This window comes from Lepus europaeus, chromosome 18 (genome assembly GCF_033115175.1).
Source record: "Lepus europaeus isolate LE1 chromosome 18, mLepTim1.pri, whole genome shotgun sequence".
NCBI classification, from domain to species: Eukaryota; Metazoa; Chordata; class Mammalia; order Lagomorpha; family Leporidae; genus Lepus; species Lepus europaeus.
This window is the reverse complement of record NC_084844.1, coordinates 71,043,106-71,112,788: the sequence shown is the minus strand read 5'-3', so window position 1 is coordinate 71,112,788 and position 69,683 is coordinate 71,043,106. Positions and strand designations below refer to the sequence as shown.

General features: G+C 40.6%; 1 pseudogene; it reads left to right on the top strand.

The window, feature by feature from the left end:
* Window positions 1-14,912: 14,912 nt before the first annotated feature.
* Window positions 14,913-36,536, top strand: LOC133746989 (dystrophia myotonica WD repeat-containing protein-like; annotated as a pseudogene).
* Window positions 36,537-69,683: the final 33,147 nt, after the last annotated feature.

Sequence of the window (69,683 nt, the reverse complement as noted above, 5' to 3'; positions counted from 1 at the left end):
AACAGACTCATGTAAGTGAGAAAGCTTATAAATATTATTAGTGTGAAAATATTGTCAGAAGTCAATGGTACATCAGAGAATTGACACAGGTGGTTTCTTAGGAGTATAATGATTGTGTAAAAACCTTTTCTTTATTTCAGGCTTGTATAGATATAGAATTCACAAAAGGTAATATTCTTTGCATGCTGTAAATATGATAAAACCTCTAGCCAGAAATTAGACATCAACAGACTTCAGAGGATTCATAAGGAACAAAATTCCATGCAATGACTTTGGAAAAAGTATTTCTGCTATAAATCAGTCTTCAATTCCCATGAACAGACTCACAAATGAGAAAACATGCATGCATAGAAAAGTTTTGTACCATAAATAATCTCTAGATGGTAAACTAATAATTCACACAAAAGAAAAATCATGAGTGTAATGGAATTGGGAAACCCTTTGCTGTAAGGCAGATTTCCAGGAAGCTTAGCAAGATTACAGAAAAGTCTCTGAAAATGTAACGTCTGAAAGAATTGTTAGCATCACAAAGTGGAGGATAGCTCAAGTGCATGTGTTTTTGTGACCTGGCATCCAAATTGGTATCTCTTTTTCTTTGATGAATCCCTTGTTTATTTATTTAACAGATTTAGAGACAAAGTGTTCCTGTCCATTGGTTTACTATTACATGCCCACAATTGCCATGGTAAGGTCTATGGCAAAAGCTGAGTGCTGAGGGCTGTGAATCTGATTCATCACTGATAATGCTGAAGACATTGGATCCTGGTTCTTATGCTGTTATGCATGGAAATGTTTTTCTAATTTCATTTTCAAATAGTTCATTGTTAATATAAAGAAATGCTTCTGGTTTTTAAAATTTTATTTAAATAATTTGTGATCAGTGTGTACTAGTCAGACATTATTACAGGGTGTAGTGCAGTATCTGCACACATTTACACAGTAGATACTGATCAAGCTAAGCAACTACAGTTTTATCAATTTTTTTAAAGATTTATTTATTTGAAAGACAGAGTTACAGAGAGAAGTAGCAGCAGAGAGAGAGAGAGGTCTTCCTCTGCTGGTTCACTCCCCCAGATGGCTGCAATGGCTGGAGCTGTGCCAATCTGATGCCAGGAACCAGGAGCTTCTTCCAGGTCTCCTACTTTGGTTCAGGGACCCAAGGACTTGGGCCATCTTCTACTGCTTTCCCAGGCCATAGCAGAGAGTTGGATTGGAAGAGGAGCTGCCAGGACTAGAACTGGTGCCCACGTGGGATGCTGGTGCTTCAGGCCAGGGTGTTAGCCCACTGTGCCACAATGCTGGCCCCCAAGCAACTACAGTTTAATTCTTCTCCATGATTTGAGACTACCAGCTCCTCTCTTCCAGTTCTTTACACAGAACCTAATACGGTTGAATGTAGTCATCTCATTATATTATGGAACACCAGAAGTTCCTTCTGCTTCTTTGTATTTTGTTACCTATTATCCAATCCCATTCTATCTCTAGCTGCTTCCCTTCTCAGCCTCTAATAATCACAGTTCTGTGTTCAGATCCATTATTTTCTTTCACTTCCACATGTGACAAGGACTATGTGACATTTGTGTTCCTGTTTCTGGCTTATTTCAATTAATTTAATAATATTTTGTTCTTTTTTGTATCTAAATGATGTTCCCCTGTCCATTTTTTTTCATTGATGGACAGCTAGATTGGTTTCAAATCATGGCTGCAGTGAACTGTGTTATGGGAAAATTGCTGTATCTTTGATATGCTCTTCTCATTTCCTTTGAATAAAATTTCCTTCTTATATATAGCCAAGAGCAAGATAACTGTCAAACGGTATGTCAATTTTTATCTTTATTTTAAATTTTTGTTATTTATTTGAAAGAGTTACAGATAGAGGTAGAGACACAGAGAGGTCCTCCATTAGCTGGTTCACTCTACAGATGACTACAAAGGCCGGAGCTGTTCCATTCTGAAGCCTGGAGACAGGAGCTTCCTCCGGGTCTCCCACATGGGTGCATGGGCCCAAGGACTTGGGCCATCTTCTTCTGCTATCCCAGGACATAGCAGAGAGCTGGATTGGAAGAAGAGCAGCTGGAACTAGAACTGGCACCCAAATGGGATGCTGGCCCTTCAGGCCAGGGCTTTAACCCACTGCACCACAGCGCTGGCCCAAATTTTTATCTTTTTTAAGGAGTGACCATGCTGTTCTCCATAACAACTGTACTAATTTGTGTTTTCACTGACCATATATGAAGGTTTTCTTTTCCCATATGCTCTGTAGCATTTGTTATTTTTTATCATTTTGGCATAAAGATGATATAATATTGTTCATGTTTTTGTGTATTTTGAAATCAGTTATTTTGTTTATTAAATATTTGTCTATTTGAAAGGTGGATTTAGAGAGAGGGGGGGATAGACAGAGATAGCTTTTGTCTGCTGGCTCACACCCCAGAGAGTTTTAATAGTTGAGCCTGGGGCATGCTGAAGTCAAGAGCTTCATCTAAGTCTCCCACATGAGTGGCAGGGACCCAAGTCCTTCATCCATCTTCTACTGGTTTCCCAGGTGCTTTAGCAGTGAGCTAAATTGGAAGTGGAGAATCCTAAACTCAAATTGAAACTCACATGATATGCTGGCCTCACAGATTGCAGCTTACCCCACTTAGCCACAATGCCAGCCTCTCTATCAATTTAATTCCTCAAAAATAGGTCAGTAATGTTGGCATCTATCTCATTTTGTTTTCTCTCTGTTATTATTCAACTTATTGATGTCTTATTTTTGTTCCCATTATTCCTCTCAATTGCTCTACCCATGGTCAGTAGCAGCTGCTGTGTTGCTTAAACGCAGTGTATGCTTTAGATTCCTCATTTACTGAGTGCATGTCATTCTCATAGCACTTCCCTGAAATTCTACTATGTCCCAAATCCTCTTCTAGGCACAGAATTCAGGCCACTTTTCTGTTAGGCCTAGATCTTGCCTTTAACATACTACTTGGAATTCAGTAGCTCATGAAATCTGCAGACTGCATAAATGAATGAATATTTTGAGGGCTGTGATTTTGTGGGGGAACTTCATAAGAGACCGAAGGAATAAAATAAATCAAAAGTATCCATAGTATATAAAATGTATACTATTTAACAAGTCACAGAGAAGAGGAAGAAGAAGGAAAGTAGTGAGACTAGAAAGTTTGTGGCAAGACTAACAGGCACTGGTTGAGAACTTAATAAGCCCGTTAGGAAAGCAGTAAGGTTTCTTTATCTCCCTGTAGACTCTGCTCTCCAGAGGTGAACAGGGTCCTCTAAACCCACTTGCTGCACACACAAAAACCTGAGCGTTGTATTCTCCCACAGATGTTGGAGACTGATATTGTGTTCTGATTTATATTTACATAATGGCCAGTGACATTGGGCATAGTCACATGTTTTGACCATTTACATTTCTTCTGAGAAATGTCTATTCAGATCCTTGCCTGTTTCTTCATTGTAGTTTTTGCAGTTTTTCCAATATATATATATATATATATATATATATATATATATATATATATATAAGTTCTGGAAATCTGTAAACATTCAGAGTTTAAATTTTTTCTGCCATTCTGTTCATTGTATCTACACTCTGATGTTTACTTTGTTTTGTAGAAGTATCTTAGTTTGATATACTCAAATGTCTGTTTTTATTTTTGTTACTATTGCTATTGGAATCTTACCCAAAACTATTGTCTGTTGACAATATTTAGAGTTTCCCTATGTTTACTTAGGTTTTGGTCTTATGATTAGATTTTTAGTTCACTGTGAGTTCACTTTCACATAGTGTAAGAGATGTTGGAGTCTATTTTCAGGCTTCTACATATGGGTAATCAGGTTCCTCTGCACCACTTGTGAAAGAGATTCTTCTTTCTCCAGTTCATTTTAGTTCCTTTGTTAAATATGAGTTGCCGGTAGAAATTTGGGTTTATTTCTGTGCTACCTATTCTTTTCCATTGAACTATGTGTCTGTTATTATGTCAGTGCTAACACTTCTTCTTTTTGTTTTTTGCAGTTTATTTATTTATTTGAAAGGCAGAGTTACAGAGAAGTAGAGGCAGAGAGAGAGAGGTCTTCCACCCACTGGTTTACTCCCCAAATGGCCACAATGGCCGGAGCTGTGTTGATCTGAATCCAAGTGTTAGGAGCTTCTTCCAGGTCTCTACGCAGGTTCAGGGGCCCAAAGACTTTGGCCATTTTCTACTTTTTTCTCAGGCTATAACAGAGAGGGGTATAAGAAGTGGAGCAGCTAGAAAACATACTGGCATCCACATGAGATGGTGGCACTGCAGACGGTGACTTTACCTGCTTTGTCATAGTGCTGACCCCTGTAATATGTCTTAAAATATGGTATGATGTCTCCAGCTTTTTTTGTTTTATAATATTGCTTTAGACGTTAAGCATCTCTCATGTTTCTATATGAATTTTAGCATCATTTTTTCTAGCTCTGAGAAGAATATTGTTGGTATGTTGATTGGGATTGCATTGAATCTGTAAATTGCTTTTGGTAGTATGGACATTTTGATGTTATTCTTCCCATTCACAAACATAAGTTTTCTGTGAGACTGTCAAAAAGCCTTGACAAAAATTGGACTTTATTACACAAAAATTGATCACTTTTTGGGATCATTTAAATCCATATTTTTGCACTAATATTTGATAAATAATGAAAGACTCTGAGCATTTTAGTAGGAGAAATTAAAAATATTTATTTTACCAATTTCTTCAAATATTGTTTAGATTTGATATTCAAATATTGTTTAGAGCCATTGTAGTCCCTCTAAATTAGGATCATTTTGCTTTTTGCCTGTTAAACTAGTCCCTTGATTCAACAACCCTTTTTAATGTAATGTATACTTAAAATGTCATTTCATAAGCTAAAAAAATGACAAAGAAGGAAAAAGAAGGGAGGGAGGTTGAGTATATAATTATGTTCTTTGATTTGTTTCTATAAACCATATTGAATCTTTTAAAAGCTAATTAAATTAAAACTCTAAATTGGACCATTATGGCCAATATTTAAAACAAGTGATTAAAACCTGTAGATTTCTTCAATTTTGATTATTTCTTATTTAGAATATCTAAAAGAGATCCGGTTTCTCACTTTAAAGTATACCAATGTACTAGAATTCAGTATTAAATGACTTTGTTTAAAAGTGTTATTTAATCTATTGCTTTAAGTGGTAATACTATGGCCATTGAAAAACAAAATCCTTATCATTTTTCATAAAACAGAAAGGGCCTTTAAAACATCATCACTAAAAATATTAAGAGACCTAAAGTATAGCATTCTTAAAACCCAAATGATACCACTCAAGATTTTCAAACATGCAGGGATAGTTCATGTCAAGTAACTAAATAATTGTTAAGTGTATATATGTAATAGCTTCTATAAATTCTTTTGGCAAGGGCTGGTACTGTGGCATAGTGGGTGAGGCTGCCAGCTGCAGTGCTGGTATTCCATAGGGGCATCAGTTCAAGACCTGACTGCTCCACTTCCTATCCAACTCTCTGCTATGGCCTGGGAAAGCACTATAAAATGGTCCAAGTCCTTGGGCCCCTGCACCTGCATAGGAGACCAGGAAGAGGCTCCTGACTCCTGGCTTCTGGTTGGCACAGCTCCAGCCATGGAGGCCAACTGTGGAGTGAACCAGTGAATAGAAGACCACTCTCTCTGCCTCTCCTTCTCTCTGTAATTCTGACTTTCAAATAATATAAATAAATCTTTAAAAAATTCTTTTGGCAAATAGATGAAGCTATTATACATTTCAAATAGCAAACATACTAGAAAAATATATTGAATAACATTTAAGCAACTCATAAGTATACACAGAAATTTCTCACCATAACAACACAGCAACCACTAAATTTCCAAACTTAATTTTCCACAACTTATAATCTTTAACTCCAGAAGGAGTACTAAATTGACAGAACAGTGGCCTATGTATCAGGATACCTAATTCTTTTTTTTTAATTAAACTTTTATTTAATGAATATAAATTTCCAAAGTAGAGCTTATGGGTTACAATGGCTTCCCCCCTCCCGTAACTACCCTCCCGCCCGCAACCCTCCCCTCTCCCGCTCCCTCTCCCCTTCCATTCATGTAAGGATTCATTTTCAATTCTCTTTGTATACAGAAGATCAGCTTAGTATATATTAGGTAAGGTTTTCAACATTTTGCCCATATAGCAATACAAAGTGAAAAGACTACCATTGGATTACTAATTATAGCATCAAATAGCAATGTACAGCACATTAAAGACAGAGAACCCACATGATTTTTTTTTCGAATTAATTAACTTTCTATGCCATTTCCCCTTCAACACCAAGTTGTTTTTTTTTTTTCATTTCCAATTCTCTTTATATACAGAAGATCACTTCAGTATATCATTAGTAAAGAGCTCATCAGTTTGTGCCCACACAGAAACGCAAAGTATAAGGATAAAGTATTACATTGTATATCTAGAGTCAGGACCTAAGCTGATCAGGTCATTGTTTCTTATAGTGTCCATTTCATTTCAGCAGGTTTCCCCTTTGGTGCTCAGTTAGTTGTCGCCGATCAGGGAAAACAAATGATGTTTGTCTCTTTGGGACTGGCTTAATTCACTCAGCATGATGTTTTCCAGATCCCTCCATCTTGTTTCAAATGACTGGGTTTCATTGTTCCTTACTGCTGTATAGTATTCTATGGAGTACATGTCCCATAATTTCTTTATCCAGTCTACTGTTGATGGGCAGGATACCTAATTCTAATACAGAATTATCCCTGCTACAACTTACCTATGTGACCTTGATCAATTCACTTTACTTCTCTGGGCCTTGGCATTGAGCATCCTCATGTGATAAAGGAGGTTTGGGTAAGATCAGTTGTACTCAAGATCGACTTCAATGATCACTGTTTCCAAACAGGCACCTTAAGGGAAAGTAAAGCTTTAGATCAAAGCTTACATTTTTAAATATAAATATGCTTTAAACTCTTTCTACAACTAGTACAAAACAACACATTCAAATGTGTACCATGCCACTTTTCAATATTTGGGACTAATTAATACATCATTTTAGAGCGTTGTCTTGAGGCCAGCACTGTGGTGTCACCGGTAAAGCCACTGTATGCAGTGTGGGCATCCCATATGGAGGCTGGTTCAAGTTCCGGCTGCTCCACTTTCCATCCAGCTCTCTGCTATAGCCTGGGAGAGCAGTAGAAGTTGGCCCAAGTCCTTGGGCCCCTGAATCTGCATGGGAGACCCCAAAGAGGTCCTGGCTCCAGGCTTCAGATTGGCATATCTCTGACCTTTTAGGCCATCTGGGGAGTGAACCAGCACATGGAGGACCCCTCTCTCTCTCTCTCTCTCTTCCTCTTGTTCATTATCTGTGTAACTCTGACTTCCAAATAAATAAATAAATCTTTTAAAAAATCAAAAGAATATTGTCTTGCACACAGTGAACCACTAAGTACAAGACATTGTTAGTAATATTAGATTGAAATATTGAAATAAACTAGGCAATAAGCCTTAAGATGCAAATTAATACCGAGAAATATAATCTCAAATTTCTGTGTTCAACAAGGTAGTCTCTTTTTCAATACTAACTTTATACTGAATAAGATATTTTGATATTTTGTTAAGAATAAATTTATCGGGGGCCAACACCGTGGCTCACTTGGTTAATTCTCCACCTGTGGTGCTGGTATCCCATATGGGCACTGGGTTCTAGTCCTGGTTGCCCTCTTTCTGTCCAGCTCACTGCTATGGCCCAGGAAGGCAGTGGAGGATGGCCCAACTGCTTGGGCCCTGCACCTGCATGGGAGGCCAGGAGAAAGCACCTGACTCCCGGCTTCCGATGGGTGCAACTCCAACTGTGGCGGCCATTTGGGGAGTGAGCCAATGGCAGGAAGACCTTTCTGTCTCTCTCACTGTCTATAACTGCATGTCAAATGAAAAAAATTACTAGTTTTTCATGAAATCTGCAGTTTTGAAAAGGTTCTAAAATCCTTCCAATTCTAAATGTCTATGACTCCTAACTCATTAGCATGTATTGCATTCTTTACATCTAAGTAATCCTAATTCACTTTTAAATGATTAACAGATCTGCTATTATATATAAATACATGCTTTTCCAAAAATCATACAATAAGCAGGCTACATACCTTACTTCAAGTAAAACTGCCATATCCAGTCCTATAAATTGTAAATAAGACAGTTTAAATTGTTCAGCATTATCAATTATAAATTCCAATAGCATAGCAATAGTCATAAGAATAAAGGGGCCTATGCTGGGGCGTAGCAAGTAAAGCTGTGGCTTGCAGTGCCGATATCCCACATGGGTGCCAGTTCAATTCCTGGCTACTCAAATTACTATCCAGCAGTAGAAGATGGCCTGGGCCCTTGGGCTCCTGCACCTGTGTAGGAGACCAAAAAGAAGCTGCTGGCTCCTGGCTTTGGATAGGCACACAGCCACTGTGGCCAAATGGGGAGTGAACCAGCAGTTGGAAGATGGCTCTCTCTCTCCTTCTCTCTGTGTGTAACTCTGAATTTCAAGTAAAATAAATCTTTTTTACAAAGGAATAAATGAAAAGGAAGATGAAGATTACAAAATTGTTGAACTTTTATTTAATAAATATAAATTTCCAAAGTACAGCCTTTGGATTACAGTGGCTTCCCCCCCCCCATAATTTCCCTCCCACCCATAACCCTCCTATTTCCTGCTCCCTCTCCCATCCCAGAATATTACAAAATTGTATGAAGGACATTTGTATGGTAAACAAATACACTGATTTCTAATGTAATATTTGAATACTTGAAGCAGGAAAGCTAAGTACTTCTTTGCCAAAATAACATGTTTTGTCCAGTGTAAAACCCATTTTCCATCCCAATACACAAAGGGATTTGGGACAATAAGGAAAAAAGAAGCCCACACATGCAGAAATTTTAAGCAAAACAAAATAGAGAATGTGTATTTAGTTTCATGTAAATCACATGAGAATTAATAGTATTCCACCAATTTCCAACAAATATTTTTAACTTTAATTAATGAATGAATTTTCATTTACATAGCAGAAAACTTATACTTTCTCCCATAAAACTGAAACAGAAACTTTTTAAAAGTAAAAACTGATGAAAGAATTTTGCAATACATGCTAATGTTAAGTAGCCCAGCAGAGTTTATTTAGAAATACAAACACACACACAGAAAATAAATACATTAAAATCTTACTTAATAGTTCATGGTAATACAGGATCCAATATAGTGTGCAAAAGATTCTGGATTTCCCAGTCACTTTGTATAAGAAATGATTTGCTTTGCTATGTAGCATGTAACTTCAGATTCCTGAACACCTCCACTTTGCTTCTTACTTACCCTGAGTCCCAGCAAATACAGGAACACAGGTGCTGAATCATTCATTTTCCAGGTTTGGGAGTATCAAAGAATTAATGAGTATAGAAAGTTGTACAGCAGAGACCAAGAATATCCAAGGGAGGTCAGGAAAATCAATTGAACAAGTCAAAATACTATGAATGTATACTGAATGCTCTGTTTTTAATATGTCTTACTTGCCTAAAAAGACATGAGGGCTGTTGCTCTCTCTCTCTTAATACAACTAAGGAGAAGATATCACCAATGCTGGAGAAAAATGAATAGACAGCAGAGCTAATACAAAATCCCCAAAATCCAAAAGAGAAAAACTGGATATGCACTTACACACATCCTGAAGTGGCAATGAAGTAGAACAAATCTAAAATTAGAAAAAATTCTTTTTTAAAGATTTATTTATTTATTTGAAAGCAGAGTTACACAGAGAGAGGCAGAGAAGAGAGAGGGGTCTTCCATCCACTGGTTCACTCCCCAGTTGGCTGCAATGGCCAGAGTTGCGCTGACCCAAAGCCATGAGCCAGGAGCTTCTTCCAGGTCTCCCACATGGGTGCAGGGGCCCAGGACTTGGGCCATCTTCTACTGCTTTCCCAGGCTATAGCAGAGATCTGGAAAGGAAGTGGATCAGCCGTGACTCCAACCAGCATCCATATGAGATGCCAGCACTGCAGGTGGTGGCTCTACCCACTACGCCACAGCGCTGGCCCCAAAAATTCTTGTCAAATTAAGAACATTTAACCTTTGTTTTAGAATGAATTATTGAAATATCTAAACTGGGGGAATGCATAATTTCTTTCTTTAGAAATCAGAAGAGAAAAAGAACACTTAAAGGCTACTGTGACACCACACAGAAGGAATGGAGAATCATGACCTCAATTAGCCTAGGGACAGAATAAAAGGGAGGGAAATAGGAACAACAGAATTAAGATGAATAAGCTTTGACAGCTGAGAGAATTTGAATGTAAAGAAAAGGCATGCAGTTAACTGAAACAATAGAGGAAAGTCTGAGAGGAAAAATCATTGTTAAGACATATTAATGGGGCCAGTGCTGTGGCTTAGTAAAGTCAACACTTGCAGTTCTGGTATTCTGCATGGTCACTGTTTTGAGTCCCTGCTGTTCTACTTCTGATCCAGATCTCTGCTGATGGCCTAGGGAAAGAGTAGAATATGGTCCAAGTGCTTGGACCCCTTCACCTGGGTGTGAGTGCTTAGAGGAGGCTCCTGGCCCCTGGCTTTGGATCAGCACAGCTCTGCCCACTGTGGCCATTTGGGGAGTGAACCAGCAGATGGGGGAACTCTCTCTCTCTCTCTCTCTCTCTCTCTCTCTCTCTGTGCTTCTGCCTCTCTGTAACTCTGCCTTTCAAATAAATAAATCTTTTTTTGAAAAAGACATATTAATGAAATAATTACATAGAAATTCCAGCAAGCAATAGAAAAATGGTAGTTAAAACCATAGTTATAGCCATATCAGGACAAGGATAACAACCTTCTACCTTCACACTCTCACCCTTGAAATTCCCATATGTTTGACATCATTCTCATTATTTGAGATTTCACAGCATTTCTCTTTTTTTGTTTTTAAGATTTATTTATTTGAAAGAGTTAACAGAGAGAGGAGAGGCATAGAGAGACAGGTCTTCCATCTGATGGTTGGCTTTCCAAATGGCTACAATGTCTGGAGCTGTGCCAATCTGAAGCCAGGGGCCAGGAGCTTCCTCTGGGTCTCCCATGTGGGTGCAGGGGCTCAAGGTCTTGGGCCAACTTCTACTTCCTTCCCAGGCCACAGATGGGAAGTGGAGCAACCGGGTCTCAAATCGGCACCCATATGGGATGAGGGTGCTTCAAGCCAGGGCGTTAACCCACTGTGCCACAGCGCCAGCCCCCACGGCATTTCAATGCAAATTAACGGTATTTCCAGTGCTGGCGCTGTGGCATCACAGGTAAAGCCATGCAGAAGTGAGACGCATGTGCACCAATCCAGGCCTCCCACCCTGCTCATGCACTCCTGGGCCTGGCACACGGCACCTCCCCCTGCGAGTGTCACAGTGCCCGAGTTTCTCTCTCTGCTGGGATTGGCTGCCGCCCCAGAAGACCCGCCCTTCGTTGACAGGCCTCTTATGGATTAAGTGAGCCGTTGCCACCCGCTGGGCGTCCAGGTGGAGCTCCGGGTCCATCCCAGGCCGGCAGCTGCTCCCTGGAGCCAGGCGCAGTCAGCAGCTCTGCGGGCACTGGAATGAGCTCGCTCAAAAGCCAGTCCCAGATGCTCCTTGGCTTCCCACAGGCAGGGTGCAGGGCTGGAGGGCCTGGCTGTTGCTGTGCTCACCTTGGGTGCACAGCAGGGTGCGGATTCAGGGTCCGCTCCCGAGTCCTTCAACAGTTGGAAAGGAGAACACAGACGTCCGCTCAAGAGTCCACGCTTGCCCCGACTGAGGACTGATTTCAGCTCGAGGCTCCAGGAACCTGTGCGGCCCAGGTGGCTCAGCCGTTTACTCAGCCGCTCCATCACCGGGCTCACACGTGGTGCAGTTCTGAGAGGACAGCGGACAGGAGCAGCCCGAGTGCCCAGACTTGAGAAGTGTAGATGCAGTGAGGAACCTGGAGAGCTTGTTGTTGAGGGGTTCCTGTGTCAGATGGGGAGGGGCTGGGGGACAAACCGCTGCTCTAATCCCCGAGATCGCCTCGTGTGTGGGGGCATCTGGGGACTCATGCGGGCTATTCGGGATTTTATTCATACTATTGTTTTAATGGTGAAGATTTTCTGGACTCACAAAATGTAAAATGATGATTTCTTGAAAATGATAATGGCAGCACTCATATGTCAGCGAATCCTGTACATTTATTTGTGTTTTAATTGATTTTGTTGTGATAGTAGTAGAGATATTTATTTTTTATCCCTAAGTATGAACAAATCCCTATGTTAATTTTTCTGCGTTATGCTATACGTAATTCCAGGGACCACCAGTCATCCCTCAGCTTACTTCAGTAAGTGCAGTTAGGTCAGTTCAAGTTGAGGTGCCTCAGCTGCCTACCTCCGCTTCCCAAACCAAAGGCTTCACTTCCCACATTATTCACTGAAGTCCCACATCCTCCAAGAAGCTTTTTCTGTTGTTATTCTCACTGTTTGAATCAAATGAACCCTCTCTTCCTCAGGTAAGGGCAGCAGATATATTTATACTGTAATTGAAAAAATATTTCAGGTGGTGTGATAGTACAAAGGGAAAACAATAAAAGCTATCCAAGACATACTAACAAGAGGAGTGGGCATTCAGCCTAGTAGTTAAGTGAATGCTTGGGATGTGCACACTTCACATCTGAGTTCCAGAGTGTTTTTTAGGGGTCAAAGTAGGTCCAGGCTGCTCACCACTAGACAGGCCATTCACCAGTAATGAGTCAGTGAAGGGAAACAGGTTTCTTGAAGAAGCCAGCATTCTTGGGATAGAGAGCGTTTGGGATCAAAGAGGTCTGCTCTTACTCCAAGAATGCTGGCTTAAATAAAGCTGTCTAGTTGCATCAACTCTTTTCTTGGTGAATTGGCTGTTCAGGGCTGACCTGCTTAGGCCTGATTTTGACTGGCAACAAATGGCAGCCAGGAGTGGGCATCTAGTCCTCACATGTTACTGGGGAGAGGCGTGCACTGCTTGTGTCCACCAGATTGCTCTTGGTGAGCTGACCCCAAGGCTGGGATTTCAGGGCTACCCTCCTTAGCTGCTGAGTCCATTTGCATGGACGCCTTAGCTCTTGTCCTTACTGTGACATCAGCCCCTGTAAACACTTTGTTGGTACAGGGAAACAGTACTTTTGAAGTCCTGGAGCTCCAAGACTGGGTACATTGAACTCAGTGCACACTGGAAATCCTGTTTCTGTGCCATTTGCTTGGGCTCCTGCAAGTTGAACCTCACTTAGGTCATTGGTTCCAGTTCTGGTTGGTGTGAGACAAGAATCTAAGACTCTAATCCCAATCCCTCTGCAAGGAGGGTTTGGTTTGGGTGAGTACACTGTGTGAGAATTAATCTTTGGTAAAATATTGGCAACTCACATTCCATCCAAAAGCCCTCTAAGCCTTATCCTAGCTGATTAGGGTAACGTATAGTTGTGGTTCAATGACAGAGAACAAAATTGGAAATACTGCATGGCTTTATTGTATGTATTAGATTCCAAAGAATGAGGTCTAGGGACTCCCCTTGTTCTCTCAATCCCCAGAAGCCCCTGGTACAGTTGCCAGTGGGGAACAAGAATCATAAGAATAATGCCATTATCTGCTGCCTTCCAGTCACATTAGCAGGGAGCTGGATCAGAAGCAGAGTAGGGACCACCATTATGGTGGCAGGGATGAAGCTAATACCTATCATAGCCACATGCAGTATGGGTGTCAGCTTGAGTCTCAGCTACTCCACTTCCAATTCAGCTCCCTGTTGATATGCTTGGAAAAGCAGCAGAAGATGACCCAAGTCCTTGGGCTCCTGTGCCCACATGGGAGACCTGGAGGAAGCTCCTGGCCTTGGCTTCAGCCTGGCATAGAGCTGGCTGTTTTGGCCATTTGAGGAGTGAACCAGTGAATGAAAGAGTCTTCTCTCTCTCTAACTGATGCTTTCAAATACATGTTTTTTTTGGTGTTTTTTTTTTGAAAGCAGTACATCCAGGACACCATCCAGGCAATTCTTTATGTGATGCTGGCATTGCAAGTGTTGGCTTGACCTGCTGTACCACAGCATCAATCCCCGTTTTATACTTTTGATGCTACTGTGAATGGATTTTCTTAATTTATTTTTCAGTTTGTTTTCAATGTATAGAAATACAAATGACTTTTGTGTGTTGATTTTGTATCCTACAAGTTTACTGAACTTATTTATAAGTTCTAATTTTTTTGATAGAGTCCTTTGAATTTTCTACACACTAAATGGATATACCTGTACAAAGAAACAATTTTACTTTACACATGGAAAGGCTGTATATGGGCTGTACCATGAAATTATAAAACAACCAAGATGCAGAAGGGCAAATAATTGGGCAAGGATACCCAATATTGTAAGATTATCACTTTTGTCTGAATTAGTCTATGAATGGAATATAGTCCCCATTTAAGTCCCAATAATTTACACTTTAATAAAAATGTTTAAATATCCTAATAATACTTCAAAAATTTAAAACACAGCATTCAAAAACATGGGATAATACACCTGCAGAATATTCATAACTATTAAAAGGAAACAGAATAGTGATTCATAATCATCCTGCCTATGTATGAGATCATCTAGAACTACAAAAGCTACAACAGTAAATTGTCACCACAGGAAAGAACAAGCAAATCATGTCATTTGCCGAATACCCTGAGAAGGGTGCCGCAGGAATTGTTTACACTGTGATGTTTTCATGTTAAAGGTGATGGGTTAAGGATGGAGACTAATCCAATTGTGGTCCATAGGAGGAGGGGCCAGTCTTTGGGTCATTGTGGGAGCACACTTTGAGGGTGGTTCTCAAGAGAGGTTTGATCATTTGAGTTCAGGTTCTGCCTAATTGTTGTTGCCTCCACATCAACCATGAGCAACATCCATCTCTGTGAGAGTATGGGACCACCAAAACCTGTTACCTCCAACTATGAGCTGCATCCAACATTTTCTTTCCCAAAGAAGCATCTCAGGTATTGTAGTTAAAGTAATGGAAAGTACAGTAATACATATCCTTAATTATTTGGATTTATTTTTAGAACAGAAATAAACTCTAAAAGGGATAGAATCCCCACAACTACATGAGAGAAACAGATATATAAAAAGGGTTATATGACATATCAGTTAAAATCAATTTTTCAACAAAAGATACTGAAGTAACTGGCTGTTTGAGAGTATTTGGTTGGTTCTTTCAGATTTCCACCCACAAAATTAGATTTCCTCCCATAAAATATTAGGGATTTCCCAAAGGGAAAATGCCCAACATTTGGAATAGTTAAGGTAATACACATTAAAACAATTCTGCACTTTCCATTCATGATATTAGAAAGACTGGAACAAAACAAAATTGTATGTAGTGCAAATGAGAGTATTAAATTGAAAAACTCTGACCAACAATTTGGGAATGTCTTGTGAAGTTGCTAATATGCACAGTTAAGCCCTAACAACTTTACCATTTTACAGATTTTAGAAAACTGCTGTTTTGACATCATAGATCATAGAGTATCCAGATTAAGTGTTATTTCTTGGCGTGTCTGTGAGGTTGTTCCTGGATGAGATTAGACTAAAGCAGCAGAATTCAAAGTACATTGCTCAGAGTGGTTGGGCATGATCCAACCCATGGAGGTTCTGAATAGATAAAATGCAGAGGAAGGAGAAATTCATCCCTTTTGCTTCTTGCCTTCTTGTCTGAGCTGAGAGGTAATTTCCCTCTCCCTTTGGGCTGGGATTAACACCACTGGCCCTCTGGTTCTCAGCCTTTGATTTCAGATTATCAGCTGTCTTGGGTCTCCAGCTTCTGATAGCAGATGTGGGATGTTTCGGATTCCATAGTTGTATGAGTCAATTCCTTATAACAAATCTTTCTATATGTATCCTATTCATAGTGTTTCTCCAGAGAACTCTAATACTCCCTCACATATATATGCACTATCAGGCACACAGAAATATATTTTAAAAAAGATTTGTTGGAGCCAGCATTGTGGTGTAGTGGGTAAAGCCACCACCTGCAGTCCCAGCATCCCATATGGGCATTGGTGAAAGTTCTGGCTGCTCTAGCTCTCTGCTACAGCTGGAGTAGCTCTGTTACAAGGGTAGACTCTAGGATTTTTTTTTATTCTGAACATCAGTTGCCTTTGGATGGTTTTACTTCTGTAATTCCAGGTCTTGACCCCAGCAGGTGGCTTCCAGTTCTGATCTCTTGGGGTGATCACTTCTCATTTGCCCTGTGTTGGGATACTGCTAGAATATGACAGGTGTTGGGGTGACTCTCACATGCTTGCACTTCACAGATATTTAGTCAGTGGGAAGCTTTTGCCAGACATTCTCCTGTGAGGGGGGAGGCTAGTTATAGTCGAGAGGCCTTTCCAGCACAGAACTTATATTTTGGTGGGTGAGCATTAACATTTACCTTACTGAATACTGGGTAATGTGAATGCATGAATGGTTAATGTGGTTTAAAGCAGGTAGATTTCACAATAGCCCTTTGAATGTGCTGTTATATTAAGATGCTCTTTAATATTATTTTGATTTGTGTGTGCTGTTTGTTTCCAGATGTGAATAAAGTTGCATTGCGTAAAGCATAAGGAGTAGGCCATCAATGTATTCATAGTTACCTATTCATGTTCTAAACCAATTAATGGCCCTGTGACATTTGTGGCATTGTGTAAATAAGATGTTTCTAACTACTTCCCCTTCAGAACACTTTCAGGTACTTTAAAAAGTTTAAAAGTCAGACCTGGATTGATAAGCATCCCTCTTTTGGTTGCTGTCACTAAGATATCTTTGCTTGCTCTTTAGAGAATTCATTTTAATAACATTGGAATTCTCAGAAATCATAATGCTGATTCCTAATTTCTTTTTTTTAAGTTTTTTTTTTTATTTACTTACTTGGGAGGCATAGTTATAGATGACAGCGAGAGAGGTCTTCCATCCACTGGTTCACTCAGAAAATGGCCCCAATTGCCAGAGCCAGGACAATCTGAAGCCGACAGCCAGGAGCTTCCTCCAGCTCTGCTCCATGGGTGCATGGGCCCAAGCACTTAGGTCATCTGCTGCTTTCCCAGGTCTTCAGCAGGGAGACAGATTGAAAGTGAAGCAGCCAGAACTTAGACTGGCACCCATATGGGATGTCGATGCTTAACCTACTGCACCACAGTGAAGTCCTTGTTACTAATTTTTAAAGTGGTAAGATACACATCAAGATTTAAAAGTGTTCTTGTAGTGCAGTGTCATTACATAGCAGGTTAAACTTCTTGTGATGCCAGCATCCCATATCCGATCACCAAGTTCAGTCTTGGCCACTCTTTTTAGATCTAGCTACCTACTAATGTTTGTGGGAAGGCAGCATTGGAAGTGTCTGAGGCCCTGCCACCCATGTAGGACACACAATGATAGAGTTCTTGGCTCCTGTCTTCATCATGGCCCAACATTGGATGTCACAGGTATTTCAGAAGTAAGCAAGTGAATTGAAGATCTGTCTCTCTGATGCTCTGCATTTGTGATAAATGAAAATAAATATTAAAAAATCATGACAGTCATTCTGTATAAGCCAATATTTGCATTTTTGTTTTTATTTTCCTTTTTAATATTTTTATTATTTTTTTGACAGACAGAGTGGACAGTGAGAAAGAGACAGAGAGAAAGGTCTTTCTTTTTCCATTGGTTCACTCCCCCCAGTGGCCACTGCAGCCAGCGCGCTGCAACTGGCACACTGTGTTGATCCGAAGCATGAGCCAGGTGCTTCTGGTATCCCATGCAGGTGCAGGGCCCAAGTCTTTGGGCCATCCTCCACTGCACTCCCTGGCCACAGCAGAGAGCTGTACTGGAAGAGGAGCAATCAGGACAGAATCCAGCGCCCTGACCGGGACTAGAACCCAGGGTGCCAGCACCACAGGTGGAGGATTAGCCTATTGAGCTGTGGCACCGGTCCTTTTTATTCTTTTTTAGAAATTCTATGCAACCCTGTTCCATTCTTTCTGTGTACCCTTTCCAAATGGATGCTTCCACCTGAAGCACTAGTGCCTTAGCATCACGGTTACCTGGCAGATCCTGCCGACTTTCCTAAAGCAAGACTTGAACTCACCAGGAAGTATCAATGTATTTTAATGGATATCACTAAAGACGAACTCTTCTAACGGTTCAGCACTCCAAATGATTCAAGGATTCAAGATTTTATTTCATTTTGCCCTTGGATTGGTGGTAAATATCACATGTAAAAAAATCCTGAAACCTTCGGATGAGAATGTCCTTAATTATTATAATTTTTCAATTCCATTCCAAAAAAACAGAATGAGGAAACAGTCCCAGAAAAGGAACCAAATCATACAGTTTCTCAATGCATTATCCAAATGTATTATTCTCCAGAGGTCAATGTCAGTTTTCAGTGCAATAATCTTTTCTTTTACATCTAAAAATAAACCTGCAGGAAGCAAGGACTGCATGGAGGAACTGAGGCTATGTGTTCTATCTCTGTTGAAGGCAGACTGTAACCACTTTAGGCCATAAGACTGTATGACCATTACCCCCAGACCTCCTCTTGTTATTGTTGCAAGTCAGGATGAAGCTGCAGTAGAATGGGGCTGATCTGTAACCTCAGCCAACATTGGAGCAGATGCTCATGAGCTGATCAGCAGCCTTGGGGAAACTCTGTTTCCTGGTGTCAGGCTGGGAAACCCTCAACCATGAGAGGAAGCTTTCGGGATGTTAGTAGCTTCCATGTACCACAACTACAAGAAAGATGGGGGTTAGAGAAGCAAATTCCAAATGAATTCAGTTTCTTATCTTTGATTAGACAATAATGATCAAATCAGTGAATTTTTTCTTGGAAAAAGATGGAGATGGATTCAAACTGATCTAAGTTTGCTTGTGTCAGATGTTTTAGACCTTTGCATTCCAGTCATTTCAAATGATTTTGGAAAATTGTTTCACAATTATAAAATAACAATTATATGAGAACAATTATATAAGAACAACTGGTAATGTGAAAATTAAGTTTAGTTAATATAAAAGATGCAGCAGCTATTAATCTTAATTAAAGATTGTTCTTGAATAAATCATAATTCTACCACAGTAGAAATACAATGATTCTTGTTTTTTTATTTTTTTAAAAATAAAAATATCAAAACCCTACAAAGGAGTAAGTATTTAGCCTAGCTTTTAAGATGTCTGCATCTCATATGGGATTCGCTGGGATTGACACCCAGCAAAAGCTCTTCATTGCAGCTTCCTGTGACTCATGCATTTAGGTCTCTGCCATCTAGCTGTGAGACCTTGCTTGAGTTTGTGGCTCCTGGTTTTGGCCCAGCCAGTCATGGCAATTGTGGGGATTTGGTGAGAGAACGAATGGAAAGGAGTTTTTTCTCTCTCTCTTTGATCTCAAATAAATAGAAAGTCTATGTATTGGTGAATTGTTTTGAGGTTAAGTCTACCATTCTGGAGTGCTACATTCAACAAGTTAAATACTAGCCCAAAATTTGGATGAGTCTCACCCTTGATATGCAAAATGTTCTTATACCAGTGTGGTGATATAGCACCAGAAACTGAAAGAATCATGGCTAGCCTCCTGTCCCCCACCTCCCCAATCTGGAGATGAGTCTGAGGATGTGAGAAAAGTCAAGAAGGATGAGGACCACTATTGTGGCATAGCAGGTAAACCTGCCACCTGCCACAGCAGCACCTGGCTTGTGGCTTGGGCCTGGCTCAGCCTTGGCCATTTTGGCCATCTTGGGCTTGAACTAGCAGATGGATTTTCTTTCTTTCTGTCGCTCCCTCTTTTTCTAACTCTTTCAAATAAGTAAGTAATTTTTAAAAAGCTCAGAACAACTATTTTTTTAAAAAAAGTCAATAGCTGGGTGCTGTGAAGGATGTTGATGTCATGTACTAGTCCTTGTAATCAAAGTGTTTCTGTGCTGTTGTGACTGATTTAGATAATGAGAATTTTACACATCTTGTGGAAAGTTTCATGCATTTTCCATTGTGTCTGTTGAGTCTCCATTGCAACTTTTTCACAATTAACCAATGAAAGCTGTCCCTCCCTCTTGCCCAGTCAAGAATTTCCCCTTTACAGCATATAGAAACCCTAGAAAATCACCCATAAATGCATAAATGGATCTCTGCTTCATGAAGATTTTTTGTTTTGCTTTCTCTCTCTCTCTCTCTCTCTCACTCTATCTCTCATTCTCTATCATTTTCTCTTTTTTTACAATAACTTAACTTATGGTTTACACATTCTTTGTCCATATTCCTAATTCTTTGTGATCAGAAGACATAAACCCAAGTAATTACAACTATAGACTCCTGAAAGAAAACCCCCTGACAACAGGCAAATATTTTTTTCTGTGGTTGATTTCTTTTTTACTATTTTTACAAAGATTCTCTTTATTATTTGAAATGCAGAGTTACAGAGAGAGGAGAAGGGAGAGAGAGGGAAAGAGAGAGAGAGATCTTCCATTCACTGGTTCATTCCACAAATGGCCACAAAAGCCCGGGCTGACCAGGGTGAAGCCAGCATCCTGAATCTACTTCTGGTTCTCCCACATGGGTGCAGGGGCACAAGCACTTAAGACATACCCTTCTGCTTTTTCAGGTGCATTAGTAGGGAGCTAGGTCTTAAGTGAAGCAGCCAGGTCTGGAACCAGTGTCCATTTGGCATGCCAGAATTGCAAGTGGGGAGTTACCTAGTACACCAAAATGTTGTCCCCTGTGCTTGCTTTTTCTAAATATTTTGACCCTAAAAGTAGCTTAGGCTTCCTCTGTTAAAAAGCGATCTTTGAATATAGTATGGAGGAAGAGAGATGATAACATGCAAAGATGGTTGCAAAGAAAAATGCCAACATATAAAAAATGTGTTTTTCAATTGCTCACCCCTGGGCCAGGAGTAGAATATATTTCTTTAGGGGACAATGCTGTGGCACAGAAGATTAATATCCTGGTCTAAGCACCGGCATCCCATATGGGCACTGGTTCAAAACCAGGCTGTTCCACTTCTGAGTCAGCACTCTGTTATGGCCTGAAAAAGGAAAGCAGTAGAAGATGGTCCAGGTGCTTGAGCCCCTGCACCTGCATGGGATACCCAGAGGAAGCTCCTGGCTCCTGGCTTCAGATAGGCACAGCTCTGGCTATTGCAGCCAACTGGGGAGTGAACCATCAAAAGGAAGACCTCTCTCTCTCTCTCTCTCTCTCTCTCTCTCTCTCTCTCTCTGCCTCTCCTCTCTCTGTGTAACTTTGACTTTCAGATAAACAAATAAATCTTAAAAAAAAAAAAAAAGAATGCAGGGCCGGCACTGTGGCTCACTTGGTTAATCCTCCGCCTGCAGTGCCAGCATCCCATATGGGCACCAGGTTCTAGTCCCAGTTGCTCCTCTTCCAATCCAGCTCTCTTCTGTGGCCCAGGAGGGCAGTGGAGGATGGCCCAAGTGCTTGGGCCCCTGTACCTGCATGGGAGACTGGAAGGAAGCACCCAGCTCCTGGCTTCAGATCAGCATAGCTCCAGCTGTACTGGCCATTTTGGGGGGTAAACCAACAGAAGGAAGACCTTTTTCCTGGTTTCTCTCTCTCACTGTCTAACTCTGTCAAATTAAAAAAAGAAAAAATAAACAAATAAAAAAAGAATGTGTTTCTTATAAAACCACTGCTAAACAGTGTCACCCAAAACTTGCTATCAATACAAAAGGAGTCATAATTATTTTGGACAATTATGTGATCTTGAAATACTAATATAGCTGTTATTAAGTAATGATGGTTATAAAAAGTAAAACAACAGTTCAAAGAAGACAGACTATGTATATTGTTCTGATGTGGAAAATTGTATCAAAAATATTTCAATGACTATTTTTTGACTAGTTTCTATTGGCATGTTTGAACTATTGTCCCTCTTTCTAAGCCCTTTGAAATGGAAGGCACTCCATCATTCTTAAACAGTAAACAGTTCAGTGGCAATCTCTGTCGCCTACAAGGCTACCTAAGTTGACCTCTGAATTCTCTTCCAGACAATGGTAATGTCTTGATGATAAAGATGTTTTCTTGAACAGAAGAACACTTCTTTGGCCTAAGCTTATGTGCACAGAAATGAGCTTCCTTAAATGTGAACAATCTTGTTCTGGGTATGGATCTGTAGTACTGGAACAATCTGTAGAGGGAAAGTTTTTGTGTGCCACCATTATCCTTATGTTACTGTGCTGCCTTATCTGTGCTCCCCTTTGTGAGTCAGTACTTTTAGAGAAGCTGGTACTACCTCTACTGCAAAGTTAATTCATCAGAATTTAGAGATCCTGCTTATGCATCCAGGAAAGCAGTGGCAGATGGTCCATGTACTTGGATCCTTGCCGCCCTGTAGGAGACCAGTCCTGGCCATTTTGGGTACTAGGGGAGTAAATCAGAAAATGGAAGATCTGTCTGTTGCTCTGTCTCTGTAATTCAATTTACATACAGGAAATCATCTTGTCATGATTACAAGTAAACATACTCATAAAAATGTTCTAGGAGAGGTTCATCCACTGTAGTTTTTACAAGGTAACATATGAAGTATAAATGGCTGATGTCTTCACTCTCCACCCTCCCCCTACACATTCAGTGCTTAGCACAATGATGTTGATATGGAAGACTCTGAGTTGTGTATCTTGGCTGCTTAATTCTTTTTTTTTAAAGTCTGGAATTTTATTTTTTTAATTTAATGAATATAAATTTCCAAAGTACAGTTTATGGATTACAAAGGCTTCCCCCCTGACAACTTCCCCCCACCCACAACCCTCCTCTTTCCCACTCACTCTCCTCTTCCATTCTCATCAAGATTCATTTTCAATTCTCTTTATATACAGAAGATCAGTTTAGTATATATAAAGATTTTAACAGTTTGCCCTCACATAGCAACACAAAGTGAAAAAATACTGTTGGAGTACTAGTTATAGCATTAAATAACAGTGTACATCACATTAATGACAGAGATCCTGCAAGATATTTTTTAAAAAAGATTGATTTTTTTTCTATGTAATTTCCAATTTAACACCAAGGTTTTTTTTTTTCATTTTCAATTATCTTTATATACAGAAGATCGATTCAGTATATACTAAGTAAAGATTTCATCAGTTTGCACCCACACATAACCACAAAGTGTAAAAATACTGTTTCAGTACTAGCTATATCATTACTTCACCTTGGACAACCTATTAAGGACAGATCCTACATGGGACGTAAGTACACAGTGACTCCTGATGTTGATTTTACAATTTAACACTCTTGTTTATGGCATCAGTAATCTCCCTAGGCTCTAGCCATGAGTTGCCAAGGCTATGGAAGCCTTTAGGGTTCACCAACTTCGATCCTATTCCGACAGGGCCATAGTCAAAGTGGAAGTTCTCTCCTCCCTTCAGAGAAAGGTACCTCCTTCTTTGATGGCCCTGTTCTTTCCACTGGGATCACACTCGCTGAGATCCTTCATTTAGGTCTTCTTCTTCTTCATCTTTTTTTTGTCCCAGAGTGTCTTGGCTTTCCATGCCTAAAATACTCTCATGGGCCCTTCAGCCAGATCCAAATGCCTTAAGGGCTGATTCTGAGGTCAGAGTGCTATTTAGGACATCTGTCATTCTATGAGTCTACTGTGTCTCCCCCTTCCAATGTTGGATCCTTCTCTCCCTTTTTTTTATCAGTTAGTATTAGACATTAATCTTGTTTGTGTGATCTCTTTGATTCTTAGATCTATCAGTGTGATCAGTTGTGAACTGAAATTGATCACCTGAACTGGTGAGATGGCATTGGTACATGCCACCTTGATGGGATTGTATTGGAATCCCCTGGCACTTTTCTAACTCCATCATTTGAGGCAAGTCTGATTGAACATGTCCCCAATTGTACATCTTCTCCCTCTCTTTTTCTCATTCTTATATTTAACCGGGATCACTTTTCAGTTAAGATTTAGACACCTAAGAATAATTGTGTGTTAATTACACAGTTCACAAAAAATACTAAAATGGATAAAGTATTACATTGTACATCAACAGTCAGCACCATAGCTGATCAAGTCACTATTTCTCATAGTGTCCATTACACTTCCACAGGTTTCCCTTTGGTGCTCAGTTAGTTGTCGCCGATCAGGGAAAACAAATGATATTTGTCTCTTTGGGGCTGGCTTAATTCACTCAGCATGATGTTTTCCAGATTCTCCATCTTGTTGCAAATGACTAGGTTTCATTGTTTTTGACTGCTGTATAGTATTCCATAGAGTACATGTCTCATAGTTTTTTTATCCAGTCTACTGGTGATGGGCATTAGGGTTGGTTCCAGGTCTTAGCTATTGTGAATTGAGCTGCAATAAACATTAATGTGCAGATGGCTTTTTTGTTTGCCAATTTAATTTCCTTTGGGTAAATTCCAAGGAGTGGGATGGCTGGGTTGAATGGTAGGGTTATATTCAGGTTTCTGAGGAATCTCCAGACTGACTTCCAGAGTGGCTTAACCAGTTTGCATTCCCACCAACAGTGGGTTAGTGTCCCTTTTTCCCCACATCCTCTCCAGCATCTGTTGTTGGTTGATTTCTGAATGTGGGCCATTCTAACCGGGGTGAGGTGAAACCTCATTGTGGTTTTGATTTGCATTTCTCTGATTGCTAGTGATCTTGAACATTTTTTCATGTGTCTGTTGGCCATTTGGATTTCCTCTTTGGAAAGATGTCTATTGAGGTCCTTGGCCCATCTCTTAGGTGGATTGTTTATTTTGATATTGTGGAGTTTCTTGATTTCTTTGTAGATTCTGGTTATCAACCCTTTATCTGTTGCATAGTTTGCAAATATTTTTTCCCATTCTGTTGGTTTCTCTTCACTTTGCTGACTGTTTCTTTTGAAGTACAGAAACTTCTCAATTTGATGCAATCCCAATAGTTAATTTTGGCTTTGACTGCCTGTGCTCCTGGGGTATTTTCCAAGAAGTCTTTGCCTGCACCTATATCTTGCAGGATTTTTCCAATGCTCTCTAATAATTTGACAGTGCCTGGTCATAGATTTAAGTTTTTTATCCATGTTGAGTGAATTTTTGTGTAAGGTGAAAGGACAGGATCTTGCTTCATGATTCTGCACATGGAAATCCAGTTTTCCCAGCACCATTTATTGAATAGACTGTCCTTATTCCAGGGCTTGGTTTTGGATCCTAGATCAAATATGAGTTGGCTATAGATGTTTGGGTTGATTTCTGGTATTTCTACTCTGCTCCATTGGTCTATCCACCTGTTTCTGTACCAGTACCATGCTGTTTTGATAACTACTGCCCTGTAGTATGTCCTGAAATCTGGTATTGTGATGCCTCCGGCTTTGTTTTTGTTGTATAAGATTGCTTTGGCTATTCGAGGTCTTCTGTGTCTCCATATGAATTTCAGCATCATTTTTTCCAGATCTGAGAAGAATGCCTTTGGTATCTTGATTGGTATTGCATTGAATGTATAAATTGCTTTTGGGAGAATAGACATTTTGATGATATTGATTCTTCCAATCCATGAGCATGGAAGATTTCTCCATTGTTTGGTATGCTCTTCTATTTCTTTCTGTAAGGTTTTGTAATTTTCATCGTAGAGATCTTTAATGTCCTTGGTTAAGTTTATTCGAAGGTATTTGATTGTTTTTGTAGCTATTGAGAATGGGATTGATCTTAGAAGTTTTTTTTTCTCAGCCATGGCATTGCCTGTGTATACAAAGGCTGTTGATTTTTACTTATTGATTTTATATCCTGCTACTTTGACAAACTCTTCTATGACTTCCAATAGTCTCTTAGTCAAGTTCTTTGGGTCCCCTAAATAAAGAATCATATCATCTGCAAAGAGGGATAGTTTGAGTTCTTCCTTCCCAATTTGTATCCCTTTAATTTCTTTTTCTTGCCTAATAGCTCAGGCTAAGACTTCCAGAACTATATTGAATAGCAGTGGTGAGAGTGGGCATCCCTGTCTGGTACCAGATCTCAGTGGAAATGCTTCCAATTTATCCCCGTTCAATAGGATACTTGCCATAGGTTTTTCATAAATTGCTTTGATTGTATTGAGGAATGTTCCTTCCATACCCAGTTTGCTTAGGGTTTTCATCATGAAAGGGTGTTGTATTTTATCAAATGATTTCTCTGTGTCTATTGAGAGAATCATATGGTTTTTCTTCTGCAGTCTGTTAATGTGGTGTATCATGTTGATTGTTTTGTGAATGTTGAACCATCCCTGCATACCAGGGATAAATCCCACTTGGTCTGGGTGGATGATCTTTCTGATGTGTTGTTACATTCTATTGGCCAGAATTTTATTGAGTATTTTTGCATCTATGTTCATCAGGGATATTGGTCTGTAATTCTCTTTCAATGCTGCATCTTTTCCTGGCTTAGGAATAAAGGTGATGGTGGCTTCATAGAAAGAATTTGGGAGGATTCCCTCTTTTTCGATTGTTCTGAATAGTTTGAAGAGAATTGGGGTTAATTCTTCTTTAAATGTCTGGTAGAATTAAGCCGTGAATCCATCTGGTCCTGGGCTTTTCTTTGTTTGGGGGGGGGCTTTATTACTGTTTCAATTTCTGTGTCAGTTATGGGTCTGCTTAGGTTTTCTATGTCTTCCTGGTTCAATGTAGGTAGGTTATATGTGTCCAGGAATCTATCCATTTCTGATAGATTTCCCTGTTTGCTGACATACAAGTCCTTGTAGTAATTTCTGATGACTCTTTTTATTTCTGTGGTGTCTGTTGTTACATTTCCTTTTTCATCTCTGATTGTATTGATTTGGGTCTGGTTTGCTGCTGATTTTCTAGATTCTTGAGATGACTGGAAAGCTCATCTATTTGGTGCCTTTTTCAATTTCTTCATGTAGGCACCTATTGATATAAATTTTCCTCTTAACACTGATTTTGCTGTATCCCATAGGTTTTGGTATGATGTGCTGTTATCCTCATTTTCTTCCAGAAAATTTTTGATTTCTCTTTTGATTTCCTCTATGACCCATTGTTCATTTAGGAGCATGTTATTCAGTCTCTATGTGTTTGCACGTGCTCTAGGGATTACCGAGTTGCTAATTTCCAATTTCATTCCTTTGTGGTCTGAGAAGCTGCATGGTATGATTCTAATTCTTTTGAATTTGCTGAGACTTGCTTTATGGCCTAGTATGTGGTCAATCCTAGAGAAGGTTCCATGTACTGCTAAGAAGAATGTAAATTCTTTCTGTGTAGGATAAAAAGTTCTGTAGATATCTGTTAGGTCCATTTGAGCTATAGTATCATTTAAGTCTACTGTCTCCTTGTTGGTCTTCTGTCCTGATGATCTGTCTACCTCTGAGAGTAGAGTATTGAAGTCCCCCAGTACTATTGTATTGGGGTCTAAGTCTCCCTTTAATTCCCTTAACAAGTCTTTTAAATAAACCGGTGCCCTGTAATTAGGTGCATATACATTGATAATCGTTATATCTTCCTGTTGAATGGATCCCTTAATCATAAAATAGTGCCCCTCTTTGTCTCTCCTAACAGTTTTTGTGGTAAAATTTATGTTATCTGATATTAAGATGGCTACGCCCATTCTTTTTTCATTTCTTTTGGCATGGTATATATTTTTCCAGCCTTTCACTTTCAGTCTGTATGCATCTTTGTTAGAAAGATGTGTTTCTTGTAAGCAGCAGATAGATGGGTTTTGTTCCTTAACCCAATCAGCCAATCGTTGTCTTTTAACTGGATTGTTCAGGCCTTTAACATTTAATGTGACTATCGATAAGTAGTAACTTTGTCCTATCATTTTTGTGTTCCCTGTGATCATTTGCTGTGAGGTTTCCTTCCTTTACCTTCTTTCATATTGGTGACCGTGTTTCTGTGTTTCTGCGTGTATCACATCTTTAAGCATCTTTTGCAGGACTGGACGAGTGGCGACAAATTCTTTCAATTTCTGTTTGCTGTGAAAGGTCTTTCTTTCACCTTCATTCACAAATGAGAGCTTTGCAGGATATAATATTCTGGGCTGGTAGTTTTTCTCTCTTAGTACCTGGGCTATGTCTCGCCATTCCCTTCTGGCTTGTTGGGTTTCTGATGAGAAGTCAGCTGTGAGTCTAATTGGAGATCCCCTGAGAGTAATCTGACGTTTCTCTCTTGCACATTTTAAGATCTTTTCTTTATGTTTCACTGTGGTGAGTTTAATTACAATGTGTCGTGGCGAGGATCTCTTTTGGTCATGTTTATTAGGGGTTCTATGAGATCCTGTACTAAGATGTCTCTGTCCTTCTCCAAACCTGGGAAATTTTCTACTAGTATCTCACTAAAAAGGCCTTCTAATCCTTTCTCCCTCTCCATGCCTTCAGGAACTCCTAGGACCTGAATGTTCAGTTTTTTAATAGTATCCTGTAGATTCCCGACAATATTTTTTAGATTTCTAATTTCTTCTTCTTTTCTTTGGTTTGCCTGTTTCCTTTCCTGTTCTCTGTCTTCTAATTCCAATATTCTCTCTTCTGCTTCACCCATTCTGTTTTTAAGGCTTTCTAATGTGTTTGTCATTTGATCTATTGAATTCTTCATTTCATTATGGTTTCTCGTCACTATCACAGTTTCTTGTTCTACTAGTTGTTTCATTTCATTTTGATTCCTCCTTAATATTACATTTTCACAAGAGAGATTTTCTATCTTGTCCATTAAGGATTTCTGTAGTTCAAGAATTTGTTTTTGAGAGCTTCTTAATGATCTTATCAATTTTTTGAGATCTGCTTCTTTCATTTCTTCTATCTCATCATCTTCATAATCTTGAATTGGGGTGTCTTTTTCATTTGGGGGCATTATAGTGTCTTCCTTGCTCTTGTTACCTTGGTTTCTACATTTGTTTGGTATCTTGGAAGTGTGGCCAAAGAGCTCTGTTTGGTTCTTCAGGGTTGCCTAGGCTCAGGAGTTTCTTTTACATATGTAAAGCGGCCCCTGCTCTTTGTCTTGCTGGGCTTTGTAAGGAGAGTGCAGAGAGAGGCTAGTGTCCCTGCTGGTTCCCCCCCCTTTTTTTTTCTCCTCCAGTCAGCCTGGTGTAGTTCCTCCCCCACCCATCATGAGCTCAGACCACACTCTAACCTTCCCAGACAATGTCTTGGGTTACCTTTCCTTCCAGTGCTGGGGCTCAAATTCTGCAGCCGCCCTTCTGTGGCTGGGCTCGCTCTTTTCCCCACTCTCGCAGCTCCCGTGTCCGCGGCGCGGCTCAGTGCGGGTCGGCATGGCTCGGCGCTGCTAGACGCGGCTCGGTGTGGCTTGGCGTGGCTCGGCGCAGCTCGGCAGGGCAGTGGGCCACCTTGCTCTCCCCGTAGGTCCTCTGTGTCACATCCACTAGATCCGGAAGTTTCCTCTGCAGTTTTTTTTTTTCTGAGTCTCTTTCTGAGGGTACAGTAACTCCACTTTTGTTAAACTTTCTTTTCCCATACTGTTGTGTGTGCCCTCACTCTTCTGCCATCTTGGCTCCGCCCCCCCCCCCCTTGGCTGTTTAATTCTAACTTCTTTTGAAAAATAATTCAACTTTGAATGTCCACCTATATCTGTTATACATTTCTTTCCTGTTTCTAAGAAAAAGAGAGGTGATTAACTAAAATCATTCATGTAGGTAAAAATACCCCCTTTCAGTATCATATTTGACCTTTTATTTTCATGGGTAGAAGCTAATTTGATTGGTTTCAAACTTATCAACATTTGATGCCTCAATAAAGTCACAAGAATGTTGTTTTGATAAAACCAAAAGGAACAGAAATTTTGGGAGATTATCAAAGGTTTAATATAACAGTGTATTGGGTACATTGGATGAAACTGAAATGCCTTTAGTGACATACATACTAGAAACAATAGGTTTGTCTAGAATGGATACTGGAAAAAGCAGAAAGAACCAATCGATTGAGGATGTCTTCAGGTGAGAGAGACATGGGAGACATTTTAAAGAAATTCTATAGAGACAAAATTTGTATAAGAATCAGAACCAAAGGTCCCCAAGTAATCCAGGATCCACCCAGTGATGATTAGAAAAAGGAGGCAAGAAGCTGAGTCAATAAACAGAGCATTCTTAATCCAAGAAGATATTTGCTCTCCAGTTAGAAGTTTCAGATACTAACAAACCCTCTGGGAGAGGGGAGAATGTTCTGGAAGGCAGATATTAAGTGAGCTAAAAAATTGTGTCATCTAGGCCTGCACCGCGGCTCACTAGGCTAATCCTCCACCTTGCGGTGCCAGCACACTGGGTTCTAGTCCCGGTCAGGGCACCGATCCTGTCCCGGTTGCCCCTCTTCCAGGCCAGCTGTCTGCTGTGGCCAGGGAGTGCAGTGGAGGATGGCCCAAGTGTTTGGGCTCTGCACCCCATGGGAGACCAGGAGAAGCACCTGGCTCCTGCCATCGGAACAGCGCGGTGCGCCGGCCGCAGCGCGCTACCGCGGCGGCCATTGGAGGGTGAACCAACGGCAAAGGAAGACCTTTCTCTCTGTCTCTCTCTCTCACTGTCCACTCTGCCTGTCAAAAATAAAAAAAAAATAAAAATAAAAAAAATAAAAAAATAAAAAAAAATAAAAAAAATTGTGTCATCTGATATTAACAATTTTCATTCATGATTCACTATTCCACAAAATAATCAACTCAATCTATAAGTTTTATTGTATGGTTTTGCAACTCTGCTCAATCATCCACAATAAAATGACACTTGTCATTAAGCAAATGAATTGGAGTGAATCTAATTAAATTTATTAGAATATTAAAAAAATTTGGGGCTTACATTTGGTTTCTATAGAAGAACAATATGTACTTTTCAATTTTTTAACTTACCAGTTAAAATACGAAGAAATTGTATAGGATCAAAATGGACATCTTATGATTTGATTGTAGTTTTTAGCTCTTGTTTATACTCCTGTGGAACTGTGATCTTTATACTTTTGACTTCTTCAATATTATGGTTAGTGGTGCCTTAGCCCTACAATTATAGAGTGCACTGAAATTATGTTTTTGTGAAAGTTAAAGGAGAAGAAGTAATGGAGGAGGGAGAATGATGGAGTAAAAAGAGGGAGGGAGGGAAGTATGGTTATCTTCTTAGAATTATACCTATGATGATCACTGATGTCATAAATAAGAGTGTCAGTTGTTAAATCAACAACGGGAATCACTGTGCACTTGCTCCCCATGTAGGACCTCTGTCCTTAATGTGTTGTACTATGAGAATTAATGGTAAAACTAGTCTTCAAAGGGTTCCTTATACTTCGTGTGTCTGTGTGAGTGCAAACTGTTGAAATCTTTACTTAGTATTGAGTTGAACTTCTATATATAATGATCATTTAAAATGAATTTTTTTTTATTTTTTGACAGGCAGAGTGGACAGTGAGAGAGATAGAGAGAAAGGTCTTCCTTTTTGCCATTGGTTCACCCTCCAATGGCCGCTGCGGTAGGGGCGCTGCTGCCAGCGCACCGCGCTGATCCGGAGGCAGGAGCCAGGTGCTTCTCCTGGTCTCCCATGGGGTGCAGGGCCCAAGCACTTGGACCATCCTCCACTGCACTCCCTGGCCACAGCAGAGAGCTGGCCTGGAAGAGGGGCAACCGGGATAGGATCAGTGCCCTGACTGGGACTAGAACCCAGTGTGCTGGCGCTGCAAGGCGGAGGATTAGCCTATTGAGCTGCGGCACTGGCAAAAAATGAATCTTAATGAAGAATGGGATGGGAGAGGTAGTAGGAGGTGGGATGGTTTGGGGGTGGGAAAGTGGGTATTGGGGAAAGAACTGCTATAATTCCAAAGTTGTACTTATGAAATTTATATTGACTAAATAAAAGCTTTCTATAAAAAGAATTATACCTATGAAAAACATGAAATATACCCTCTTCATATTAATAATAATTAAAAAGAAATAAAAAATTAAAAATCATTTTAAGGTCTCAATAGGATATATGCCCAGAACTGACAAGTAAAGTTGCAGAGAATGGCTAATACAGCCTTATCAGTTTCATTTGTCATCCTAATCCCTTCCCCTATGGTCACATTACTTCATTTCTACCACTTCTATTTCTTATATGAAATATATCTTAATGCATTTATTCTTAAACTGAAATAATAGGCTTTTACTCTGTTTTTTAGAAGAGCATAATTGAGGAGCCATGTTGATCTATGTTTTACTTGGAATATTTAGTAATTCTGAAGTATATATGATCTCTTTTGTTTTGACTAAATTGAAACACCAATAAAAACACAGGGTCTCTGTGATGTTGAGGGGGCATACTTTATGGTGTAACACATGATAGGGATTTGTAAAGGTTTGAGGAGTGCTGGAGAAGAATGTGAATATTACTGAATGGTTCAAATGCTGTGTATTTTATGTGTATGTACACAGTAATTATGTGAATTTATTTGTTTTTTATTTGGTTCTAAGTTGTGCATAAGGCTTATCAGTAGAGATCTGCAATAAAGTTTCCCATTATAGATTTACTTATTTCTTGCAGTAGCTTAGTTCTTTAATTGATTTAAATATTTTCAGGTAACTTGGAGCATAAATTTGAGATCCTATCTTCCTAGTGACTAAAAGTTTTGCCATTATGCGTTATTTTTTCCCAAAAATATTTGTTTTCCTTAAAGTCTGTTTTGTCTGATATAGTGATTGTGAGTTTCTTTTTAAAATATTTTCCTGAAATATATTTTCAATCCTTTACTTCACTATTTTCACAACCATTTTTGTTTTCACTTTGTATTTTAATGGCTTTTTAAAAAAACTGTTCAGTTTTGTCTAATGAACCCATTTGGGTGATTTTGAGAAAATTTTACCTACTTATATTTAGTATGATCATTAATATATTTAGATTTATTCCCACTTAATTAAGAATTTTAGTTTTCTTAGCCTGAGACCATTTTTCCTATTGTTATTTTAGCAATTATTTTGTTACTTAGTGTATGGAATTTTTCTCCTTTCCTTTTTGGGGATGCATATTTGCTGTTTCTATTACTAGTCATTATCATGGAACATTTACCATACAGATTTTTCTAAATAAAGTAAAAGTTTAAATTATTTGTACTTCTTTCCTCAGGACTGTAGGGATTGTTAGAACACTTAAAATGTAATCACTGCTTTTCTGATTTGGAGTTGCTTTTATTCAGAATTTTAGTTCTTTTTTTTTTTCAGCCCCTCAAATTAGCCATAAGGTTTATTATTTCAAACAGATGATGATGCAATTTGCAGTTTATTTACTACTCACCATTCATTTTTGCCTCTCATTCTTCTGAAATCATGCCCTGCCTCTTAGGAAGATATCTTGGTTTCATTTCACTGTCAATAATGACAGCTCATCTTTCTGGATAAGTGCAGGGCAGTAGTGACTGTGTTCAGTACTTCAAAGATGGTATTCAAGGCTCTTTGTTTTCTCTTTTTCATCTATTAGTGCAGTTATTCATTATTAAATCATCTTTTTCCCATGGAAGTTTTATAATCATATCTGTTTTCCATTAAGAAGTCATACCTTATACCCTGTATGTAGATTTCTTGTCACTCACTCTTCTTGGCACACATTGTACATGCTGTTTCTTGCATTGGGCTAGAGGGATTGGAGAAGCAGAGTCACTATACTTTCATATAAAGTATCTCCTACATGCTCCTAAGACGTGTGGTTTGATAGGTTTTCTCATTCTGTGCTCCATATCTCTTAATTTATTTTTATTTTTTTTTTTATTTTTGACAGGCAGAGTGGACAGTGAGAGAGAGAGAGAGAAAGGTCTTCCTTTTGCCGTTGGTTCACCCTCCAATGGCCGCCACGGCCAGAGCGCTGTGGCCAGCGCACCGCGCTGATCGGATGGCAGGAGCCAGGTGCTTCTCCTGGTCTCCCATGGGGTGCAGGGCCCAAGCACTTGGGCCATCCTCCACTGCACTCCCTGGCCACAGCAGACAGCTGGCCTGGAAGAGGGGCAACTGCGACAGAATCCGGAGCCCCAACGGGGACTAGAACCCGGTGTGCCGGCACCGCAAGGCGGAGGATTAGCCTGTCGAGCCACGGCGCCGGCCACATATCTCTTAATTTTAAAAATATTTCAACTTCGAATGGAAGAGGTGTCGCCGGGGCGACGACCCCAACTCCTTCAGCGCGGTCCCGCAGCTTCCGGCAGGGCCGGGGGGCTGCGGGTCGGGGACGCCTTGGGTGCCTGGCAGCGCAGAGGGGGCGCCGCTCGCGGTTCAGCCCGGGTTCCGCCCAGACCCTGGCGTCACCCCAGCCGCTGCAACGCCCTTCCGGCCCTGCCTCCGCCTCCAGCCTCGGCGCCGCGCCCCGCGTCGTCCCCGCCGCCCCCAGGCCCTGGGCCCGCACCCGCGCTGCCGGCTGAGCGCCTCAGCCTCTTTCGCCTCGGGGAGCCGCCGGCCACGCCCGCGGGGCTGGTGCCGGGGCGACCGCGTCTGCTTCAACCTGGGCGGCGAGCTGAACTTCTACCCGGGCCACCGCCGCGGGAGTCAGCGGTCTATCGACCTCAAGAAGCCCACCGACAAGTGAATCTACAAGGGCACGCAGCCCACCTGCCAGGACTTCAGCCAGTTCGCCGCCGCCACGGAGGCCATCTCCCTGCTGGTGGGCTTCCCAGCCGGCCAGGTGCAGTGCCTGGACCTCAGGGACACCAGCAAGCTCTTCAACAGGGTGCGGCTGATCGACAAGACCAAGGTGACATATCTGAAGTGGTGCCCGAGTCGGAGAGCCTGTTCCTGGCCTCGCACGCCAGCGGCCACCTGTACCTGTGCACGTCGGCCATCGTGTGCCTCGGCGCCGGCGGTACAGCCTGCTGAGGCAGGGTGAGGGCTTCGCCGCCTCCGCCGCCAAGAGCAAGGCCCCCGCAACCCGCTGGCCAAGTGGGCGGTGGGCGAGGGGCCCCTCAACAAGTTTGCCTTCTCGCCGGACAGCCGGCACCTGGCCTGCGTCAGCCAGGATGGCTGCCAGCGCGTTTTCCACTTGGACTCCGTGCTCCCTGCGCGGGCTCATGAAGAGCTACTTGGGTGGGCTGCTGTGTGTGTGCTGGAGCCCGGATGGCCGCTACATGGTGACAGGCGGCGAAGCAGACCTTGTCACCGTGTGTTCCTTCACCGAGGGCTGCGTGGTGGCCAGTGGCCATGGCCACAAGTCCTGGGTCAACGCTGTAGCCTTTAACCCCTACACCACGCGGGTGGAGGAGGCAGCAGCCGGCGGTTGTTGGGGAGGGGGCCGGCGAGGAGGAGGGGGGCGAGGAGGAGGGGGAGGCCGCGGCTGGGCACGCCCAGGCTTTGCCGGACGCATCCCACTCTTCCCACTGCCCAAGGCCGGCTCCGTCACCTACCGCTTCGGCTAGGCCCGCCAGAACACGCACTTCTGCCTCTGGGACCTCACCGAAGACGTGCTGTACCCACACCCACGCCTGGGCCGTACCCGCACCCTCCCTGGCATCCCTGGCACCACGTCGCCTGCCGCTGGCAGCTCACAGGCTGGCGGGCATGGCCCAGGGCCCCTGCCCCACTCACAGTCCCGCTCCAACAGCCTCCCACACCTGGCAGGTGGTGGCAAGGCAGGTGGCCAGGGCAAGGTGGCGGCAGAGCCCGACACGCCATTCAGCATCGGCCGCTTCTCCACGCTCACGCTGCAGGAGTGGCGAGACTGGGGGGGGGGCCGAGAAAGAGCACAAGCGCTACCACAGCCTGGGCAACATCAGCCATGGGGGTGGCGGCGGCGGGGGGGACAAGCCCAGTGGTCCCGCGCCGTGCAGCCGCCTGGACCCTGCCAAGGTGCTAGGCACCACGCTGTGCCCTCGGATCCACGAGGTGCTGCTGGTGGAGCCTTTGGTGTGCAAGAAGTTCGCTCAGGTGTGGCTCACGGTGCTGCTCTTCCTGGAGGACTGCATCATCACCGCCTGCCAGGAGGGCCTCCTCTGCACTTGGGCCCGGCCGGACAGGGCGAAGGGGACCCGTTTCCCCTTCTCCTCTCCACCTGCCACTTCCCCATCATCTGTGTCAGAGCTCACCAGAAGCGCCAGCCGCCGGGCCGGAAGCTAGCTGAGATGACATCTCCTCCCAACCGGGCAACTCCCCAAGTGGCACAGTGGTGTGAAGCTGTGGATGCTGGGGTCCCTGCACTGTGCCCCAGCCTCCTGGCCTCAATCCTTCCCACTGACCCCACGGATTCCCACATTAACAAGACTAACCAGGACAAATAAAAAAGTCACCTTCATTTCTTCAGCTATCCTCAGATTTCCTATGTCAATGATTCTCTCTTCAACCTAGAAAGATAGAGATCCAATGATCAAAGTGTTTGTGGATTCTTCACTGACTTCTGAAATAATGATATGATAAGGGTGTTCTCATCCCTCTAAATGCCTCTTAACTTTGTTAAAATTTTTCTTTTTTTAAGTTTTATACTTTTATTGAAATGTTCAGTTTCAATGGACCTTTGGCCACCAATGGAAATACACTAACAGTAAAAAAAACATTGGCAGTGGAATGTGACAACTGTCCCCTGGGGATTAAAGCAGAACACAGGGTGATAAGGAAGTGAGCAATCCAAGACCTAAGAGCAGTAGTCTGGCCAAAGATCCCCAAAAGGTAGGAGTCTGAGCTCCCTGAACAATAAGAGCCCCCAGGTATTGAGAAGTAACTCAAGGGCTTGTGGATGTGGGGCAATCCAAGATACTGGTCCCACAGGAAAATCTCTCTCATGCCTAATCAACTCTACTTTGGTAAAACTGGGCTCATCTGACAGGACAGTCTGGGGGAGGAAACATAAGTGCTAACAGTAAGAGACCAGTGAACACTTAGTACTGCCTTCATGGCACAGAAAGAAAAGCCAGAGCCAAGGACAAGCTGGCCAGACACTTAACCCCACTGTAATGACTGGAGTTCTTGCTCCTGTTTCCAGACTGTGTCACTCAACTTCTCAGGTCTGTCAGGTTTTCAACTTCCACTTATCTCCTAAGCCAGGTCCCTGTCTGTGTGGCCTCAACCTAGCTTCCCTCTATTTGGTGACTATGACACAAGACCCCTACCCTTCTCTCAGTGATGCATCAAGCAAAGGAGAATCTCTGAGAGGGCAGGAAAATAAGAGAGGCCCACTTGTTTCTCCCACTCTAATGAGCTAGAAGAGACCCCTGCAGCACTCCACTCTACAGATGATCTGGGTCATAGCATCTGAGAAGCTATCTTGGTGACAGTCCTTGAAGCCAAGCTGAAGAACTATATAGTGGTGGCGTTCTTCCAGAAGGCCTCAGCCAGCACCTTCAGGTGGGTGCACACCTGAATGAAACCATCAAGCTTAATGGTGGGATTTGCAGGCAACAGGGAGACCAGGTGCTGTGTGAACTGGGGGTTCAGGCTGTAGCCCATTTGAGACAAATCTGTGCAGCTTGATGGAGCCTGAGTGTTCTGGTGATACTGTGGAAAGACATTCTTCCAGTGCTGAATGAATTTCCCAAAGGTTGAGAAATCAGAGACATTGATGTGGCCTGACTTGGTCTTGTCAAACATGTTTATCATCATGAGGCATATCTTGTCATTGAACAAGGAATAATTGACAGAGCCTGCTTTAGCTCCTTGGTGGGAATATAACTGGTATGATCTGAGTCCAAAACTGGAACATGAGTAGTCATCAGGATCCACACCAGAAGAGGTGCCAGCCTGTCCATAAGGCCTAGGCTGATGAATACCATAGGCATTTAGGTGTGGTGGATGAACGGAGCTTCTGGTGCTGCATCATTTTATGGTCCTCCTGGAGTAGGAGCCTCCGCAGGGTTGGAGTGTCCATAGCCCCTCCACCATCTTTAGTACATAAGGACATTCCACTTTTAGTAGAATTTTTTGGATTTTGTATTTATAGAACCATCATTTTTTTTAAAAAGGGATAATCTGACATCCTCCTTTTCAATATGTAGCCCTCTGATTTATTTATTGCCTAATGGCTCTGGCTAAAACTTCCAGGACAATACCAAATAGCAATGGTGAATGAAGGCATCTTGTTGGTTCTGGATATTAGGGAGAATGCTTCCCACTTTTCTCAGTTCAGTAAAATCTAGGCCATAGGTTTGCCATAAAATGCCTTAGTTATGTTGAGGAATGTTCTTTCTGTACCCAATTTGCTTAATTTTTCAACATGAAATTATGTTGTATTTAATCAAATGCTTTTCTCTATTGAGATAATCTCATGGTTTTTGTTTTTCAGTTTGTTTATGTGATGAATCACACTTATTGATTTGTGAATGCTAAACCCTCCCTGCATATCAGAGGAAAATCCTACATGGTCCAGGTGAATGATCTTTCTGATGTGTTGTTGGATTTGATTAGCTAATATTTTGTTGAAGATTTTGGCATCTATGTTCATTAGGGATATTGGTCTATGGTAAAATTTCTGTTGTATCTCTTTCATGTTTAGGAATTAAGGTAATGCAGGCTTCACAGAAAGAGCTTGGGAGGATTCTCTCCCTTTTAATTGTTTCCCTCCCTTTTAACTGTTAGAATAGCTTGAGAAAAATTGGAGGCCGGCACCGTGGCTCACTAAGCTAGTCTTCCGCCTAGCGGCACCGCAACACCGGGTTCTAGTCCCGGTCAGGGCACCAGATTCTGTCCCGCTTGCCCCTCTTCCAGGCCAGCTCTCTGCTGTGGCCAGGGAGTGCAGTGGAGGATGGCCCAAGTGCTTGGGCCCTGCACCCCATGGGAGACCAGGAGAAGCACCTGGCTCCTGCCATCGTATCGACGCAGTGCGCCAGCCGCAGTGCACCAGCCACGGCGGCCATTGGAGGGTGAACCAATGGCAAAGGAAGACCTTTCTCTCTCTTTCTCACTGTCCACTCTGCCTGTCAAAAAAAATGGAATTAATTATTTTTAAATGTCTTATAGGAATGCTTATTGAGCCATGTCATTTTACACATCCATAGTAACCTTGAATGCAAATGACCTCAACTGTAAAGTTGAAAGATAGACTAGGTGAATGGATTAGAAAACAAAACCCATTTACTTACTCCCTAAAAGAAACATATCTCACCAGCAAAGAACCCACACACTGAAAGTAAAGGATGGAAAAAGATATTTCATGTTAATGGATAGTAAAAAAAGACAGGTGGTGCCATGCTCATATCAAACAAAATATATTTTAACACAAAAACTCTTAGAAGAGATGGAGAAGGGCACTATGTAAAATGATTAAGGGATCAATTCAAATAAAGATGTGACTATAATAAATGTAAATAGTTTTATATATAATTATAATTATATAAAATATATATAAATATAATATGTAATTTATATATACATATAATATAAATTTACATTTTATTATAAAATTATTTATTATACATGTATTAATGTATTTATAACAATAAATAAATGTATTTATAACAAGAAATGTATAAACAAATAATAAAAAGTGCTTCTACCTAAAGAAATGTTAATAGATCTAAGGGAGACATATTCTCCAATACAACAGTAACAGGGGACTTCAACATCCCACTTTCAACAATGGACAGATCAACTAGACAGAAAAATCAACAATGAAACAAGAGAGCTATTCGACACTCTTAACAAAATGGACCTAACTGATATCTACTGAATTTTCATCTCACAGTTTAGAATACACATTCTTCTCAAGAGTGCATAGAACTTTTTCTAGGATAGACCATAGGCTAGGCCACAAAGCAAGTTTCTGAACATTCAAAAAATGGAAATCATATCAGGCATCTTCTCTAACAACAATGGAATGAAGCTGGAAATTAACAACTCAATAATCTGTAGATGACATGCAAACACATTGAGACTGAACAACATACTTCTGAATGAACACTGAGTCATAAAAGATCAGAATAGAAATAAATTCTGGAAATGAATGAGGACATCAATACATCATATCAAAATTTGTGGGATACAGCAAAAGGAGTGTTAAGAGGGAAGTTTATAGCAATTGGTGTCTACCTAAAGAAATTGGAAAGTCATCAAATAAATGAACTATCAATTCATCTAGAGGACCTAGATAAACAAACCAAGCCCAAAATAAGTAGCAGAAAAGAAATAATTGAAATTAGAGAATAAACCAAATTTAAACAAAAATAATACAAACAATTATTGAAATGAAGAACTGGATTTTTGAATAAAAATAACAAAGTTGATACACCGTTGGCCCAAGTAACCAATAAAAAATAGGGAGAAGATAGAAATCAATAAAATCAGAAATGAAAAAGGAAATGTAACAACAGATACCACAGAAACCAAAAGAATCATCAGGAATTACTATACGGAGCTGTATGCCATCAAATTGGGAAACCTAGAAGAAATGGATAGATTCCTGAACACAGTCTACCAAAATTGAATCATGAAGCCATAGAATACCTAGACAGACTGATAACCAATATGGAGATTGAATCTTATTTTGCTTAACATAATGTCCTCCCAGACACATCCTCATTGTTGAAAATGTCATTTTATCTTTTTTCATGGATGAATAATATTACACTATGTATATGTACCACAATTGTCTTTATTTATTAACCAGTTGATGAATGTGTAGATGGTTTCAATTTCATGGCTATTGTGAGTGTTCTGCAATAAATGGGAATTTAGATGTCTTTTGAACATAGTGTTTTTATTTACTTTGGAGATCTATCTATCCATCCATTCATTAGTGGTATTACTAGATCATATGACAGTTCTACTTTCAATTTTTGAGTAACCCCATATTGTTTTCCATATAGTAACTTGTGTTTGGAGTAACAATGTGTAAGGACTCCCTTTTCTCTATATTCTTAGTAGCATTTGTTTTTTTCTGTCTTTTTTATAACAGCCAACCTAACTGCAATGGTGTAACATCTCACTGTGTTTTGATTTGCATTTATCTGATGATTAGTGATGCCAAAGTTGCTCTCATACACATACTGGACATTTGTCTTTTATGAAAAATGTTTATCTAGGTCTATGGATCTTTTTAAATCATCACCATTATTATCTTCCCTTATATAGTCTGGATCCCCACCCCTTATCAAATATACAGTTTATAAATACATTCTGCCATTCAGTGGGTCACCTCATCATTCAGGCATTGTTTCTTTGTTGTACAGAAGCTTCCTAATTTAATGAAATCCCATTTATACATGGTTTTCTTTTGCTTCCTGTATTTTTGGATCTTATCCAAAAAATCTTGCCCATTCCATTGTTCTTAAGCATTTGCATTCTTTTCTTGAGGAATTTCAGAATTTCAGGTTGCACAGTCAATTATTTAATACATTCTGAGTCAATTTTGTATATTGAGAGATGGAGGTCTAGTTTCATTTTTCTGCAGTGGATCTTCAGTTTTTCTAGTGCCATTTAATGAGACCGTGCTTTCTCCAATTCATGCTCTTAGCACCTTTGTCAAAGGTCAACTAGCTGTCTATAGATGTATGAGTTTACCTCTAGGGCTTTTGTTCTGTTCTGTTTGTGTATATGGATGTGTCTGTTTTTATGCCCATATTATGTTGATTTGATCACTATAGCTTGGTAGTATGCTCTGAAGCCAAATAGTATATCACTGTACTTACCCCTATTTATTATGTTATCATGCTTCTTGTGATGGCCCATTTTTCTCTCTTAATCCAACACTGAACTGCAAGTTAAGTGTTCTCTTTTATTGTCATGGTAAATGTGGAGGCAGTTTCCTGGAGATACATTGAGAAAACATCATGTGTGTCAATGCAGTGTGTGTGGCAGGGTCTCCCTAGAGATTGAAATTAGGGTCTGCACACATTTTATGTAAACTCTGTCAGATAAAGATCCTCAAAGAAAGGCAGTAGTCATAGAGTGTGATCTGAACATAACTAACTTTTCCTCCCAGAAAATAAGCTGTTATGTTTTTCAATCACTGAGAGTTTGAGGTGATTATTCCTGTTATTCCTGAATATTCCTGTTAGCCAGGGGACAGTAATTATTCTTCCTACTGGACAAGTGAGGCTACACTGTTAGGTTGAATTACTCCTTCAAGGCTTGTATGCACCATGACAATGACTAGATATTCTTACACATGATGTTCTCATTAAACCTAAATTTCAAGCTATATATTTTGTACCTCCTCATTGGGGTTGGTATTGCTACTTCAAAGGAGATGCCCTGAGGATATAAAGGATATTGATAAGGCATTGGTAAGAAGATAGCACCTACACAGACAAGTGTTGGTGATCTATGTATTAAGTATTGATAAGTTGTGAATAACAATCCTCACCTAGGATTTAACTATCTGAATTTTACTTGGAATTGTTCAACCAATAGAGATGTATTAACCCAAATATTATCCTATTAAGAAAAAATTAATTTGGGCAAAATAGTAAAAGATCATTTTTATATCAAAAAGGATATTGTGTAAGTGTCATACTTAATGTGTTAATAAATATTTGGATAATGATATCAATGTTCTTGATTTTTGTCCTTGTTGACTGTGCATTTGGTCTTTTGGAGTTTTCAGATGTTTTTGTTCTACATTCTTCATGATTCCGATTTTCAACATGATAAACATATAGGAGATTTAGTGGCCCCATATAAGCTCAGGATTACTCCAAATAAATAAAATTTCTATACATTTCAGAGAAATAAATTAATGCTGATTTCCACCTAGTTTATCTTTGTTTACCCTATACAGAAATTCTGTTGTGCTGCTTCTAAGTGTTCTTAAACTTGAATTCCACAGATGCAGTCCTTTCAAATTTTAAAAGATATTTTCATACTCTTTCCATTCTATTTTCCATGGGTGTCCTTTTTTTTGGTAGATATTTGTGCAACTTGCTTTTTATTTATTTTTTATATTTTTTAACTTTTATTTAATGAATATAAATTTTACAATGGCTTCCCCCCATAACTTCCCTCTCACCCACAACCCTCCCCTTTCCTGCTCCCTCTCCCCTTCCATTCACATCAAGATTCATTTTCAATTCCCTTTATATACAGAAGATCAGTTTAGTATATATTAAATAAAGATTTCAACAGTTTGCACCCACACAGAAACACAAAGTGAAAAATACTGTTGGAGTACTAGTTATAGCAGTAAATCACAATGTACAGCACATTAAGGACAGAGATCCTACATGAGGAGTAAGTGCACAGTGACTCCTGTTGTTGACTTAACAAATTGACAATCTTGTTTATGGCATCAGTAATCACCCTAGGCTCTTGTCATGAGTTGCCAAGGCTATGGAAGCCGTTTGAGTTTGCTGACTCCGATCTTATTTAGACAAGGTGATAGTCAAAGTGGAAGTTCTCTCCTCCCTTCAGAGAAAGGTACCTCATTCTTTGATGGCCCGTTCTTGGTTAATTCTCCACCTGTGGTGCTGGCATCCCATATGGGTGCTGGTTCAATCCTGGTTGCTCCTCTTCCAGTCCAGCTCTCTGCTGTGGCCTTGGAAGGCAGTGAAGGATGGCCCAAGTGCTTGGGCCACTGCACCCACATGGGAGACCAGGAGGAATCACCTGGCTCCTGGCTTTGGATTGGTGCAGCACTGGCCATGGCAGCCATTTGGGGAGTGAATCAATGGAAGGAAGGCCTTTCTTTCTGTCTCTTTCTCTCTCACTGTCTACAACTCTACCTGTCAAATAAAAAAAGTCACACAAGACCCATATATTTGCTGTCTCCAAGAAAAACAACTCACCAACAAAGATTCAAACTGAAAGGGAAAGGATGGGTAAAGATATTATGCTCTAACAGAAAGCAATAGAGCAGGATTAGCCATCAAAACATCAGACAAAATTGACTTTAACACAAAAATGGTTAAAAGAGACAACCAACTGCGGTACATAGTGATTAAAGGGTCAATTCAGCAGAAAGATGTGACTGGAGTAAATATTTCATGCACTCAGTGCCAGGGTGCCAACGTAAATATTAATGGACCTAAAGGGAGATGTGGACTCAAACACAATAATAATGTGGGACTGCAGCACCCTACTTGCATCAATAGAGAAGAATTAGGCAAAAATATCAACATATAAATAGAGCTACTCTACTCTGTGGACCAAATGGACATAAATGATATCTACAAAACCTTTCATCCTATAATTATGGAATACAGATTCTCTTCATCTGTGCATTTAACTTAGTCTAGGCAAAAACATACCCTATCCTATAAACCAAATCTCAGAAAATTACAAGAAAATTTAAATCATACCATGTATCATTTCTGACCACAACAGAATAAAGCTGGGAAGTAACTAAAGAATCTATAGATAATGTGCAACATGGATAGACTGAATAACACACTCCTGAATGAACAATGATTGATAGAAGAAATAAAAAATCTGTAAACAAATTAAGATGACAACATAATATATCAAACATTATGGGATATAGCAGAAATAGTGTTAAGATAGAAGTTTATTGCAATTAGTGTCTACATCAAGATACTGAAGAAACATAAAATAAATGAGCTATCAGTGCATCTCAAGGACCAAGGAAAACAGCAAAATAAACTCCAAATGAGTAATAGGAAACAAGTAATTAAAATTACAGAACAAACAAAATTGAAACCAAATAAATGTAAATGGTTAGTGAAATGAACAGCTTGTAATTTGAAAAAGTAAACAAAATTCATGAATTATTGGCATACTAGTAAAAAAAAAAAGATGAAGAAGTCCCAAATATATAAAATTGGAGTTTAAAAAGGAGATGTAACAATAGATACCACAGAATTAAAAAGAATCACCAAGAATGAATACAAACAGCTATATGCCAACAAATAAGAAAATATAGAATAGATAGATTTCTGAATACATATAATCTACCAAAATTAAGGTACAACAACATTGAAAACCTAAACAGACAAATAAACAAGATGCAGATTGAATCAGTAATAAAAGACCTCCCAACAAAAAAGTAGGACCAGATGGCTTAACTACTGAATCTTAAAAGACTTTGAAGAATTAATTCTCATTGTGCTGATACTATTTAAAAAAAAGAGAGGGAATCCTCCATATCTCCTTCTATGAGGCCAGCATCAACTTACTTTCATAATCAGAAAAAGGCACAACAAAGAAAGATAACTATATACCAATATCACTGATGAACGTAGAAGCATAAATTCTCAACAAAATACTAGCTAATTTAATCTGATAGCACATCACGAAGATCATTCATCTGGACCAAGTGGGGTGGCTAAACATTCTCATATCAATAAATGTGATATATCACATTTACAAAGAATGAAAACCATATGATTATCTCAATAGATACAGAGAAAGTAGTTGATAAAATACAACATCCTGGGGCCAGCACAATGGTGTAGCAGGTTAAACCTCAACCTGTGTTGCCAGCATTCCATATGGGTGCCAGTTTGATCCCAGCTGATCCACATCTGACCCAGCTATCTGCTAATACACCTGGGAAAACAAAAGAAGATGGCCCAAGTGTTTGGGCCCCTGCACTCACATGGGAGATCCAAAAGAAACTCCTGTCTCCTCACTTTCTATTGGCTCAGCTCTGACCAAAGCAGCCATTTTGGGAGTTTAATGGTAGATGGAAGAACTCTCTCTCTCTCCCCCTCTCTCTGTTTGTGAATATGCCTATCAAATAAAATATATTTTTAAAAAATCCTGTCATGATGAAATCATTAAGCAAATTGGGTAGGGAAAAACATTCTTCAAAACAATCCAGACAATAATAGCAAACTCACAGCCAGCGTCATACTGAATGTGGAGATGTTGAAAGCATTTACACTAAGATGCAGAACCAAAGATACTCACTTTCACCACTGCCATTCAAAATACTCTCAGAAATGTTAGCCATAGCCATTAGGAAAAAAAAATCAAAGGGATACAAACTGAAAAGTGGGAAGTCAAATTATCACTGTTTGCACACAGCATGTATCTATGTATAGGGGAACCAAAATACTCCACTAAGAGACTATTGGAACCCATTAGAGTTTGGTGAAGTTGAAGGATATAAAATTAACACAGAAAAACCAATAGCTTTTCTATACAGACACAATGCCATGATTGAGAAAGAACTTGTTTTTTTGTTGTTTTGTTTTTTAAGATTTATTTATTTATTTGAAAGTCAGAGTTACACAGAGAGAGGAGAGGCAGAGAGAGAGAGAGCGGTCTTCTGTATGATGGTTCACTCCCCTGATGGCCACAACAGCTGGAGCTGTGCCAATCCAAAGCCAGAAACCAGGAGCTTCCTCTGGGTCTCCCACATGGGTGTGGGGACCCAAGGACCTGGGCCATCTTCTACTGCTTTCCCAGGCCATAGCAGAGAGCTAGATTGGAAGTGGAGCAGCCAAGTCTCAAACCAGCACCCATATGGGATGCCAGCGCTTCAGGCCAAGGTGTTAACCCACTGCACCACAGCACTGGCCCCGAGAAAGAACTTGTAAGATCAGTCCCAATCACAATAGCCACAATACGCTTAAAACAACTTGAAATAAATTTAACTATGCAGGTGAAAGGTGTCTATGAAAAAAATTATGAAGCATGAAAGAAAGAAAAAAGTAGAATAAAAAAATGGAAAAATCTTCCATATTCTTGGATTGGAAAAACTAATATCAGCACATATATACAATGAACTAATCTTTCACAAATGAGCTAAAATAAATTCTCAGAGAATGGGCAGTGTCTTCAATGAATGAAGCTGGGAAAATTAGGTCTATACATACAGAAATATGACACAAGATCCCTACCTTACACTTTAAACAATAATCAACCCAAAATGGATCAAAGATCTAAATCTATGACATGATAAAATCAAATCATGAGAGGTAAATAAATGTTGGTGAAACTCTGCAAGACATCAGCATAGTCAAAGATTTCTTGGAAAAGAACCCAGACACACAGGCAATAAAAGCAAAAAGTAGACAAGTGGGATTACATTAAGCCAAGAAGTTTCTTAACTGCAAAGGAAACACTTAAATAAGTGAAGAGGCAATCAACAGAATGAGAAAAATTATTTGTGAACTATATGTGAATGAAGGAATATTATTGAGAATTTATTAAGAGCTCAAGAAATTCAGCAATAAAGTAAACAATTCAGTTAAAAATGGGCATAGGACATGAACAGGAATTTTTCAAAGGATGGAATTCAGGTGGCCAACAATGAAAAAATGCTGGGGTCAACAGCCATCTGGGAAATGCAAATAAAAACCACAATGAGGGCCTGGCACTATGGCACAGGGGATTAAAGCCATGGCCTGAAGCGTCAGCATCCCATGTGGGCGCCGGTCGAGAACCGGCTGCTCCACTTCCAATCCAGCTCTCTGCTATGACCTGGGAAAGCAGTGGAAGATAGTCCAAGTCCTTGGGCCCCTGCACCCACATGGGAGACCAGGAAGAAGCTCCTGGCTCCTGGCTTCAGATCGGTGTAGCTCTGGCTGTTGCAGCCAGTTGGGGAATTAACCATCAAACGGAGGATCTCTCTCTCTCTCTCTCTCTCTCTCTCTCTCTCTCTCTCTCTCTCCTCTCTCCCTCTCTCTTTCTCTCTCTCTCTCTCTCTCTCCCCCCCTCTTTCTTACTCTCTCTTTCTCCCTCTCCCTCTGCCTCTCCTCTCTGTGTAACTCTGACTTGCAAATAAATAAACAAAATCTTTAAAAAACACCCACAATGAGAGGTTGGTGCTGTGGTGTAACATGTAAAGCCACTGTATGCACTGTTAGCATCCCTGTGGATGCCAGTTTGGGTCCTGGATAATCCACTTCTGATCCAGATCTCTGCTAATGCAACTGGAAAAGCAATAGAAAATCACCAAAGTCCTGGACTTCTCCACCATGTGGGAGGTCCAGATGAAGCTCCTAGCCCCTGCCCTTGGCCTGGCAAAGCCCTGATGATTGCAGCTATTTGGGGAGTGAACCACTGGATGGAAGATTCTCTCTCTGCCTCTGCCTCTCCTTTTTGTAATCCTTTCAATTAAATAAATAAATCTTAAAAAATAACCACAATAGGATGGCATCTCATCCCAGTTATAACAGCTATAAACCAATATTTAAAAAATAAATTTTGGCTAGGATGTGTGGCAAAGGGTACTCTAATACACTGTCAATGGGAATGTAAACCTGTACAACCAATATTTAAAAAGACAGTCTGGAGATTTCTCAGAAATCTGACAATTTATCTACTACATGACCCAGACATCCCACTCCTGGGAATTTCACTAAAGGAAATGAAATCAGCATATGAAAATGTTATATTTATCTCCATGTCTATTGCAGCTCAGTTCAAAATAGCTAAAATGTTGAATTGACACAGATGTCAGTAGTCTGTTGACTGGATAAAGGAAATACACACACACAGTATGGAATACTACTCAGTCATAAAAATAATGAAATCATGTCTCTTGCAATAAAATGAATGGAACTGCACCAGCACCGCAGCTCACTAGGCTAATCCTCCGCCTTGCGGCGCCGGAACACTGGGTTCTAGTCCCGGTCGGGGCACCGATCCTGTCCCGGTAGCTCCTCTTCCAGGCCAGCTCTCTGCTGTGGCCTGGGAGTGCAGTGGAGGATGGCCCAAGTGCTTGGGCCCTGCACCCCATGGGAGACCAGGATAAGCACTGGCTCCTGCCATCAGATCAGCATGGTGCGCCGGCCACAGCACGCCTACCATGGCGGCCATTGGAGGGTGAACCAACGGCAAAAGGAAGACCTTTCTCTCTATCTCTCTCTCTCACTGTCCACTCTGCCTGTCAAAAAATTTAAAAAAAATGAATGGAACTGGAAACCATTATATTTAGTGAAATAAATCAGTCTCCAAATAGACAGATATCCTGTATTTTCGCTGATGTATGGTAACTAATACACAGAGTACAAAAATGTAATATAAATGAATGAAATTGGCATTTTGAGATCTGATTTTTTGTATAGTCCTTGTCTATACTCTTAAGAAACAGTGGTATTTCCGACTGAGTATTTGTTGAATTCTTTACTTAGTAGAGGGTTAAGCTTGGGATTATAGCATAAACTGAAAGTATGTTGTTGTGAAATTTGAAAGAAAAAATAAGAAAGGAGGAATAAGGGAGCTTGGAAATATGGGTAGGAGAGAGGGCAGAGTGGGAAGTATCACTCAGCTCCTAAATCTGTATATATGAAATACATAAATTTGCTCACGTTATAGAAGTAAAATATTTTTAAAAATAAAAATAAATTGAATGGAAATAGAGAACAATTGAATTTTCAATAGTATCAAAAGGAATAAAGTACTTAGGAATAAAATTAACCAAGGAAATAAAATATCTAAACACTGAAACTTACAAATAAATGATCATGAAACAAATGGAAATAGGGGCCAGCGCTGTGGTACAGCACGTTAAAGCCCTGGCCTGCAGCACTGGCATCCCATATGGGTGCTGATTCTGGTCCCATCTGCTCCACTTCCAACGCAGCTCTCTGCTGTGGCCTGGGAAGGCAGTGGAAGATGACTCAAGTCCTTGGGCCTCTACACCCATCAGGGAGACCTGGAAGAGGCTTCTGGCTCCTGGCTTCAGATGGGCACAGCTCTGGCCATTGCGGCCATATAGAGAGTGAACCAGTGCACGGAAGATCTCACTCTCTGTCTCTAACTCTCTCTGTAACTTTCAAATAAAAAAAAAACTTTTTAAAAAGCAAATGAATAGGCCGGCACCATGGCTCACTAGGCTAATCCTCCACCTGTGGCACTGGCACACCAGGTTCTAGTCCCGGTTGGGGTGCCGGATTCTGTCCCGGTTGCTCCTCTTCCAGTCCAGCTCTCTGCTGTGGCCCAGGAATGCATTGGAAGATGGCCCAAGTTCTTGGGCCCTGCACCTGCATGGGAGACCAGAAGGAGGCACCTGGCTCCTGGCTTTGGATTGGCACAGTGCCAGCCATGGTGGCCACTTGGGGGGGTGAACCAATGGAAAAGGTAGACCTTTCTCTCTGTCTCTCTTTCACTGTCTAACTCTGCCTGTCCATTAAAAAAAAGAATGGAAATATGTCCTGAGTTCATATATTGTTACATATATATGTATGTATGTAAGCATATATACATATATATATGAAGTTCAGAAGATTGTAAGTGACCTATAGATTCAAATGTTTCCTTATAACACCATAATAGTTACCTTTTTAAAAGTGTAGAGAAAATTCATATGGAATCTCAAAGTATCCAAATACTCAAAATATTCTTGAAAATAAGATCAAAACTGGAGGATTCACATTTCCTTAGTTCAGAAGGAAAAGTAACCAAGAAGTGTCATATTAGTATGAAAACAAATCCATAGACCAAAGGAGTGGAACAGACAGGTTAGGAGTGGGCACTTGGCCTCTCAGTCGAGATTCTGGTTACGATGCAGACAACCCATTTGACAGTGCTTGGCTTGAATTCTCTGCTCTGGCTCCTGACCCCAGCTTTCTGTCAATACAGAGTATGGGAGGCAGTGGTGATGGGACAAGTACCTGGGGTCCCTGAAACCCACAAGGAGGCAAGGACTGTGTTTGCACCTCTGGCTTCTGGCTCCAATTCCAGTTGCAGGCCAGACCTGGTCATTGCAGACATTTGGCGAGTGAACCAGTAGATAGCAGCTCACTCACTCGATTTTTTTCTCTCCTCTCAAGTTAAAAAATAGTAATATTAAGGTTAAATATATAATAAAATAAGCTATGCTAATAAAAAATATCAAGATTTGATAATTTCACTGATATAGAAAAACTGACTAAATTCAACTTGTGATTAAAACCCTAAACTAACTATTACTGATGAGAATCTCCACCACAGGAAGGGCACCTCTGGAAAATCTACAGTAAATTCCTATAAAATGTGAATGAGGCATTGATAATACTTTTTTTATTAAACTTTTATTTAATGAATATAAACTTCCAAAGTATAGCTTATGGGTTACAATGGCTTCCCCCCTCCCATAACTTCCCTCCCGCCCACAACACTCCCCCTTCCCGCTCCCTCTCCCCTTCCATTCATGTAAAGATTCATTTTCAATTCTCTTTATATACAGAAGATCAGTTTAGTATATATTAGGTAAAGATTTCAACATTTTGCCCATATAGCAACGTAAAGTGAATAAACTACCATTGGATTACTAATTATAGCATTAAATAACAATGTACAGCACATTAAAGACAGAGATCCTACATAATTTTTTTTTTCAAATTAATTAATTTTCTATGCCATTTCCATTTTAACACCAGGTTGTTTTTTTTTTCATTTCCAATTCTCTTTATATACAGAAGATCTATTCGGTATATAATTAGTAAAGACCTCATCAGTTTGTGCCCACACAGAAACACATAGTATAAAAATACTGTTTCAGTACTAGTTATAGCATCACTTGGCTTTAGATGACACATTAGGGACAGATCCCACATGGGGTGTAAGTACACAGTGACTCCCGTTGCTGATTTAACAATTTGACACTCCTGTTCATGGCGTCAGTAATCTCCCTAGGCTCTAGTCATGAGTTGCCAGGGCTATGGAAGCCTTTAGGGTTCGCTGACTTTGATCTTATTCCGATAGGGTCATAGTCAAAGTGGAGGTTCTCTCCTCCCTTCGGAGAAGGGTACCTCCTTCTTTGATGGCCCCGTTCTTTCCACTGGGATCTCACTCACAGAGATCATTCATTTAGGTCTTTTTTTTTCCATGATATCTTGGCTTTCCATGCCTGCTATACTCTCATGGGCTCTTCAGCCAGATCCGAATGCCTTGAGGGCTGATTCTGAGGCCAGAGTGTTGTTTAGGACATCTGCCATTCTATGAGTCTGCTGTGTATCCCACTTCCCATGTTGGATCTTTCTCTCCCTTTTTGATTCTATCAGTTAGTATTAGCAGATACTTGTCTTGTTTGTGTGATCTCTTTGACTCTTAGACCTATCAGAGCTATCAATTGTGAGCTGAAATTGATCACTTGGACTAGTGCGATGGCATTGGTACATGCCATCTTGATGGGATTGTGTTGGAATCCCCTGGCACATTTCTAACTCCACCATTTGCGGCCAGTCCGATTGAGCATGTTCCAAATTGTTCATCTCCTCCCTCTCTTTTTCCACTCTTAGATTTAACAGGGATCACTTTTCTGTTAAAATTTAAACACCTAAGGATAATTGTGTGTTAATTACTGAGTTCAACCAATAGTACTAGAACAACAACAACAACAACAAATACTAAAATGGATAAAGTATTACATTGTACATCTAAAGTCAGGACAGGAGCTGATCAGTTCATTGTTGCTTATAGTGTCCATTTACTTTTAACACTTCCATTCAACAGTGGAGCAGAGGGCTATGCAAAGGAAATCATAAACAAACAAACAAAAAACCTCCAAATTGTACACAAAAGCACAAACATGACTTGTAATGCCTAAAACATATCCTGTAAGCAAAAAACATCCTGAGTATTCACTAAAAACCCAAAGTAAAATTCAGTGTGTTCAGAGTATAAAATAGATATAAGCATGAATTATATTCCTGTATACTAGCAATGAACATTATGAAAATCCAATTAACATTAACATTCAAGGTAGCAAGAAAGTGAAAATACCATTAACAAATTTAAGAAAAAAAAAACCTTGGATTATATAGTGGTAAAATATAAAATATAAGAACATATAATTGTGGGCAGGGCTGTACTGTGATATAGCAGGTAAAGCTGCTTCCTGCAGCGCTGGCATCCCATATGGGCACCAGTTCAAGACGCAGGTGCTCCACTTCTGAGCCAGCTCTCTGCTACTGTCTGGGAAAGCAGTGGAGATGCAGAAGCAGCTCCTGGCTGCTGGCTTCAGATTGGCCCAGCTCGGGCCGTTGTAGCAATTTGGGGAGTCGAACAGAGGATGGAAGACCTCTCTCTGTCTCTGCCTTTCTGTAACTCAGCCTTTTAAATAAAAGGTCTTGCTTTTTTCCATTGGTTCACCCTCCAAATGGCCACTACGGCCGGTGCACTGTGCTGATCCGAAGTCAGGAGCCAGGTGCTTCCTCCCGGTCTCCCATGTGGGTGCAGGGCCCAAGCACTTGGGATATCCTCCACTGCATTCTCGGGCTATAGCAGAGAGCTGGACTGGAAGAGGAGCAACCTGGACAGAATCCAGCAGCCCAATCGGAAGTAGAACCCGGGGTGCTGGTGCTGCAGGCAAAAGATTAGCCAAATGAACTGCGGCACCGGCCACAGCAATGGTATTTATTACTATGCATTTGATTAAATCACAGTTGTTGCTTTATGATGATTCAATGGTTGGTATCTGGCATCACTTATCAGTTTATAGCATCACAATGGATTACCACAATGATGTTTTATGACATCAATTGATTACAATTTCACTGTGGTAGATTTATGATGACAAAATGTATTTTATGACTTTATGATTAATCATGACATCACAATTATAATTTAATAATAATGATGCTTTATCACATCACAGGTTAATCACAACATAGTTTTTTTACGATGTTACAGTGTTAGGTTTATGGCATCACAATGGCAGATCTATTACCTCAACAATTGATTATGACAAAACAGCTTGCTTTCTGACACAATAGATTTACCTCACAATGTTTTCTATGATAACACAATGACAGGCTTATGACATCACAATTCATTATGACAAAACAACAGTTGGTTTATGACATCTTAATTGATGTTTACATCACAAAGTTTTATGACATCAAACTTGATTGTTAACACAACCGTTAGGTTGTGACATTGCAATTAATGTTACTACTGTTTGCATTGGATTTTCTTTGTAATTTTACTTGGAGATTTTCTGCCTTCACATTCTTTCCCTATTATGTCATCTTAATTGTCCCTATTATGTGGTGAATTTCTACAGAAATCATGCTTTTTTAGCACATAAAACATGGGTCAACAGGTTCCTCCCCACTGGCTTTTTGCTGCCTCCACAACTCAGTGCTAACCCTGTAAGTGCACCAAAGGGTATTCTCACAAAATGAGAATGGGAAAGCTCCCCAAGCTCCAAATTCTATGTTAAGAACAATAATAGCATAGCAATGCTTCTAAACACAAATGCATGGTGTGCCTCCAGCTGAATGTTTTATGACATCATAATTTATTACACAATGGTGTATTTACAATATCACAGTGATGTTTTATGACACCATAATTGATTATGTAAACACAATGTTTTAAAACATCACAATAGTTGGTTTATGGCATGACAATATTTGTTTCTGATATCAATGGTTTTTGTGACAACACACTTATGACCTGATAATGCTGTTTTATGTTATCACAATTGATTATGAGGTCATAATGGTAGGTTTAAGATATCACAGTGTTTTTTATGACTTCATAATTGATTATGATATCACAATACAGATTTAGAGTATCACAATCATTTTAAATGACATTATAATTGATGTTGATATCACAATGTCTTAATGATAATGACATCACAATGCTGTTTTTGGCATAATGTTAGTTTTAATTATGTCACAATTAGGCCATCACAATCATTTTTAGGACCTCACAATTTATTATGACATCACAGTTTTGGCTTATCCCATCACAATCATGATTTATGATAACACAATTATGACAAAACAATAGTTGATTTACAACACCACAATGGTTGATTTATGATATAACAATGGTGGTTTATGATATGACAACTAATTTGGCATCACAGTTGATGTCACAATTGGTCATCTTGGAACAATGACAGGTTAATGAAAGAATTGATTATGACATCACTATTTGTAGGTTTATAATTTCACAATGGTGGGTTTATCATGAACCAATTGACTGTAACATCATAATAATTGTATATTATTGTATATTGTATATATATACATATAAATTTTATATTGTATATATATAGTACATATCATAATAATCATAATTGTTTTAATAAAACAATGGTTTATATCACAATTTATTATGACATTACAGTTCTGACCTCACAATTGATTATGGAAAACAATGGTTTATGGCATGACAGTTATGATATCACAGGTGATTATAACATCACATGGTAGCCTTATTAAATATCTATTAATTTACTTGAAAGACAGTTACAAAGAGAGAAGGGGGAAACAGAGAGACAGAGCTTCCATCTGCTGGTGCAGTCCCCAAACTGCTGCAACAGCTATTGCTGGGCCAGTCCAAATACTGAGGAGTTAAGAGTTTAAGTGAGTCTCCCACATGAGCACAGGGGCCCAATTAATTGGGCTATTTTCTGCCTTCCCAGGTTCATTAGCAATGAGCTAGAACAGAAAGGAGCAGCTGATAGTTGGACTGGCATCCACATGGGATATTGTCACAGGCAGTTATTTAACCCTCTATGGCATAATACTAGACAAATAGCAATATATTTATTAAAAACTATTTATGTGAAAGGCAGAGTAACAGAAAGGCAGAGGAAGAGAGACAGAGATAGGTCTTATATCCATTGGTTCATTTCCCAGATGGCCACAATGGCCAGAGCTGGGCCAATCCAAAGCCAGAAACCTGGAGCTTCCTCTAGGACTCCCATGCAGGTGCAGGGGCTCAAGCATTTGGGCCATCTTCCACTGTCTTCCCAGGCCATAGCAGAGATCTGGACTGGGAGTGAGGTAGCCAGGACTTGAACTGGCACCCATATGAGGCCTGCACTGCAGGCAGCAGCTTTATCCACTATGGCCCAGAATAGGCCCCAATAGATTTTTGACCTCACAAATGATTATAATAAAGCAATGGTCTATGACATCACAAAGATAGTTTTATGGCATAGCAATATTTATGACATCAAAATTAAATGATATCATAATGGTGGTTTATGACATCATGATTTATTATGATTTGCAATAGTAGGTTTATGATGTGTTATTTTATAACTTCTCACTATGACTCCACAATGTTTGGTATATGGCATGGTAGTATTGGTGTATGGCATCAAATGGCTTTAATGATATCACAATCATAATATAATAATGGTGGTTTATGATACCACACTTGAATATAGCATCATAATGGTAGTAGTTTATGACACCACAATTGTTTACAATATTGTTTATGATGTCACATTGGTTTTTAAAAAATTACACTTGATTGTGACAACACAATGGTTGCCTTAAGATATTACAATGGTAGGTTTATGGCATCATACTACTAATTAATGGCATCACAATGGTTTGAATGACATCACAATAGATGATACCAAAATGTTGGCTTATGACATCACTGGTTATGATGTCACAGTTGTGGAATTATCAATTCCAATTGATTATGACATCGTGTTTTCTATGACACCACAATGTAGGTTTATGACATCAGCATTTCAGGTTTATGACATTACAATTGCAGTTTAGGACATCACAATAGATTTTGAAAAAACAACTATTTTATATCATAATTATTTTCATGACCTCCACATATGACATCACAAAGGTAAATTTGTGACATAACAATGATTTTTTAAAATAATTTTAAAATGATTTCATTTATTCATTGGAAAAGTTGAGTTACAAAGAGAGGGAGAGACAAAGAGAGAGGTCTTCCATCTGCTTGTTCACTCCCCAGAAGGCTGCAATGGGTGGAGTTGAGCCAATCCAAAGCCAGAAGCCAGGATCTGCTTCCAGGTCTCCCAAGTGGGTGCAGGGGCCCAAGCAGTTGGACCTTCTTCTACTACTTTCCCAGGCCATAGGTAGAGAACTTGATTCAGAAGAGGAGCAGCTGGGATACAAAATGGCACCCATATAGGATGCTGGCCCTGATGTGGAGGCTAAGCCCATTATGCAACAGTGCCAGCCCCATAACAATTATTCTTATGACTTCACAATTGATTATGACAGCACACTGCATTTTTATGATATCACAATGGTGGTTTATCACATCACAATTGATTATGACAAAATGATCATCGCAATCTTACCTTATTACATCACAATATTTAAGGCATCACAATGGCTTTTGGAAAAATAAAATTGACTATGACATCACAATAGTTTTTAGGACATCACAATTATTTAAAACATCACAATGATGGTTTATGACATCATAGTAGATTATGACAAAAATGGTTGATTTAAGACATCACAATTGTCAGTGTGTGTCCTCCTAATTGTTTATGGCATCACAATGGTTTTATGACCTATTGATTATGAAACACAATGGTTTTTGGCATATCATGATTCATTATGGCATCACAATATTTAAGACGTCACAGTGGTGGTTTATGACATCACAATTGAGTATGTCAAAACAATGGTTGGTTTATGCTACAAATACTCTTCTCACTGTCCACCACATCATGCCCCTGTTTAGAGTTAACTCTGTGGTCAGGCAAAAGCCTGGGTTAACAGTTAAGATATCTATTCTCATATAACTATGAGGCCACTTCATATTGATGAAATAAACTTTTTTCGTAAAGAAACTCCTCTAGTGGGGTAATTCAGAAAATTGGTGCCAAGAAGTTGGGTTATTATAATTAACTGTACATGAAGATGTGGAGGAACCTCTGAAATTGCTTTGATGGGAAAGGGTGGAAGAGATTGGAGAAGGCTAGAGAAAGGATAGAGAAAGCATAGCTGTCTGATAGGGCCTCAGAAGCCCAGGATGCTGGAAGAAATGTGGACAGTAAAGGCCATACTGATGAGATTTCAGATGGAAATGAGATTCCAATGGGGAACCTAACTGGAGACTACCCATGTTACATGGTGGCAAAAACTTCACTATACTGGGTGTCCTGAGATTGTGTGAGGCTGCCTTAAAGACTGTGGACTGATCTTTTTGGCAGAGGAGACTTCAAAGCAGTAAAATATTCAAAAAGTGGCATGGGTGTTAATGACCATTCTTTGTATATTTTACTGTAAGAATCAGTATCCTACACTTGATCTTAGCCAAAAGGCCGAGAAGCGATAAGAATCAGTATCCTAAGGGAACAGAGCAGAAATATTTGGAAAATTTCAAGGTTGGCCAAAGAAGGAAATAGAAAGCACTCTTCTGTTTGAGACACGAAAAGGCAAATGAGAAAATTCTTGCTAAAGATGTGAATTTAGACAAAAGGAAATAATGTGTTAATAAGCAAGACAATGGAGAAAGACCCAGAAAGCACCCCAGAGACCTTTGAGGTCACCTTTTCCATCACTGCCACATCAAAGTCACAAAAGTGAAGATTTGTTTCAAAAATCTTCCAAGACAGAGTAATTTTATGAAGGAGTTGCAGGTGTGTCATCTGTTGGTGTCAGATCTTGGCATTGCCCATGTAATGCTGGTTTTGGATGCATACAGAGCTGAAGAGATAGGGGGTCACAGAAACTTCCACTGAGACTTCAAAGGGGAGCCTGCAAGGCCAGGTAGAACTGTGCTTCATGGCAGGAGCCTCTCAGTGGAGCAATGCACAGTGAGTCCATAATAACGGAGTTGTAGAGGAAATCACAAAACAGTAGAGGTGTCAGCAGTGCGAGACATATGTTGAGAAAATCTACAAGCAGTGCATCAGGGTAGTCTGGACAATGACATCAGCTTGGAGCCTTGGAGTGCTCTCATTTAGTGAAGTCCAACAAATTCATGAATATACAGAGGCTTCCACTTAGATTTCAAAGGATGGACTGGATAATCAGGGTGCCCAGTTCCAGGGCCATAGTCACTACAAGCAGATTCCACTAGTATAGTTCCTAGTGCAGCTGTATAGAGGAGACTCACATCTGTGACAATGAAGCATGAACAGCAAAACCTGAAGCTGTAATTACGGGTGAGGCTACCCAAGCGTTGAGAACCCAGCCCCCAACCAAATGCACAGAATAACAGAAACAAGTTTGGAACTTAATGTATTTCCTGCAGGATTTTCATCTGCCTTGGTCCAATTAATCCCATTTTCTTTTCTACCATTTGGAGTGAAAATGTATATCTTTCTTATCTCCATATTGTATCTTGGGATTACACGACTAGTTTTATTTTTTTAATTTTGAAGATCCATAGTCTCAGATGAGACTATGAACTATAGAATTTTAGAATGTTGCATTGAGTCAAGACTTTGGAATTTGACAGATGGGATCAAAGATGGCCACACTGATTTCAGCTGCAGAAGGATGTGAGAAAAATAAAGGAACATGTTTCCAAGGGACTGACTGATGTTTCCAGTAGAGAAATGACAAGACAGAAGAGAGATTCCATGGAACATCATGGGGACCAAGGACTGAGACACTTCTGCAGCTAGTTGTGTGGTGTGGCCAGCTGCCAGCTGAGGATTGCCATCTTCCCATGGTAAGAATTTGTTTCTCTGTGCCCCATTGGTGTTAACTTCATCCCGAGTGCCAACTGGGGTCTGAGCAATAGTTTGGCTCTAAGAAGCCACCTCACCTCCTTTGCTTCCCCTACATCTGCAAAAGACCAGATTCAGCTTTACAGGGCCATGCAGCTGATCTCTGTTCTGCAGCTACCAAAAGTGACAAGAGCCAGAACCAGGGCAACTTGCAAGGTGCAGAACAGATGTCTTGCCTCCTGCAATGTAGGAGTTTTGGGCATAAGCCCAAAAGCTATGTTCACCCACTCTATATGATCCAGAGGAGCTCCCCCTCAGCTACTTGGGGACAGCAACAGCAGCAGCACTTAACATATCTGGATCTGACATCAGGAAGTGTCCTCAGCACCTCTGAGATCATTGTGCTGAGAGATATGGGTACAAGTTAAAAAAAAATTCATGTCTTGTGAGAACTGAGGGCAGTTTCTTCTGTGCCTTGCAGAACTGGGGTGGCTGATGTTTCTATTTTAAACTTTGGAGAAATTTGCCCTTGTAACATCTGGAGTTCTCTGTTTACATCACTGTGCTTCAGACAGGTGGCTACCACTGTCCTCAAAACCTGACTTGCATACTTCATGGTATCTGGCAACTCTAGAGCTGTAAAAAGTAGTATTAATTTCCTCAAATCAGCTAGAATCAGCCCTGTAGAACCTAAGGAAGTACGGCCTGCATTCTACTTTGAACCCACAACTGCCATTGCAATATATCTGTATATCTTGTATTCATTCTGTAGGACTGGACCTGGTTCAATTCACATCCCCCAGTCAAGGGACTAGGAATGTTGGTGTTGTAAGCATGGTCACTAGTTGCACTCTCTCAGCAGGACCTCAGGAAGGACCAGACATATCACACAGTCCTCACATAGAACCAAAGACAAAACAAGTCAAGGGATAACCTACATTCCATCTAAACCTACTCCATAGAGAAGAGATTATTACATCAGATGCACATGTATCAATGTAGGGACAAAGTAAAAGTGAAACAACATAACATGACACCTCCAAACGAACACAAGAGTTTTCCAGAATTAGATTCTCATCTAAGGAAAATCAATGAAATGTTAGAACTAGAACTCAAAGTAGAGATTGTAAGGAAGCTCCATGTGATGCAAGAGAAATGAACAGAACAATTCATGACATGAATGAAAATTTCATGAAAGAGGTAGAAATCATTAAGAAGAACAAAATAGAAATACTGGAAATGAAAACTTCAATCGGTGAAATAAAAATATGATTGAGAGTTTCAAAAGCAGAATACATCAAGGAGGAAAGGATTTCTTATCTGGCCAAGACTTTGGAAGTAGCCCAAACACACAAAAATAGAGAGAAAATAATTTAAAATTATGAAAAATGTTTTTCTGATACACAGGTTTAACGGTTTAAATGACCAGATATTCATATGATAATGATTCCTGAATGAGGAGTAAAAGACACTGAGAAACTATAAAATGGAATAGTAGTTGCAAATTTCCCAGGTCTTGAAATAGACATGGATATCAGGATACAGGAAGAAGAAAAGTCCCTACGGAGATTAACCCAAAACGATCTTCGCCAAGGAATATTGAAGTCAAATTGTAAAAATATAAGGACAAGTAGAGAATCCTTAAAACAGTAAAGTATCAAATTATGTAAAAAGAAAAACCAGTTAGACTAACATAAAACTTAGCCAAAACACTACAGGCCAGAAGAGAGTGGCAGGATGTATTCAATGTCTGAAAAAAATCTTACAGCTGAGAATATAACCAGAAAAGCTATCCTTAAGAAGCAAATAAGAAATAAGGGATTTCTCAGATAAGCAAAAAAAGAATTCACCAGCACCAGATCAGCCTTTCAAGAAATTCTGGATTCCAAGAGGGTAGAATAGGGGAAGGACAAGCTATTCTAGGCTATGGGAAAATAGTAAAAATAGGGGCTGGTTTTGGGGTACCAAATTCTGTTCTGGTTTCACCTCTTCCAGTCCAGCTCTCTGCTGTGGCCCAGGAGTGCAGTGGAGGATGACCCAGGTCATTGAGCCCTACACCCACATGGGAGATCAGGGGGAAGCACTTGGCTCCTGGCTTCAGATCAGCGCAGCGTGTCGGCCGTAGCAGCCACTTGGAGGGTGAACCAATGGAAAAAAGACCTTTCTCTCCGTCTCTGTCTCTCTCTCTGTCTAACTCTGCCTGCAAAAAATAAAAATAAAAATAAATAGGGGATGGCACTGTGGCTCACTTGGTTAATCCTCTGCCTGTGTCACTGGTGTCCCATATGGGTGCTGGGTTCTAGTCCTGGTTGCTTCTCTTCCAGTCCAGTTCTCTGCTGTGGCCCAGGAGGGCAGTGGAGAATGGCCCAAGTGCTTGGGTGCCTGCACCCATGTGGGAGAACAGGAAGAAGCACCTGGCTCCTGGCTTCAGATCAGTGCAGTGCCAGCCAAAGAGGCCATTTGAGGAGTGAACCATTTGAGGGAGTACCTTTCACTCGGCCTCTCACTGTCTATAACTCTACCTGTCAAATAAACAAAACAAAACAAAAAGAAAAGAAAATAGTAAAAAGAGAGAAAGTGTATACCCAATGGAAAGTTGGAGGAAAAACTGCATTGAAGATTCTGCAGAAGAGACTTTCTGGACCTGCATGGAAGGTGCAGATATGCAGCAATGAGCATGAACAAAACACATGACCCCAGCAGCAGAGAAAAATGCCAGAGAAAGTGCCATCTTGGAGAGCAAGAGAAAGTGCCAGCTTGGAGAGCAAGGTGAGATAGACTACAGTGGACTGTGATGCTGGTGGTTTAGAATGAGGGACAGCCTAGAGGGCTATACTGTCTTTGAGTTCAGTCTAGAGCCCTGAGGGGAATAGGAAGCCTGCTCACTCAATTGAAGAAAAGGGACACTTCTCTCCCCCATTCCCCACCATGGTACCTGGCAACCAGATGAGAAAGGGAGGGCATGCTTTTGGACAAAAGTAGTTAGCAGCTGTGGTGTCTCTTGTGCTCATACCTCATGACTGTGGGAGTCTTGTGTGCTGAGAGGGTGCAGGAGGTAACTGGTTCTTAGGGCAACCATGTTGTGCAGTTTCACATGCTCAGAGCTCCCTGCCTGGCTGGGGTGGGTCACTGCAGTGGTATATGTGCTCACATTGAGGACTGCACAGTTTGTTTTTGCAGTTCATGTGAAAATGTGGATGAGCACTGCACCCACTGAGGGCTAACACCTGGGCATTGGTCACGTTGAAAAGGAGGAAATGAGGGTGTGATTATAGAGATAAGAATACCCCCTGCTCCTGTTAACAAGAGGAGATCTACAATGCCCAAATTGATAGTCACCCTGGATACTCCACCCACCCTTAACACTGACTCCCTGGACACACCCAGCACACATCCCCTGGATACTCACTGAAACAGCAGAAACCCCACTAAACCACAGAGGCATAATTCAAAGCTAAAAACAGAGGTAAAACCAACAATTATCTTCACAAATGCCTAAAAATAAGTGCAGAAATTAAAGAAACAAGAATAAGGAAGTTGGCACAAGTTCTGTAGCATAGTAGACTAATCCTCCACCAGTGGACCATATGGGCACCAGTTTATGCCCCCGCTACTCTTCTGATCCAGGTCGCTGCTTGTAGCCTAGAAAAACAGTGTGAGATGGCCCAAGAGTTTGGACCCATGCACCTGTATAACAGACCTGGAAGAGGCTCCTGGTTCCTGGCTTTGGATTGGCTCAGTATTGACCATTGTAGCCATTCACATAGTGAACCAACAGATGAAAACCATTTCTTTTTTTTTCTTTTTTTTTAACTTTTATTTAATGAATATAAATTTCCAAAATATAGCTTATGGGCCACAATGGCTTCCCCCCTCCCATAACTTCCCTCCCGCCCGCAACCCTCCCCCTTCCCGCTCCCTTTCCCCTTCCATTCATGTAAAGATTCATTTTCAATTCTCTCTGTATACAGAAGATCAGTTTAGTATATATTAGGTAAAGATTTCAACATTTTGCCCATATAGCAACGTAAAGTGAATAAACTACCATTGGATTACTAATTATAGCATTAAATAACAATGTACAGCACATTAAAGACAGAGATCCTACATAATTTTTTTTTCAAATTAATTAATTTTCTATGCCATTTCCATTTTAACACCAGGTTGTTTTTTTTTTTTCATTTCCAATTCTCTTTATATACAGAAGATCAATTCAGTATATAATTAGTAAAGACCTCATCAGTTTGTGCCCACACAGAAACGCAAAGTATAAAAATACTGTTTCAGTACTAGTTATAGCATCACTTGGCTTTAGATGACACATTAGGGACAGATCCCACATGGGGTGTAAGTACACAGTGACTCCCGTTGCTGATTTAACAATTTGACACTCCTGTTCATGGCGTCAGTAATCTCCCTAGGCTCTAGTCATGAGTTGCCAGGGCCATGGAAGCCTTTAGAGTTCGCTGACTTTGATCTTATTCCGATAGGGTCATAGTCAAAGTGGAAGTTCTCTCCTCCCTTCGGAGAAGGGTACCTCCTTCTTTGATGGCCCCGTTCTTTCCACTGGGATCTCACTCACAGAGATCATTCATTTAGGTCTTTTTTTTCCCATGATATCTTGGCTTTCCATGCCTGCTATACTCTCATGGGCTCTTCAGCCAGATCCGAATGCCTTGAGGGCTGATTCTGAGGCCAGAGTGTTATTTAGGACATCTGCCATTCTATGAGTCTGCTGTGTATCCCACTTCCCATGTTGGATCTTTCTCTCCCTTTTTTTTTTTTTTGACAGGCAGAGTGGACAGTGAGAGAGAGATAGAGAGAAAGGTCTTCCTTTGCCGTTGGTTCACCCTCCAATGACCGCCGCAGTAGCGCGCTGCGGCCAGCGCACTGTGCTGATCTGATGGCAGGAGCCAGGTGTTTATCCTGGTCTCCCATGGGGTGCAGGGCCCAAGCACTTGGGCCATCCTCCACTGCACTCCCTGGCCACCGCAGAGAGCTGGCCTGGAAGAGGGGCAACCGGGACAGGATCGGTGCCCCGACCGGGACTAGAACCCGGTGTGCCGGCGCCGCAAGGTGGAGGATTAGCCTAGTGAGCCGCGGCGCCGGCCTTTCTCTCCCTTTTTGATTCTATCAGTTAGTATTAGCAGATACTTGTCTTGTTTGTGTGATCTCTTTGACTCTTAGACCTATCAGAGCTATCAATTGTGAGCTGAAATTGATCACTTGGACTAGTGCGATGGCATTGGTACATGCCATCTTGATGGGATTGTGTTGGAATCCCCTGGCACATTTCTAACTCCACCATTTGCGGCCAGTCCGATTGAGCATGTTCCAAATTGTTCATCTCCTCCCTCTCTTTTTCCACTCTTAAATTTAACAGGGATCACTTTTCAGTTAAAATTTAAACACCTAAGAATAATTGTGTGTAATTGTGTGTTAATTACAAAATTGCATGAAGGCTTACTTCAGAGACCTCCTATCATTCTAAAATTCCTCAAGCTTGGCAAATCACTTTTAATATAGTTCATTATGAACATCACCCTTCAAAGGCACATCTAATTGTTTGCTCTGCATTTTATGATGTTAAATTACATAGGGCTGATCTTAATTATTCATGAATAACAAACACGATAGGAAGACAAACCTGAGAGAAACGTTTACAATACAATAGCATAATTTGTTAAATTCATCAGTAACAGTATTCTCTTTTTTAAAAAGATTTATTTATTTGAAAGTCAGAGTCACACAGAGAGAGGAGAGGCAGAGAGAGAGAGAGAGAGAGAGAGAGAGAGAGGTCTTCCATCCGATGATTCACTCCTAAATTAGCCACCATGGCCACAGCTGTGCCTATCTGAAGCCAGGAGCCAGACACTTCTTCCAGGTCTCCCACATGGATGCAGGGGCCCAAGGACTTGGGCCATCTTCTACTGCTTTCCCAGGACACCTCAGAGAGCAGGATCAGAAGTGGAGTAGCTGGGTCTGGAGCTGGAACCCATATGGGATGCCAGTGCTTCAGGCCAGGGCATTAACCTGCTGTGCCACAGCAGCGGCCCCAACATTATTCTCTTAAAAAAAAACCTCCTTAAGTCATTCTTCTCTTCATTTACCAATGGATTATGGAAAAATGTGCAATTTTATCTTCACATGAAAATATTTCAATGTATGATGATCTTGCTTGGTGGAACTCTCATCCAACTCTTTTCCATCCTATTGTAAAGGTTAAAAAAAGCAGCAAACTAGGCTGGAACTAGCTTGTTACCAATCATAATGTCTGAAGACTTTCAGGATATGTTGGTTTTTCCCTCCTTCTGTCTCTACTTTGTTCTTCCAGTTCACAATATGTAGGCTGGTGTGTTGTTAACAGTTGTTTGTAGGAATAGTTTTTCTCCTGACTAAAGTCCTATCTCTCCATAGGTTGTTTCTCTATGTAGTATCTGCCTTGCTCAATTCCTGCCTGATTGTATTGATAAGTTCTTCTTTTAGCTTTGCTAATTCTTTTCTCATTTCATCTAAAATATCCTGCTTCAGTCTGTTATAGTAAAGTCCTTTTGTCTGGACTCCATCGGCACTGGGATGTGATGAGGGTGTGGATTTTGGTCTTGAAATGACAGGTGACTTGCTGCCATTCATGGTATTTGTTCTTTCCTGAGGTTTTCTTGTTGGTTCAGGTTTCTTGTTGATGAGGCCTTAGAAATTACAGGCTTTCCCACTCCAGCTCCTTTTGTCTTTGCTGTTCTTGTAGTTACCTTCTTTGAATTTCCATTTCTTCTTGGGATAAGCCATTCTGAACTTGGGCAGGTAGCTATGAATTTTGTCTAGGCAATTTTGGCCCTATTTCTTGTGCATTTAATGATTCTAAGCCATACATCATGGCACTTGTGAAGCTATTGGCATCCTCTTTGCTGCCAAAGTTGAGATCATACACCTGTCTAGTATCTCACCACTGGTGGAAAGTCTGTGTAGCTTGATTGTATTTCAACCATTTAGAAATGGCACAATTTATCACAACTTGATGGTTCTGAATGTGCTATTGCCTGCATGGTGATAGATGTGAAATCTGCTAAACCCAGAAGAGCCACCAGCTTCTTATTGGAATTATCATAAACCATCACAGCAGCACTTGAGAGATTGCTTGAGAGTGTAAGACCCCCGAAAGGTATCTCACACTTTTACCGACCCCAGAAACACGAATTCCAGTCCAATCGCTGCAAGAAGCATGAGGAAGTTTATTACATCTGCGCAGATGGGCCGTCTCTGTGCAAGAAGAGAGGCCCCGATCATCAACCGCACAGAGTATTTAAGATTTAAAACCACAACATTAGCATATCTCCACAGCATTACACAGAGGATCACAAGATAAACCGCAGCATGACGAATCATCACGAGATAAAGGGTTTTTCCAGAGTAAGGGGACAAAAGACCTTGAGCAAGCATAAACACGGGGTCATCATGACCAAAAACTCAACATAGCTCCTAAAATAATTATCACATGCTCAATTATCTCATGAACGCATTAGCACAATCATCACATGTTACAAGGTCAGCTAAAGTCTAGTTATCTTAAAAAAAATGCATTTTGCAAGCCCAGCCGTTTTGTACAGAAGCAAAACAATATGCAGTTAGCCAAGCGACTCCATTTTAAACCCAGTCTGCCTTATTTTCTCTCAAGAGATGCTCTATTAACTCATGGTGCCGGCAGTGCCAAGGCTTCCCCAGCAGCTGGGAGATGCAGGAGGCATGAACTGAGGGAGTTTCTGCTCCAGGGGTAGAGGATGCAGCTAGGAGCCATGAAACAAGTGTCCAGCTCCTCCTTCAGCATGCTGGGGGCTACACCATCTCCTCACACAAAGCTGAGGCACTGGCCATAATGTGAGAAGGTGGCAAGAGAAAGGCTGGGGGAGGGGTGAGAGGCTGAGGCATGGAGTGGGTCCCCAGCTTTCACTGCCTCCCACCTTCTCCTCCTTGTCTTCGTCCTCTTCCTCCCCTCCTCTCAGAGTTTCCTCATCTGCCCACAGAGGGGTGCCCACCAGGGCTGTGTACCAAGGCCGTGTGCAACCCCAAATCATTTCTTATAGTCACCTTGCATGTAAATGGACTCAACCATCCAGTTAAAACATTACATCAAATTGAGAAATTTCTGTACTGCAAAAGAAATACTCAGCATAGTGAAGAGGCAACCAACAGAATGGGAGAAACAATTTGCATACTCTACAACTGATGAACGATTAATAACCAGACTATATGGAGATCAAGAAGCTCAACAACAACAAAACAAACTACACAATTAAAGGATGTGTGAAGGTTTAAACAGACATTTTTTCAAAATGGAAATCCAAATGGCCAACAGACACATGAAAAAAGGTACAGGATCACTAGCCATCAGGGAAATGCAAATCAAAACCACAATGAGGTTTCACCTCACCCCCTTCAGAATGGCTTTCATACAGAAATCAACAAACAGCAAATGTTGGTGAGGATGTGGGAGAAAAGGCATCCTAATCCACTGTTGGTGGGAGTATAAACTGGCAAAGCCACTATGGGAGACAGTATGGAGATACCTCAGAAATCTGAATATAGACCCACCATATGACACAGCCAGCCCACTCCTGGGAATTTACCCAAAGGGAGGAAATCAGCATATGAAAAAGTTATTTGCACCCCTATGTTTATTGCAGTTCAATTACAACAGCTAAGACACTGAATCAATAAAAATGCCCATCAACTGAAGACTGGATAAAGAAATTATGTGATATGTACACCATGGATACTACACAGTGATAAAAAAAATCTAGTCATTTGCAACAAAATGGATGACACTGGAAATCATCACACTTAGTAAAATAATTCAGTCCCACAGGGAGAAATGCCATATGTTCTCCCTGACCTGTGGTAACTAATAGAGCACCTGATAGGCAAGCTATAGATGTTAAATTGACACTTTGAGAAGCAATGACTTTGTACAGCCCTTGTCTTGACTATAGAGTAGCAGTTTTTTCCATGCTATATGTTGATGTTTTTACTTAATATAGAGATAATCATATCTATAGGATGTTAATTGAAAATAAATGTTAGTAAAAAATAAGAGTAGGAATAAGAGAGGGAGGAGGAAGGGGGTGGGAGTGTGGATGGGAGGGCAGGCACAGTGGGAAGACTCACCAGGTTCCTAATGTTGTAATTGTGAAATTATGAAGTTTATAACTGTAAAGCTGTATAGTTCTCCATACATTATTACGGACTTACTTTTAAGGGTACAGTTTAAAAACTTGCCCCAAATCCCCTTAAGCTAGGTGGAAAAAAACAACACTTTAAGTGTTAAAGTGAACATATGGATAGGATTAAGTGTTAAAGTGATCATGTAGAGAGGATTAAATGTTAAAATGATTATATAAATAGGATTAAGTGTTTGGTAATAATAGAATTAAAAAGGAATGAATGCTCCAACATGGGAAGCAGTCCACACAGCAGACTCATAGAATGACAATCACTTTAAGTAGCACTGTGGCCCTTAACACATTCTGGTCTGGCTGAAAATCCCATGAGAGCATTTCAGACATAGAATGCCAAGACACTGTGGCAAAAAGTGTCCTACATGAAGGACCTACCTGGGTGAGACTCCGGTGGAAAGAAGTGGTCATCAAAGAAGGAGGTAGTTTACTCTGAAAGGAGGGGAGAACTTCCACTTTGCTCATGGCCTTGTCTAAATACAGAAGGAGCCAGTGGACTCAAAAGGCTTCCACTTGGGGCTGGTGAAGTGGTGCAGTGGGTTAAAGCCCTGGCCTGAAACACCAGCATCCCATATGGGCGCCGGTTCTAGTCCCAGCTGCTCCTCTTGCAATCCAGTTCTCTGCTTATGGCCTGGGATAGCAGTGGAGGATGGCCCAAGTCCTTGGGCTCCTGTACCCATGTGGGAGGCCCAGAAGAAGCTCCTGATTCCTGCCTTCAGGTTGGTACAGCTCTGGCCATTGTGGCCATCTGGGGAGTGAACAACCAGATGTAAGACCTCTCTCTCTGTCTCTACCTCTCTCTGCAACTCTGTCTTTCAAATAAGTAAAATAAACCTTTTTGAAAAAGGCTTTCACAGCATAGGCAGCGCATCTGAAGCACCTCGGGTGATCACTGACCACATACATAAGAGCGTTAATTGTTAAAATAATAACAGGAGTTGCTGTGCACTGATTTCCCATGCAGGACCCCTGTCCTCAAAGAGTTGGATTATGAGAGTTAATAATAAAACTTGTTCTCAAAGATATACTTTGTTTTAGTGCATTAAAAGGAAGATATTCTTATCCTTCATAAGCTATATTTATGTATAAGTGCTCACAACAGATGTATCATTTTTGGTTTCTTCAAGGTTAATTAGGTTTCTCAAAAAATGCTTAAAATAAAAAAAATTAAAATTGAATTAATTGAAGTTCAAAAAGGTTTGCTTTTATTGAAAAATTATTTTTCCTTATTGTAAAAATAATCCTTCTTGTGTCCTTTTTTAAAAAAAGATTTATTTTATTTATTTGAAAGAGTTATAGAGAGAGAGGTAGAGCCAGAGAGAAAGGACTTCCATCCACTGGTTCACTTCCCAGATGGCTGCAATGGCTGGAGCTGTGCTGATGTGAAGCC